The 72089-nt window shown below is 38.5% G+C and overlaps 1 protein-coding gene across 1 annotated transcript; it reads right to left on the reverse strand.

Annotated features, from left to right (window-relative positions):
- Positions 1–8229: 8229 nt before the first annotated feature.
- Positions 8230–16956, reverse strand: LOC112623855. Its single transcript, XM_025384548.1, has 5 exons — positions 16830–16956; positions 16238–16261; positions 11926–12053; positions 10583–10735; positions 8230–8568 (listed from the first exon to the last, which is right to left on the reverse strand). Exons 2-5 carry the CDS (start codon positions 16248–16250, stop codon positions 8446–8448), a joined length of 417 nt encoding a protein of 138 aa, XP_025240333.1. The 5' UTR covers positions 16251–16261; positions 16830–16956; the 3' UTR covers positions 8230–8445.
- Positions 16957–72089: the final 55133 nt, after the last annotated feature.

Below are 72089 nucleotides of genomic sequence, written 5' to 3' on the forward strand. Positions count from 1 at the left end.
TGGAAAAAAATATTTATTTTTTCAGCAAATATTTATTGAAAGTCTGTCGTGTACCTGGTGCTGTCATAGATTCTGTGGATTCAACACATTTCTTGCCATTGTGGATCCTACATTCCAGTGGGGACCAGACGGTAGAGAGATGATGCATAATAAACGGTCAGACTTTGATGAGAATGGTGAAAACAAAGCAAGACAAGGGGTTTGAGGGTGGGGGAGGGACTCACATTTTAAGAGGTCAGTGGGGAAGAATGTTTCTCAGAGGAGGTGACTTTGAGCAGAAACCTGTTTTATCCTTTGAAACTCAGACCTGAAGCTCTAAGATTCCAGGATAATTTAATCTAGATGTCATCTTCTGGACTCCCTCAAATCCCCTTTCCCACAGTCATTTCCCTCAAATCCCCTTTCCCACAGCCATTTTACTGCTTGACCAAGACCATTTTTAATGTAGTGGTGACAGCCTCTGTTGCCAGGGCCTGAAAGGTATCTCTTATCCTAAATGTTTTCCATCTGATCTGGCAGGACCCTCTATCCATTTCAGTTTGCCAGATATTTGTAAGAATCTATCACATTCTAGAAACTGGCCAGGCCTTGGAAATGGAACCAAACATAAGACATGGCTGCAGTTGTCAGTGAACTTACATATTAGAGGGGATTGTAAACACACAAACAAATTAGTTGCAAAAAAAATGTGTGGTGGGAGCCTTCAGAGCTGTCGGCCCATGGGGACAAAACCCAAAGAAGCTCCTGAGCCTAGGGGCTTGGAAAGACACCTAAAAGAAATGATGTCTGATAGGGTTCAGGACACACTACTAGAAAATATGGCACCTTGGCATATTGAGTATTTTAAGCTAAAGGAAGTTGAGAAAACAGCAGAGGCAGGAAGGTCTCTCTGACCTTCCCCTGCCTTTTCCTCTGAAGCAGGTCACAAGACTCCCATGCAAGAGGTGCCCTCCCTATACCCAGAGGGAAGCAGCATTCTTATCTCAAAAGACAAAGGGACACAGTGAAGAATCTGAACACACAGGCCTTGCTAAGTTTCCTCTAGCTTACTACACTCGCCTCATACTCTTTGCCCTATCGTATTTCTCCACAACTCTTCACTCTTCATCAAACCTACTATCAAAAACACTAGGATTTAACTGTTTTTTTTTTTTTCAGGTCATTTCCTTATGAATACTCCTGCACCATGTAACACTTAGATTAACCGAATATATTTGTATGCACTTCTCTTGTTACTGTGTCTTCTGTTACAGGATTCTCTTGTAATGTGTGTTTTGTTACAGGTCGCCCAGACATGAATTTAGGAGGCTAAAAGGAAACATGCCTGAACAAAGTTGCAAAAGAGAAGTAGGTACTTTTCAGCCTGACATTGGCATCCGCTAAGAAAGACGACAGTGAGGGCACCTCATGCATACATGGACTGGAAAGAAGTTCTGTTTGGACCTCCAGTCTTCTGGTTTGGCTCATTCATAGGCTGTGAAGTGGGGCAGAGGAGGCACACTAAGAGATGAGCACCATTTAATTCTCATAAACTGTACACAGCTAAGTCAAGGGGCAGCAATGTAGTTGAGGTTTGGTGATATAGAAAGAGGCTTTCTTGTGAGGGTCATCAAAAGTCATTATGGAGAGTTTGTATGCCGTATATATAAATGTTACATACATATTCATGCATAAACCATACATATTCAGGGACATAGGCAGGCCCTGAAATTACTAGGAAAACTAACCAGGGAAGTAAGGCTGCGTGAAATGGGAACAAGGCGAGACCAATGGCTGGATGATGGATTAGTTGATTGTTGCAGTAATCTTTGAGTGGTTGATGAGGTTCTGGACCAGGATTGTGTCAAGTGAATAAAACAAAAATTATCCTCATTATTATATAAGACTGTCAGTGCCAAGAGCAACATGACAAGACTGGGCGCTTGATTGGATCTGACAAACGTAAGTGAACAACACTCCATTCAGAAGGCTTTGTCTTCTTTTTCTCCTCTTCCTTGTCATCTTAGCTCTGAAAAGAAAAATATATCCTGGCTAATGAGCTTCAGTTTACATGACATTAACCAGGAATTTTTATTAACCAGCAAATGGCAACTTCCCATTCTACCTCATCTATTAGGCAATGAATTTTAAATTGAAAGAGAGGTGTTTTAGAGGTCTGTTTCACATCACTGCTTTAATTTCTTGTTTGTCAATGTGTATAGATTTCTGATGCTGCAGAAATGGAAACTGCTCGCCAAAGGAACGCAGGGATGCCTGTGACTCCCTCTAGACTTTTGGATGAATGTTTTGCAGGTACACCTAAAAAACTAATGTTCTTCCCCTACACAATAAATGAAAATGAGAATTTAAGATCCTAAATACCACTGCCCAATTTTCTGTCCTCTTGCTCCCCCACTCCAACCCTGTCTTTACACTCCTCTGAAAGGCAACTATGTCTAAGATGAGACTTATTTTATGTGTCAGAACAAAAAAAAAAATGCAATTTAACACACTCTGGAATTATTTCAGAAGCAGTAGACTCTTGAATAATTTAGGCTTGTCTCTGAGTTTTAAGCATCAATCAAATAATTAGATAAGGTAAATTAAGGAGGCCAGCAAATGTAATTTACTGGTTTCATCACCTGTTATACACTTTTAGATTAAGTGTGCAAAAGCACTTAGAGGAGACATCAGAGCTCCTTCCTGAGGGAAGTCATGTGACCTTCTCTACCTCTCACAAATGCTCCTTTTTGTATCAAGGGACCATTTGTTTGCTCTTAACAGCAAATAGCACACTCTATCCTCCAAATGGCCACCTGCACAAGCCCAGCACTTAAGAAAGACTAAAAAGCCATATCAACCAGTGATAATGCATGGATCTTTATGAGGCTGATGGAAATGAATTATCTCAGAAAACCATCACAGGAGTAACAATTTCTTAAATGGATTAGATTGAGTTGAGGACTATATTACAGCTTCTTTCTATTCTGGAAAAATCTGAATCACTTCAATATTTTCCATAATAAAGTTTCCTAAATAGACCCGTGAAATAAAAGGAAGTGCTTACTAAGTGCTATGCACCAGCCATCAGCCCAATTCTTCATCCAACTCTCCATTATTCAAGATCCACTCTACATGATGCCAAAGGGTCTAACTTCCTCCAAGACGTCAGTGGGAGACACCAGGATGGGATATTTGAAAGTCACCCAAGATGTGAGGAGGGACCTATTCTCCATCTTCACTGCTCACCCTTTGGAAATTTTCTTTCAGGCCAAAGGAAACGTGCCTGAGGAGTGGACCCCAAGCAGCCTGCACTGGGGCTGCCAATGGGAGGAAGCATCTGCCTGGGCAGGAAGGATAAAGTGGGAACATGGGTCTTCTTGTAACTCACTACACCAGTGGTCCACAGATTTTGTTGTGTATCAGAACCACCCACAAGGCCCCACCCCCCAGAGTTTCTGATTTAGTGGATCTGGGGAAGAGCCTGAGAATATTCATTTCCAACAAATTCCCAGATGATGTCAATACTGCTGGTCTGGGACCACACTTTAAGAACCATAGCATCCTTTTGGAAACTCTCAGGAGGCGGCTGGTGGGTGGCTAGGTATTGTACCCTTGTTTGTGTTTCTTCACATCCTTGGGTATTATTCATCCTTACTTACCCCTCATTGACTGATTTTGCCTCTTTCCCCTGCCTTCAACACAGTCATTGCTATCACTAGGCCTTGGTCTCTTTTTCACCCTATCAGAACACCCTTCCTCCTCTTTTTTGTCTCTTCATCTTCTTTTCATTCTCCAAAGCTCAAGTCAAATCCCACTCTTTCCATGAAGATGATTCTAAACAGCTCAAGCTCTCATTTCTCTCTTCTTTTTTTTTCCCTTAAGTCTTCCAGTTTTTGTGGTCTGTAGTAAGTCTTAACTGTTTCCAGACTGATTCATGGGGTTTCTTTCTTCAAGTGAATTATAAGTTCTTGCAGGCAGGGATGGTTCATAGATAAAAGTGGTGATGATATTTAACATGGTGAATGTTTACCATGAGTTAAGCATTGCACTAACCCTTTTACATGTATTAATTCCTGAGGTATTATCATTCCCTTTTTACAAGTGAGGAAAACTGAAGAGCAGATAGTGCATAATATCACACAGGAGCACTTGGTAGGGCCAGTATTGAAGCCAAGACCACCTGAGTTCTCTTTAACCACTACCCAGGTGATGCAAGGGTCCCCTAAGCACCTCAGGCAAAGCACTCAGCATGGCACCTGGAATATAGCGGCAAGAGCACTCTGTAAATGGCAGTCAGGATTCCAGAAGGAAAGGCTGATTCCTGAGTGGTGACCGAGGGAGCTGAGCAGACACGTAGCCTACATTTTCTTATGATCATTTCACTTTGATCAATGCCTTTTGCATTATCCTAAGCACACAGAAATGATGCTTATAGGTGTGCAGAGTTGCTTTACACATAGCCCAATTGTCTTTGCACTGTGCTATTCACCTTTTATTTTCTTTTTATTTTCATGGGTGATGGCCTGTATTTGAATGAGTGGGATAGAGTTACAAGAGTGTCCCATGTTCACGAAACAATCAGCTTTTTGTTTTTATTTGAGATGGAATTTCATTCTTTTGCCCAGGCAGGTGTGCAATGGTGCGATCTTGGCTCGCTGAAACCTCTGCCTCCCCAGTTCAAGCAATTCTCCCGCCTCAGCCTCCTGAGTAGCTGGGATTAGAGACATGCACCACCACGCCTGGCTAATTTGTATTTTTAGTAGAGATGGGGTTTCTCCATGTTGGTCAGGCTGGTCTTGAACTCCAGACCTTAGGTGATCCGCCCGCCTCAGCCTCCCAAAGTGCTGGGATTACAGGCGTGAGCTACTGCACCTGGTCGAAACAACCTTTATGCTCTAAGATTTGTCACTCATTTGGGGCCTTAATCAATAACCCCAGGACTTAATAGCTCTGCAGGGCACACAACATGTACCAATTGCTAGATGTGAAAATAGAAAATAAAATATAACACAAACATTCATATTTATGAATTTTCATTTTCACAGCAATATCTTTAATAGTGAAGCCAATAATGGCAACATGAAGCATTGATAATCACTATAGCAATGTTTACAAACTCTATAATATAGCAGTTAATGTATTGCTATTCTTTTGCTCAAATGCAAATCTGTTTTTTGGCATATCTCTTAATTTCCACCAGATGAACATGTTTATAGGTACACTGAAAGCCTACAGTATTATTTGGTTAGGATGGCTTCTTTTAACATAAGAAGCTCTAAGGTTTATATTTCAAAGAATGACACACATGATTTATCACACATCAAAATTCTGAATATACCAAGCAGTCATGCTAGTCATTATACTAAGTCTTTCTTACAGGTAGTCTATTTACCTAACACACTTTTTTCCCTGAAACACTGAGGTATATGCTTTTGTATACTTCTATTTCTATTTAAAAGACAGAAAATGATGTCACAAGCAGGTCAGGCGTGGTAGCTCACGCCTGTAATCCCAGCACTTTGCGAGGCTGAGGCGGGTGGATCACAAAGTCAGGAGTTCGAGACCAGCCTGATCAACATGGTGAAACCCTGTCTCTACTAAAAAAATAAATACAAAATACTAGCTGGGCATGGTGGCATGTGCCTGTAATCCCAGCTACTTGGGAGACTGAGGCAGGAGAATTGCTTGAACCCGGGAGGCAGAGGTTGCAGTGAGCCTAGCTGAGATCATGCCACTGCACTCCAGCCTGGCGACAGAGACTCCATCTCAAAAAAAAAAAAAAAAAAAAAAGAAAGAAAGAAAGAAAGTAAAGAATGTCACAAGCAGAAACCACTTAACTAAAAATCCCAAAGAATACATATCAATCTGTATTACCTTGCACATTGAGCATGAGCACCAACATGCTAAAGTAAACAGATGGACTTTGAGGACAATGGGTGCAATTAGCTGTGTGGACTGGGCCGGATACCTGTACAGGGATGCTGTAGGATGCCTGAGTCACTTTGTATGAGCTAGATGAGAAGGACAGCACCTCTTAAGGACCACAGGTACAAAGGTAGGCTCAAGCCTCAAACTCAAGGAGGTAGCTTGTCCCCACCCCTAAGAAAGGCAGCAGAGTAGTTACACTGGTGGGAGCAACATAGAACCAAAGTGGAAGGTACTTATTTGAGCAGAGTCTTGCTTGAAGATGCAGTGAGTCACATGCTGCAGATGGCAGGCTGTGATGGTTGAAGCCTCAGCTTTGAAGTGGCTCTACCCAGTCAAGCTTTTTGCCTGCAGAGCCCCATTTTTGCCCTCATTTACAAAATTGCCATTAGCAGCCTCTAAGTCTACTGCCTTCCCCATACACACATGGATGGTCCTTTTTCAATTATTGACGCTAATGGGTGAGAGGGATAGGGAAAAGAATGAATAATTGGCTCCCAACTTCATATTCCTTTACTTAACACTTCCCCGGTCTTCTCCACATCCAAATATCTTATCACAGTTTCCAGCAAATCTTAACCTTGAGGGATGTACCCAAATGTGCTTCTCTGGGACTCTGAATTCCCAGTGCTTTTTTGTGTGTGTTGATGTGTTTGCTGCAGGAATTGCAAGAACCTAGAAACTCCCAGAACCTCTGCCCTGAGGAGACTTGCCGGGTTCTCGCTGGAGGTCTTTAGAAGCCTGGGTTCATAACTGGGTCTCTCTTAACCAAAGCATCCAGCCTCCCCTGGAAATGTGATAATCTTCAGCTTCTAACAAAAAGGTTTTGCCTTGTGGCATTTAGCTTCTGGTCAGTTAGCTGTTGTTTCTCCCTCCATCCCAGATCAATCTCAGAAAACCAGGTTAGCTCTAAATCTGGCGACTATTAGGAGCATACTGTCGGTGTGAATTTGTGTGTAAATTTAGAAATATTGCCACTTCCCTCCAAAGCTAATTCTCTGTCTTAAATCAAGAGGAAGAAAATGGCTAATTTCTTGGCTGAAATCCTTTCTGTCATTTTACTATGTACTTGAGACTATTGCAAACAAATGTAGAGATTTTTATTAAACTGTATTGGTTTTTAGAACTGAAGATTTTAGAAAGCTACTCCAGATCTCAGGCTTCTAAACAAACCGCCAGTGAGATCAAAGCTGCTCTACCTGGCTCACGTATTACAGCCCAGGAACCTGAGTGAGTTTTGAGCAAGAAATAATCTAAAACAAAAGAAAACAAAACAAAAACTGCCTCTAATTCTGCATAGCAGACACTCACCAATTAACTGATTATCAAATGCTTTTTGACAGAGCAATCTTGCCATTGGTATAACTTAAATACACTTGTTTATCAATTGCTCTTTGTTTTTTTAATTTTTCATTAATATATGGGAGGTTGGGTTTCTGGGTGGTCTGTTGATAGCTCAACTTCATTGTGACTTATGCCCCCCCAGCCCTCCATTCTTCTCTGTCTTGGAGGAAAACCAGAAACCTCATTACCAGTTCTTTTCCTATATGCCTCCAGGTTACATTAGTCCAGAGAGAGGCACCCCCGTGAAACGTCTGAGGCAGAAAAGGAGAAGCTATTTTTCTATAGTGCCAGCTACAGGCGGTTACTCAGAGCCTCAGCTTCTCAGAGTCCTCCTGAGAAGCACCTGCTATGGGCAGCTTGATCACAACAGAAGCCCCAGTTTCTCTTGAGAGCTCTGCACTTCGGTTGCCCTTAAAGCAACCTTCTGATCTTTCCTTACCCAGCCCTTCTAATGGTTGTGCAAGCCTCAATTCCTCTTTCAACTCTCTCCAACTCATCAAAAACCTAGCACCATTTCTGTTTTCTGATTAAATCCTGACTGATACTGGGGCCAGGGATTCATTCTCTTTCATGCCTCTTTTTTCTTATAATACAAAAGCTAGGGGTATTAGTCAGTGAGAAAGTACTTACTGAAAGCACAGGCCAGGTATAGTGGCTCATGCCTGTAATCCAGGACTTTGTGAGGCTGAGGTGGGTGGATCACCTGATGTCAGGAGTTTGAGAGCAGCCTGGCCAACATGGTGAAGCCCTGTCTCTACTAAAACAAAACAAAACAAAACAAAAAACAAAAATTAGCCAGGCATGGTGGCAGGTGCCCATAGTCCCAGTTACTTGGGAGGCTGAAGCAGGAGAATCACTTGAACCCAGGAGGTGGAGGTTGCAGTGAGCCGAGATCACACCACTGCACTCCTGCATGGGTGACAGAATGAGACTCCATCTCAAAAAAAAAAAAAAAAAAAAAAAACCACATAATTACATAATTTATATTGCAATGTGTTAGGTATGAGGACTCACATCAAGATAAAGTCCCCAAATAAAACAGATAAAATAATGACCATGCATATATAAAATGTATATGTAAACACAATAACTAAAAGTTTGTACCAAGGAAAGATTGGATCAGGGACTCTTCTGGAGGCAAGAAAATCACTAAGATGTTTCCTTTCTTTCTAAAATCTTCTGCTGGGCAAACGTTCAGCAGGCAGCCTTCTTGGACATGGGCTGTCGTCCCTGACTGCATCCATCCTGAGCTCTCTGATATGCCATCCTGCAGGGCAGCACTGTCACTGTATGCCAGGGGCACAGGAAGAGGGAGGCCTGTGAATGAAGAAATGTAGTATTGAATTTTCTGCTGCTTCCTGGACACTCACAGGGTGTAACTGGGAAGAATTTGAGGCTGCAAATAGTTCCATTAAAAGGTACACCTATCATTTAGAAGGAGTTGGGCTTCAAGACCGAAAATGCTGCCTCAACTGGCTTAAACCACATGGAATGGATACAGGAACAATCAGAGGCCCCATGATGCCATCCACTGAGGTTTGTCTCGTCCTCTCCTCTGCTGTCCTCAGCATCAGTTCTATTTTGATACTGTCCTCCCTGTGGAGGCTGCCACATTCCTAAGTAACACATCTAGAAACAAAATAACATTGGGTGCCAAAAAGGGAGCATGGTTTCTAGTGTTTGTATTTTCAGAAACAAACAAAACTCTCCCTCTAAACTCCCAGCAATCCACCGCTCTTGCATGTCCCACGGGCTAGAAGTGAGTCACAAGCCCACCCCAAACCTATTATTGGAAAGATAATGGGGCCATACAAATGGGCTTAGTTCAGCCAGGATTCAGCCCTGGAAGTGGGGTAAGCCCCCTGCTTTGTGCCACATTGGAAAGGGATGAGTGCGTGATCCTGGGGCTTTGACAACAGAAAATCAGGAGGGGATACATATTGGTTTCTCTAGAAATGATCTGATCAAAATAGTAGTTACTGGCTGGGCACAGTGGTTCATGCCTATAATCCCAGCATTTTAGGAGGCCAAGGCAGGAGGATTGTTTGAGCCCAGGAGTTCAAGACCAGCCCAGGCAATATAGTGAGAGACCCAGGCTCTACTCATCAGCCCTCATGAGAAAAAAATTTTCTGGGCATGTAGTATGTGCCTGCAGTCCCAGCTACTTGGGAGGCTGAGGAGAGAGGATCTCTTGAGCCTGGGAGTTCAAAGCTACAGTGAGCTGAGATCGTGACATTGCACTGCAATCTGTCTCCAAAAGAAAAAGAAGAAAAGGTAGTTAATTATTGTAACAGGAAGCAAGGAGGGCCTCAGATTTGTCAGTGTTGTTCATGACAACCACACACTTTCAGAAAGTTTCAGTGGGATTCACACCTTACTTTGCACCACCACACTCCACGGGGCTTGGATGCAATTGTGCTCTATGTAAATGTGTATTGTGTATTCAGCTATTCCTGGAATTCTATTTTCAATCCGGATTTTAATTAGAGGGATACTTCTTTACCACGACAAAGTCATGGTCAGAAGAGAAGCTCAACATTGTACCGAGGTCACAGAAATAGAATTCCATTATTGTGCCTAGAGCAAGCTGAGTCACATGGGTGGAAAATTTTAGATTTCAGTATTGAGGGGCCACCAGAAAATATTCAAAAATATGTAATGAATAGCTTTCCATAGAATAAGACAATGCCATACATGGCCCACCTGGAGATGACTTGATCTGGTGTTTTCTCGATGTTATTAGGGTTTCCTGCAAAAGCAAACAAGCAAAAAACAGTGGTTCCATTGTTAACTATATTAGGGAAATGTTGACCTAAACAGGGTAAAACAGGCATATCTACTTGAGGACCTCTCAGAGTTGTTGATACGGTGCCACAAACTGTGGTTCTCCAAAAGGGGACATTATATTCAGTGTTTCTCAAACATATTTGACCACAGAATACAAAATGGAATATGGTGAGACTGATGTGCAGAATCCACTTTGGGAAAGGCTGCTCAGGCCCTTCATTTTACAGCTAAATAAACTGAGGACCTGTGAAATGAAGGAATGTGTCCAAGCTTGTTCCATTAGCCAGGATTCCTCGGGATACAAATGGAAGCATCAAGAGAGTTTGAAATTTAAAAAAATGATTAAAGTAGGCAGGATTAGGGAAGCCAACAAGATATAGTGAGACACCCAGGGAATCACAGCAGCTAAAAGCTATTGCCACCCCAACCCTAAAGGGGAAAGAGAAGGAAGCTTGTTACTGGAGCTCAGCTGAGAGCTGGAGAAATGGAAGGGCTGCCTGTCAGAACTGTCATGGGGTAGGGAAGAAGGCGATAGATACGTGACCTCAGCCTGTCTCTCCTCCTGTCCTCCCCTTTCCCACTGGTGCTGCCCATTGGCCAAATCCATGTGGAAGCCAGAGGGCGAAAGCCTGGTGATGTAGTCTGTAGAGGTCAGCCTCCCAGGCACACAGCTGAGCAGAGAAGGGTGAGCACATATCTGTGGGGCAGGTGGGGAATAAACAGCACAATTATATAGCTAGTATTTTGCCTTTTTCATTTTTTTAGAAAAGTTTACCTCGTATATTTCATAAACTTATGTGAGTTGGCATAATACAATTTAATGCAACATAAAGCAAAAAAATACTAAAAACATAAAGTAATGGTTTTCAAGATGTGGTCTCAAAGTGTGATTTCTAGGGGTTTCCAAGACCCTTTCAGATCTGCAAGGTCAATTTGTAATAGTACTGTGATGTTATCTCGTGTTATTCTTTCACTCTTTCACAGGCAACCCGTGGGTTTTCCCATGCTGAGTGATGATGTTATTGACTGCTAACGGAATGTATGCCTGTGCATTCTTGTGATTTAAAATTGCCCCATTTTAATTTCTAATATAGTAGATGATAAGCATTACTCAAATAAACACAGTTTCTTTGGGTCCTCAATTATTTGTGATGTAAAGAAACCCTGAGACCAAAATGTTAAAGAACCACTGATGTAAATGTAGCAAAACGACAGATGTGTCCAAGTGAGAGGTAAAGCCAGCTGGACTTCCTGGGTCCAGTGGGGACTTAGAGAACTTTTCTGTCTAGCTAGAGGATTGTAAACGCACCAATCCACACTCTGTGTCTAGCTAAAGGATTGTAAATGCACCAATCAGCACTCTGCAAAAACGCATCAATCAGCGCTTTGTGTCTAGCTAAAGGATTGTAAATGCACCAATCAGCACTCTGTAAAAACGCACCAATCAGCACTCTGTTTCTAGCTAAAGGATTGTCAACGCACCAATCAGCACTCTGTAAAATGGACCAGTCAGCACCCTGAAAAATGCACCAATCAGTGCTCTGTAAAATGGACCAATCAGTAGGATGTGGGTGGGGCCAAATAAGGGAATAAAAGCTGGCCACCTGACCGAACAGGGGCAACCCACTCCCCTCCCCTTCCAAGCTGTGGAGGCTTTGTTCTTTTGCTCTTCCCAATAAATCTTGCTGCTGCTCACTGGGTCTGCACTACCTTTGAGAGCTGTATTTTAACACTCACTGTATTGAAACACTCACTGCAAAGGTCTGCGGCTTCACTCCTGAAGTCAGTGAGGCCAGGAACCCACTGGAAGGAAGAAACTCTGGACACATCTGAACATCTGAAGGAGTAAACTCTGGACACACCATCTTTAAGAACTGTAACACTCACCGCGAGGGTCCACGGCTTCATTCCTGAAGTCAGCAAGACCAAGAACCCACTGGAAGGAATAAATTCCAGACACACAGGTACTTGAAAGGAACTATTCTTCATGCTGGGCACGAAATCTTCTAGGTTATCTAACAGCAAAGTTGATAGGAAACCAAAGGGTTAGATGGTAAGTCATCTCTAGAGCCTGAGATGTGACTTGGGTAAGTTTTCTAACAACAAAGTATAAGAAGCCCTTGTGTGGAGTTCATGGATAATGATCTACTTATCTAGAAATGACATATGGGATACTGGATAATAAAACAAAGTATCTTTATTGCAAGAGTGGTGCATTAGTTTCCTATTGCTGCATAATAAATGATCACACATTTGATGGCCTAAAAACCATACCCATTTGTTATCTCACCTTTTTTGGGGGTCAGGAATCTGGGCATGTCATAACTGGGTTCTCGACTCAGGGTCTCACAAGGCTGAACTCAAGGTGGATTGCATTCTCATCTGGAGGATGCAATGGAAATGCTAGGATCTGCTTCTAAGCTCCTGCAGGTTGTTGGCAGAATTCGTGTCTTTATGACTCTAGAATTAATGGCAGCTTGCTGCTTCAAAGCCAGCAACAGAAATAAGAGTCTCTACTGCTTCAGGTCTCAAACTCCAGGGAAGGCCTGGACCCTCTTTAAAAGGCTCACTGATTTGGCCAGGCCCACTGAGGGTAAATGCTCTTTTGTTTGACTAAAAGTCACTTGATTCGGGATCTTAATTATACCTGAAAAAAGTCCCTCCGACTTTGCCGTAAACATAATTACAGGAGCGGTATTTCCTTACTTTTGTCCTATCTTATGGTTAAAAGCAAGTTATGGTTTCCACCCACATTCATGGCAAGGGGATTAAGAGCATGACTCATTAGGGGTCACCCTATCGTGTATCTGTCAGAGGTGGGGAACAGATTCAACCATAATCAGAAGGGTTTTAATACAAAGGCATTAGCACAAGTACATGACCAAACTCCTGAGTGAAGACCTTAGAAGTAATATTCTTTGGGGCAAGATTCCCCTTGTGTGAACAACATTCCAGACTCTCAATCAAAACACTACAGTCAAAATCAGAACACAGAAATATGGAAGCATTGCTACCTTGGACAAATAAAGCAACGACAAACATGATGTAAAAGGTGAGTCAGAATCAAAATGAAGTCATACCAGGATCCTACAATTCTGCTACTTATTGGCTTGGTGAATTTGGCACTTATAATCGTCATTGGCAAACACTAATCCTGTTGTAAAAGCTAATTAGGATTAAGGAGCATTATCCTGGAGGCCAAAGGGATGTGTATGAGGTTTTAAAGGCCCTAATAATGTCTTTTAATTTGTTAGACTGATATTTTAGTATTTTCCCAATCTCTCTTCCTGAAAACTGTTGAAAAAAAAAGCTGATAGGATTTTTAAATGAATATCCTACAGATGAGGGGGTATTGAAGGAAATTTCTAGGAATAAACTAGTCTAACTTGGGGGTGATAATTTCCTTCTGTAAAGATGGAGGAGGCCACTCTCTATGCCCATGATGCAGAAACAATACTTGTAGAATTTATTAGAGGAGCTCACTCATCTAGAAGACAAAAGTTACTATTTTGGGGAGAGGGGAACAACTTCAGTGGCTCTTTGTGCTCTGTACACAGTCTGCTCTCAAAAATGTTGATTGAAGATGAGGATGAAGATAGTGAAGATGAGGAAAATGATAATCCTCAGAGAGTTCAAAACACTACCTCTAAATAGCTGTCTTTGCTAATAATGCCTTGTTACTGGCCAGGGCCATGTGATATGAGATACAGGACTGGCGTCCAGCTGAGGAAGGGGAGAGAATAGAGAGGAGAGGGGAGGCTGCCAGGGCAGGGAGCTCTTGGGTGGAAGGCAGAGAGCCTCAGAGACAGATTTCACCTAATGTAAATGTTTCCCAGAATGGTTGCTATTTTTGTTCTAAGTAGTTTGCTTATGCCAAAAGTGCATATTTTCCCAACAATCCTCAGGAAATAAGACACAGAAGTCTGTCTTTAATTTTCATGATATCCTGCAATTTAAATCAGTCTGGATGCATCTGTGTGGTTTTTATTTTTTGGTATTGTTTAGATGTAATTAAGCAAATCAATATACAGGTACTTAACTATATATTAACAGGGCCATTTGCTAACAAACTTAGTTATAGGATGGAATTATACCGTAGTAAAGATTTAAAAACTTGTAATAAATTCAATTATTATCAAGTCATTACTCAGAATCTGAATTTATAGATATATTACCATATCTTGACAGGAATTTATATTGATTGGATATTTTGAATATTAATAAAATATAGAACTTAGTATTAATAAGTGGAACTACGGTACAATTTTAAAAAGGAGAAAAACAAGATTGTGATTTTTCTAGTTTTTTAGAATTGAAGGGGTTAATATGTTTCTCTGAGTCTCACATATTTGTATTTGCCTCTATGCCTATCAAAAATTTATAAAAGCTACTCTAAGATTGGTTATCTTATTTTTTGTTTTTCCTCCATTTATTTGTGTTTATTAAAGAAAACGGTAATGGAGCTAAAGGTAGGTGAGTCGCCTATAACAAGGAAGCTACAGTAATTAAATTATTGTAAGGCCACCCCTCGAGCTGTCATTCTAAAGGATGAAAGCTTAATTTTTCCATCAACAAAGTAAATTTCATCCAAGCTGTTGTTTAGAATGCCACATGCATTTAAAAATTACATGTTTAAACTAATCAGGAGCAAATGGAATTTAAACCCCTCATCAAAATAACATGGATAGATTGTAAATTTATGGAGCATTTTCACTATAGAAAATTAAGTCCATTCAAAACATATCCAGGATTCATCAGGCAAACGGGGCAGTACTGATGTAAACTACCCACTGTGTGAGCTTAAGGCAGAAAGGTCTCTAATAAATTAGAGTAAATAGCAGCTGAACTGGCCTCACCATGGCTTGTCTGTTCAACCTAGCAAGGAAAAAAAGTTAGCATTAATTGGTATGCTCTAGGCTCTCTCAAAGGAGCAGGCACTTAGAGCAATTAAGTCAGATGCAGAAAAACAGCTCTGCATTGAAAAGCTGACAGCAGGACTCCTGCACAATATACATAATGAGTGGCTGAGGACTTTAATGGATGGAGGCTTGGAGACTAATGGACAATTAATGTAAAACAGATGACTTCCCTTGGAGATGACAGTCTTTTGAAAGGCGCTTCACCTGCTGCTCGAACAAATGCGGCTAAAGCGAAATGAAAACAGGAACGTGGTCTCATTGAACAAGGCTAGAGCTAGTATTTGTGTCCCTGCTTTCTCCTTGAGTATTTTCAAAAACTAGGTCAGGAATTTAACAATTCCCTGCAGCTGGTGGTGCAAGCCCCCTCCTGTGGCTTCCTGCCATCCAGGGTGGCCTGAGATCACTTACTGTGCCTCTTGAGCCTTTTGAGAAGCTGCCCTAGCTCGCCTTGTTTAACAGGTAAAAAGAAGACAGGCCATATTATAGTGTCCCAGACTCACTTTTAAAAGGACAACAAACCACCCAACATAGAAATTGCAGTAAATACATATTGGAACATCTCTTAGAAATTAAAGAACATGGTTTCTTCTCAAACTAGGCTATTTTAATTGTGCTTTAATTTTGAGATAACTGGAGTCCTTCAAATTTAAGCTTTATAAGCACAGACAGGCTCCCTCCTTATGATAAGTGGTTGTGTACCGAAAGCAAATAATTGTTTGCAAAGAGAAACCCATTTCCTATAGAAACAATGTTGCAATGGCATTTAAGTTTCCACGTGATCTTCCCGAAATCTGTTTAATCCAGATGGAAGCTTAACACAAGTCAGCCTGAGCCCTGGGTCCTGGAACAGGGAGGAGACAGCTGCCCCTGTGGGAGACGGGAAGGAAGAGGGAGAAAAAAGATGTTTCCCTCTCTTTCTTAGTGGGAAATGGGATTGAACTGAGCTATAATTTTGAGTTACAAACTAATCCTTGGCAATTTTCTATCTTCTAACACCCCTTTACTCAACACGCAGGAAATCAGTGCCTTATGTCATTTAAGTCGCTAGGCATTTCACCCCTGCCCCCAAGCCCCCAACTCCTCCCCTCACTACAAATATACATATCTTAGCAATTCCCCACTTGTTCTCCTGTAATTTTTCTTCCATTTTCTCATAACAGTATATCTCATCTAGAAATTGAGGAAAGCATCTTGTATGGGCTAATGAACACATTTGGTTGATGGCCTGAGCAGTCCCAGAAGCCTTTGCATATTAAAGAAAGAATTGCTTCTAAACTCACATGCATGTCCCATTGACAGAATTTCTGTAAGACAAAAAAAAAAATCAAGTCAAAATTTCAGGTATCTCATTCAAAAAAATCCAGAAGGGCAGGAGAAATGTATTAGGATATTTGTTATAGCACTGAAAAGTAGAAACCACATAAAAGTCAATGAGAAAATGCCTTAAGTGTAATATATTCATATGGTGTCAGATTATGCAGGAGTTATGTGGGCACATTAGAAAATTAGCGGACGTCACCCTTTTCTCACAGCCTGCTTAGGTTTCAGCCCCCATGTGCCTGCTCAGCAAGACATGGTTGAGCAGGGTGAGATTTGCACAGCTCAGTTTATAAGCTCTGCCCCTCCCTGCAAAGTGAACAGAGTCATGGCAAGGGTAGAACTTGGATTAAGGCAACAGATATTAATATATGTAGTTTGTATGTTTTAATCCAGAAATTCATGTAGCTGGTGTGGCATTTACTAAAAGTTGGATAAGCAGGAAATATCTATTTTCTTCAAATCAAATTCAGTATGACTGCCATCCCCTATGTCACTGAATTGCAAGAAATTCAGTCTTCATTATTTGTTTCCTCTCCTCCTTCCTGGGTTTACATAAAAATTGGAAGGATTATTTGGTGCCCAGAAAATGAGCAAGTCTCTCAGTGGGTCCAGGGTGCTATGAATCTTCACCCCCAGGCTCCAACTGAGGCAGTTGGCTCTCCCAGTTATGCACCAAGCTGCTTCCCTTCAAGCCCTCTTCTCACCTGAGTGCAGCCTGACTGGGGGCAGTGCCAAGAAAGGGGCTTGGGGAATGTCCCTTCCTCGCATTTCAAAAGCTTCCATGTTCCCTGGACAAACTCATTGACCCATTCCCGCTTGTGCCAGCCCTCTCAGTGAGCTCAGGTTTCAGGCAAGGGAGGTAGGTTTCCAGGTGGCCAAGAGGAGCAGTTACCTTAATGCAGTAGTTCTCAGCACGTGGGTTCCGGCCTGCAGCGTTGGTATTAAAAGGATAGTTACAGTTAGAAGGAGAAATACCTAATGTAGATGACGGTTGATGGGTGCACCAAACCACTCATACATGGCATGTGTGTATACCTATGTAACAAACCTGCACGTTCTGCACATGTATCCCAGAACTTAAAGCAAAAAAACAAAAAACAAAACAAAACAAAAAAACAAAAAAAGCCAATTCTTGAACTCCATCCCAGACTTGCTGAATCAGAAACTGGGGGCAGAGCCCAGCATGCTGCATCTTAAGCCTTAAAGGAACCTGGGCTTTTTGCTCTGACCTCATAACAAACCACCCAGAGGGCAAAGGTTCTGGCTACCTCCTTTAAATGGAGAAGGGAAAATAGAGAGGTAAAAGCAAAACAATCCTCATTCTTCCAGATACCTCTACAGCAGCAAAAAAATAAAAAATAAAAAAAATCCCACATATATACTTTAATGATCTCTCCCCTCTGATAAGGCACTGTGTAAAGCAAAGTTGAGATTTATAAAGGATGAAGAAAACCTGAGCTCATTTGATCTACACCCCACCAACAAATCCTCGCCCCTACCTTCAAGGTTTAAGAATTCAGGAGGCTTTATCCTGAAAAAAGAGCATGCTGAGAAATAAAGGTCAAGTATTTAGACTAGGCTGTTCCACATCTCCATGGAATGAAGAAATATGTGGACACCCCTGGAATTTCAACTGGTTCTCCTTTTACAAGGATTTTTATACTAATCAAGATGGAACCAGCACATAACTTCCTTATACTAAAGAATTTCATATTAAGAAAATACAATATGCCCCCAATCTATTATATTAGATAAATGCTAATTTTTATCACATCATCTTATTTCAACTTTGTTATAAAGGCTTGATTCATGCAAAAGTGGAGAGTCATCATTTTTGTTCTTAAACCCAATTAAATGTCACTTCCTGATTCATCCTCCTGCTGCTCCAGATACTTCTAACACATTTCAGACCTGAAATTTTTTAAGCTGCTGCTTCTTTTCCAAGTGATTTTAAGAACCTGACATTAAAACATAATTACATGGCGGAAAAATACTTTTGAAGCTGCTCAGTGTGACTTTTTTTAATAGTGAGTTTTCTGACTTGCATGCCTCAGAGGATGATTTTCTGAGCTGTGTATAACTTGACAGCATCTCTGCGGGCCCATTAGTCACCTTACAAAATTGCATGAACTCTTTCTGGATCCCTGGGGTAGCTAAAACTTAGCAATAAATGAATGGATTATGCTTCATACAATCATATTTTTAAACTGTATATATTAACAATCAAGACTGTTGAACAGTTTTTGGCTTTTGAGATTACAGTCACAGTTATTACTCTATGATTCCCTTTTTACAGATTCAAAAGATTTTAAAGACAAATGAAGCCTGAATTGGCCTCCAAGTTTTACTTGAGGAAATCCAGGTTATAGATCAATTCAGACCTTGATCAAGGTCACACAGCGTGGTTTCAGTGCAGCAGGAATTGGACTCTCAGTCCTCCACGCTTTCCTCTCACTGCCAATTGTCAGGTTTCAGCCAATTCTTAATTTTTCACTGGCCAGAAAGCAAGGCCATTACCTTCCATCACATGATTGCCACCTAGTGGCAACAGTGGTCACTGATGCTTATGCAGTGACTGGACTCAAAGGCCAGGAAAGAAATAGAATAAAAATTAAATCATCTTTAAAATGTATCGAGAGTCTACTATTCTGTTAGGTGCTTTATTTATTTTATTTAATACTCTAAACATTATAAACTAGGAATTTTTATCCAAGAAGAAATGAAGCTGAGAGAGATGAAGAAACTTGCCCAAATTCACACGCCTCTATCAGTGGGGCAGGAACTGGATCTTCTTCTCTGGACTTAAGTCCCTGTCCTGTAACTTTGACTTACATATGGTTGGACTCTCCTAGCTCTTAGCAGTCCTTTCTGATCTGTGATATTTCTCAGGCTGCAGTGACTGGCTCAGAGAAAGCCAGTAAGATCCACTGACACTTTTGCTAATACAGTCGAGGAAGAGGCAGGTACTATTTTCCACTCACACAGATAGTGGTAAAAACAGTGTGAGCCTGGAAGCTGTCTAAGCTCTGCAAAGTGGAACTGGGAATCAAGTCACCATGGAGCAAGAAAAGCTGAGATAGAGAAACTGAACCTGGTGACATCCCTTGTGCCCCCAATTCCAGTTGTGTTTGAAGCCAGCTGTGCTGCTGGGTGTTTCAGTTATGAGCAAATAAATGCCTTTATAATAATAAATATTAGTGTGATATGAGGTTTCTGTGTTTTGTACTAAAAAGTCCTGATTAATACCAAGGGTTTGCCCTTCTTTGGTTCCTTCTCTTTTCCTCTTTTCAGCTGTGAACAAATCAACATTTGCATTGTGCCTATGCTTACAAGGCACAGGTCTGTTTTCCAAAACCTGTTGTCCTATTCTTGGAGTTGTAATACTTAAGTGAAAACATTATTTCAAAATATTTAAATATAATTTTAAAATAAGCGTTCTACATAAAAAGACCAAATGCCTTGAAAAATATCTGATTTCTCATCCTAAGTATCATCTCCACTAGAGCAATCAGGAAGTTTACAATCTAAAGCAATTATTGTTTCATTAAGGCAAGAATTGAATAGAGCTTTGGGGCTTGTGAGAGAGTCTAGCCATCTGTCCAGGATTCCTGTGTCATTATGGTTGGAGGAGTGTGGTGGGCTTTGTCAAATGAGATATATTCCCTTGAGAATATCATGCATTTATTCAAGGCAAGGTCAAGATGTATGAATATTTTGGGAAAGGTAGCCATACAAATCAATATTTTTAAAGAAAATATTTGTTATGTATTTTTGGATAATGGGAAAAATAATTTCTTGAAATTATTTATTGTTTTCTTAATGTTCAGAATAAGAAATTTCTTACATGCAATTTTCTAAACCAGACAACTTGTTGGAAAGTAAATTGTTTACTATTTCAGTGACCAAATAAATAACTTGATGCCAGAAGACAGTACCACGCTTACAATTTGTTTTCCCAATGTTATTGCCTACCCACTTTTAGAGACTTTTCTAGTTGGCTTGAGGATTGGTTTGCTAGTGGCCTGGCTGATAGCCCTCCGAAGCAACATTCGAATGCCTATCACAAAACTATCTAACAAAGATGTTTCGGCTCAGCAAAGGAAGTTTTTTTATTTTTTGCTTGTTTCTATTTGAGGCTGCTGTGTCAATGAGAGAAAGGCATTTTGCGAGTAATATATAAAACCGTGAACAGACCCTGGCTACTATTTTTACTAATGTGATGGTTAATACTGTGTCAACTTGATGGGATTGAAGGATACAAAGTATTGATCCTGGGTGTGTCTGTGAGGGTGTTGCCAAAAGAGATTAACATTCCAGTCAGTGGGCTGGGAAAGGCAGATCCACTCTTAATCTGGGTGGGCATCATCGAATCAGCTGCCAGCTCAGCTAGAGTATAAGAAGGCAGAAAAATTTGAAAAGAGAGACTGGCCTAGACTCGCAGCCTACATCTTTCTCCTGTGGTGGATGCTTCCTGCCCTTGTACATCGGACTCCAAGTTCTTCAGTTTTAGAATTCGGACTGGCTATCCTTGCTCCTCAGCCTGCAGACAGCCTGTTGTGGGACCCTGTGATCATGTAAGTTAACACTTAATAAACTCTCCTTTATATATATCTCTATTCCATTAGTTCTGTCCCTCTAGAGAAACCTGACCAATACAACTGATTTATCGCAGTGATATTTTAAAACTATTTTAAAGATTATTGACCAAGGCAGCTCTGTCTTGCTGGCTTCTACCCTCCCTACAGTGCTCCAGATTTTCGAGTTGTTCTCTGAGAAGCCTCAGGAGGAACCAGAAGAAAGCGTCAAGTGAAGTTCTGTCTACCATTACAACAACTAATCGCTTCTTCCGCTCTTCCCATAAAACTAGAGCGAGCTCTTTTTCTGTGTATTAGACTCCTTAAAAGATTTTCTTTCACTAATTCAACAATTGTCTGCTTAAAAGCGACTACCTTCTCAGACTTATGCTAAGACATTGTGATATTCTACTGAACAAAAAAAAGGCATGCACACTACATTTATGTTGTAGTGGAGGAAATAGTCAATATACAAATAAACAAGAATAAACAAGATCATAATGATGGAAGTGAGTTGATAAAGAGGATAAAGTGATAGTGTGATAAACAGTGCTGAAGGGGGCATGCAACATTAGAAAAGGTGATGAGAAAATGCCTTGCTGAGAAAGCAATGTTTAAATACTTTATTTGATCCATTAGAAGAATTTAACCAAAGCGGAGACCATGGCTTATGCTTATAATTCCAGCAGTTTGGGAGGCCAAGCCAGGAGGTTCACTTGAGGCCAGGAGTTCAAGGCCAGCCTGGGCAACATAGGGAGACCCTGTCTCTATCAAAAAAAAAAAAAAAAGAAAAAAGAAAAAAAAGGAGTGCATGGTAGCACATGCCTGTGCTCTCAACTATTCAAAAAGCTGAAGTGGAAGGATCCCTTGAGCCCAGGAGTTTAAGGCTGTAGTGAGCTGTAATTGCAGCACTGCACTCCAGCCAGGGTGACAGAGTGAGACACCCGTCTCTTTAAAAAAGGGTGAGAGTGAAAAAGGAGTAATATGACCCAAAATTTTAAAAATCATTTTTGTGTACCTGGTAGAAGAAGGCAAAAGGGAGTGAAAGCAGAATAGCCAGTAGGAGGCAATTGAGATCATCCTGGCAAGAAATCATGGTGGTTGGGATTAAGATACTAGCAGTGGGGATAGAGAGAAATGAATACTTCTGGGTGCATTTCAGAGGAAGACAGAACTTACTGAGGATTTGGAAACAATGCATGAAGTAAATAAAGGAAACAAGGGTAACTAGTTTTTCTGGTTTTGACCAGTTGGATGAATGGTGATGCCTCTTACTAGGATAAGAAACACATGGGAAAGAAACAAGAGTGAGTGGAGATTGTAGAAATAAAGTTTTATTTGGATAGTTCTGGTTTTAAATACCTTATTTAAGCCAAGATGCACAGTAAGCAGTTTTATATGGAGATGGGAACTCAGAGAAGAGATCAGTCCATTTAGATCTAGTTGAGAGTCCTAGATCCAAATCACTGGGGAGAAAGAGATCATGAAGACGTGGACCCGAGGTTGTGTTCCGGGCATTCAAGCAATTAAAGTTCGAGCAGAGAAAGGGGAAGTAAGGTCACACAAAAATCTGAGAAAATTGATGGGTTCTGCTGAAAACAACTCCCACATCCCAAAACAGAAAAGAAACCTACAACAATTACCATGGATATTACCAGCACTAAGCCTCAGGAGTACTCCAAAAATCTCTGGGCGGAAGCAGGAAATCTTGGCCAATGATTCAAGAAGGATACCAGGAGACTTCAGTGAATTCTGCTGCTTTTAAGTCTTCAAAGATTATAATAGCTAATTTAGGAAGAACAATCCCATCCCTTAAATGCTATACTCCAGAAAAAAATCATGCCATGATCTTGGGTGCCACAGCTATGGCCCATAGCTTGTTTACATTCACATGGTCATCATTCTCAATGGATGCCTCCACACTAGGGTGGCTAGATCAGAAAGGCTGTCACCGAGCAATGGCCTCACTGGCCGACACATAGAAGCCAATACTATGGCACTGAATTTTGGGAAAAGAAAAAAAAAAAAGCTTTATTGCAAGTTGACTGGCAAGGAGACAGGAGCCAAAAACTCAAATCTTTCTCCCGCTCTAGAGGTGGGGTAAGCTTTTATGGCATCTCTAACTAGTCCCAGATGATTCCAGTATAGCTAATCTACCATGCTGGTGGTGTTAACAACTAGAAGGTTAAAGCTGTCTCTTATTCCACATGCCAGGGCTACATGACTTTTAGTCTTGGCTCTGTGCCATCTGTAACAACTTAAGCAATGGTTGATAGGTTTAAACTGGTCCTACAGTTACAAGGCCAGACTCAACTGCTCTATTCAAAATTGACTCTTCTTCCATATCCAACGAGGAGTTCCCTATTGAGCACAGATTACCAGTTCAGAAAACCCTATGGTGAATTCTTCAGGAGCCCCTCTCAAATTTTCCTCAAGATACGCTCAATTGGAATCATTAGCCATCCATAAGATAAAGTTGAATAATGTTCCACCACAATAAGGAAAGAATAAGGACTTCTCCATCCTTTTATACCCAGAAAATTCTTTGTGCCAAAGAAATTTGCAAATATGCACAAATTTTCTAATTACTAGATCTGCAGCCTAAGAAGTACTAGAAAGGGCAGATTTAAAGGGTAAAACTGCAAAGGAGTTTACCGAACCCTTTCCATATGTCGGTGGGAACCTTCTTTCCTAATACAATCAATCCTCATTGTTCCCAGATTTCAGATTTGTGAATTTTCTACTTGATAACATTTATTTGTAACCCCAAAGTCAGTACTCCTGGAGCTTTCTCAGTCCTTCACGGATATGCCCAGAGCAGCAAACACGTGAGTCACATGTTTCAGCTGAGAACAAACAAGGCAGTACTGTGCCTTCTTGTTTCAGTTCTTATACTGAAAATAAGCGTCCTTTTTGCATTCTATTTAGTGCCACATTTTTTTGTTTTTGTGCCCTTTCTTGGTGATTTTGCTGTTTACAACGCCCCTCAAGCACAGTGATGAAGTTCTGTCTAGCATTGCTAAGCACAAGAAGACTATGATGTAGCTTATGGAGAAAAAAATGTTGGAAAAACTTCAGGCATGAATCATAGTGCTGTTGGCTATGAGTTCAATGTTATTGAATCAATATATATTAAATAAGTTGTCTTTAAACAGAAACACACATAAAAGAACGGTATGTGTTGATCACTTTGCAAAAATGTTTTGACCAGACTCTCAGGGATCTAATCCTGTATTTCTCCTAGAAGCAATGGTTCAGTATTTGGTAAATCAGTGTTTGTGGTGACTTTAGAAAGCATAGCTACCGGAAATAACAAGAATTAATTGTGTTTATATTATCAAAGGGACACCACTCCATTGAATTTCCCAAAGGAAGATACCTGGATCAAAGTGACAGAGGTCTCCATCCTAAAGAAGGCAGAAGTGTACCTGACAACCTTTAAATGGCAGATTCTCTTCATTATGAAAAGACAAAAACAAAACATCAACAAACAGAAAAATCAGCAAAACAAACATTTAAAGTATTGTTTAACTAGTCTCACGTCTATCCTCCTAAGGAAATATACGTGTGTGTGTGTGTGTGTGTATTGTGTATACATATATATACACACACACAATACATATACATAAGAGAAATATAATCTAATATACTATATATTATACTATGTATAATACATAAAAGAGAAAAAATATATTTTTATAAAAAAAAACTAAACACCAGCTCCACAGTAAAATTAATAGTACTTGGAACAAATTCTGGCGAATCATAAAAATATTAGTGTAGTATGCTGAAACAAAGAAATCATACAGATATAGAGATAGTTATTTTGATACTTAATATATTAAGAATTAAAACTAAACATAACCCAAATATTAATATACCACTATACTCCTAACCCACATAATTATGTAAAATGTTTTCTTAGAATGAGGTATAAAAAAGTTCATATTTTTTATTTATTCCTTGGAAGTATTAGTAGGAGATTATTAAATAATGGTACAAACACATGCTCAATTATTATATAACTATTCATAGTCATATTTTAGATGAATATTTAATATGGGAAGATGTTGACTCTAATGAATCTATAAAATCATATGCACAGTATGATCACAATTTTTAAAAAATTATATATAAATGTTGCAAATATAATAAAGCAAGCCTACAATATTTGAAGTTGCAGACCTTGGCTCTGACGTTAAAGGTAATTTTTGCTTTGTACTGTTCTGAATTTTCTATGTTTCTACAACTATTATTACACTATATAATAAAAAGCTATCATTAATTATGATTGCTGTAATTTAACAGTTTGGGGGATTTTTGAGAGAGGGTCTTACTCTGTCACCCAGGCTGGAGTGCAGTGGCATGATCATGACTCACTGCAGCCTTGACCTCCCTGGGTTCAGGAGATCTTCCCACTTCACCCTCCTGAGTAACTGGGACTACAGGTGCACACCACCATGCCTGGATAATTTTTGTATTTTTTGCAAATATAGAGTCTCACTATGTTGCCCAGGCTGATCTCAAACTCCTGGGCCCAGTGATCCGCTCAGCATGGCCTCCCAAAGTACTGGGATTATAGGCGTGAGTTCCTGTACCCAACCCATTGAACAGTTTTTATTATTCAAGCCTAGAAAGCATTCACACTTATATACAAAGCTACATTTTTATCATTTGACATCTCAAATAATTGATGTTTCTTTAAGTTTTACAAAATCTGAATGAAATGCAACAAGTCACCATCAATAAATGGCATTTTCTAACAGTTAATGACAACATGAACAACTCTGCAGATAATACAAAAACTCTTCTTGGTTAGAAGCGAGTTGCAATTTTCATGCAGAAAATACATCTTTCCAATGCTGAACATCAAAATAAGCTTGTCTTCCTGGTGTACCTTGCCTCTGGCAGACAGAAGAAGGAGACTACCAGATTGCCAAGTAACAGGGAAATAACGGGAGTAGTTAACCTTCGTAGCATATGTCATAAATCATGATATTAATGGAAAGGAATAAAATAAGAAGATATAGAGAAAATGGTCTAGACTCATATGGCATGAAGATAAATACCTGCACTAAATTATACAATATCTCAGTACCCAGAACATACCCAGTAGCAAATGGTCTTCATCAGTTGTATGAATGATGTCAATAGGCTAATAAACAATGTTATTTTTAATAAGGAAATGTCACGTATTTTGGTATCTGTTTGAAACCCAGTTGATCTGCATGTGGAACATTAAAAAAAATTCCTAGTTAATACTAAGCCCTCATTTTAACATTAATTATAAATGCATTAATATGTAAACTTTAGTAAGTCCATTAAGCAATAAATTTTAAGATCCTCTGGGTTCATTTCAAGTTTTTAAAAAATAAGCACGGGCTATCTTTCTCTCATTCTTTATTTATAAAAAGATCATCTAAGAGTTGTAAACCAATCAGTGTTTGCCTGTAGGTTTTTATTTCTCTGCTACCATTTGTTCATATATGTGCACTCTGTTTTTGTTTTTCTCTTTAATGGTCTCTGTATGTTCCATTTGTTTTCCCCTTTAGGACTGGTTTTGTCCAATGGATATCTCAGAGACAATTCTGACTCAGCAGGCCTCTGAGTCAGAATTCTGAGGGACTGCAGAAGATAAGAGACTGGCTATTTAGACAGGCTTCAAACACAGATAATGTGCGCAACTTTGAGGATCCACCTGGCACCATGCTGAAGTAAGATCATAAGGCCAGAGAAAGCAAAAGTAATCACACAGCTTCAGGCTGTAGGCCACCAACACTGCCCTTTCTTGCTCCCACAGTCCCAGGCTTTATCTAGGATCCAGGATCAAGGGCAAAAGACTAGGTAACATTGGACTTAATTATATCTTCACACTCATTTTCCAACCCTTTGGGAAAAGGGCTGTAGCCGTAGAAATAAGTCTGTCAATTGGAAATATTTGTGCTGACCCTCCAGGATTTACTAGTTCAGTGATGAACATTAGTAACTGGCATGACTTCTGCGGTGCTGGAGGGAGAAGAGGAGACACATACACTCATTAGGAGCCCCAGTACTCCTTATACCCAGCCTGTGGTTACTAAACTGTCTGAAACTAAGGTAAGTGATTGTCCTGGGGAAACAGTAAGTATCTGTGTCCAACCAAAATCTCAGTCAGACAGAAGACAACTCTTAGGAAGATGGTGTTTGTACTAGTTTTCAGCTTTGTTTGGGAAAATGTTCATAAACTTTTATAAATGTCTGCATTGACCAACGTTTCTTCTAGGCTGAGGCAGAAGAATCACTTGAGGCGGAGGTTGCAGTGAGACAAGATTGCACCATTGCTCTCCTGCTCTCCAGCCTGGGCGACAAGACAACTCCTTTTTTGAGACAACTGCATCTCAAAAAAAAAAAAAAAAAAAAAAAGAAAGAAAGAAAGAAAGAAAGAAAAGAAAAGAAAAAATAAGATTGATCTCTAAAATTTTTTTCTTTTAATTTCATTTTAAACTTTCTTGTGTTTTATTTTTAATTTGAAATTTAGAATTACCGTGAAGAAAAAATATCTCTGTTCAGACTTCAAATACTAGGACAGTAATGCCACTTACTTCGTTAAGACCAGGATATTTTAACCTCACAGCAAAACCAGCAAAGAACCAACAGATTTGCTATGTATGGTCCCTATTGATATGATAAGCAATGCCTTTTTATACTTGAAGAGTCATCAATCATCTTCGGCCTAGAAAAAGTGAAGAAAGGAAAAAAAGGTCCTGAAGAAATGGTTAAAAAGATTGTTCAAGGCAAAATATATATTTAAAAAATACAGGGTTATGGAGAGTTTTACTGAACTCCATGAACTTGGGAACTGGCAAACCATTTTTACTTCTGCATAAGGCACATTCAGGGAACAAATTAGACATTTGTTGAGAAGCTGCAAAACAGGTTAATTAACTTTCTTTTATAGAACAAAAGGCTACCATTTGATGTGAAATCCTCAGGAGGCTATTCTGAACTGAGTGATTCAGGCAGTAATATTTATTCCGTTTGAATTCCATTTGAGTTTATTGATTCCTTCATCTAAGAAATAAACAATCAAGAAAAAACATGAAGCAGCTGTAGAGACAGCAACCAGGGTTTTCCAGGCTTTACTCTAAATCACAAGAAAGGATATGGTCTAAATTGCTTCCATTCATATATGCTTCTAGGCTGTTCCTTATGTGAAAAATTACTTACCTTCCAACTTCTTCTTTCATTAAGCTAAGATGGAAGCCTAGTAGCTAGCAATAAAGAACATTGCACTAAACAATTGGAAAAAGATCTTTCCTAGGAGACTAACTAAATGAAAATATGTTGGATTTTATCATCAGCATGAGTTGAGAATGATGTTCTTTTTATCTATGAGATGGTTTTTTGGGGCTATGCAGACCTGGAGTGCCAGCACTTGCTGGAAATCATAGCTGTAGGGAAGACAGCTATGATTAATGATTCCACAGCGCCCCAGGTATATGGCACATAAAGTTCATTTGCATTTCCGTTTACATAACAAAATATATCTAGTAATAAACAATGCCTTCAACCTTGATCTTTTCCTAAACTAATCCTATTCATTAATCAAACTAAACCATTATGCTAAGCCCCAAAAGCTTAATATACTGCAAAACATTGCCAGATACAGTGAGGAAGAGTTGATTTGTGATTGTGGTGATAAAAAGAAGAATGGGCTTTTGTTTCCTTTATTTTTTCCAAAGCTTGCTGTTTAAAACACACCTAAAATTCATAATTTAAAACCTTCAGTTTCTTCAGCGAGTGATATCTGTTTGTCACTCAAATAGCTGCCGCTTGCAAAGGGCCACACATCATAGAAACTGTAGAGCAAAGCCAGTGTTTCCATTTATAAACATGTGAAGACAGATGAGGGGCTAGGAGTCCACCCGGGAATAGAATAACCTAGCATAGAACACGTAAAAAATCTCACTCTGGCTGCAGCCCAAAGGTCTCTGAAATCTTAAATCACATTTTCTTGGCTGACTCATACACTGCAGCATGTTGCCATCATGTTACGTATATTTACTCTCTCCTAAATTTTAATTTATCACTTTACCCTAGGAACTGTTCCTTGTGGTATAAAAAATTTACAGTAATCCAGTTTTAATTATTCAGCCATTTTAAGATCCATTGACTTTGACAACATGTATAAACAACCCTAAATATTTTTTATCTCTTGGTCTAGTGATTCCGCTTTTAGTAATCTCTCCTAAGATAATAACTGAATATAAGGTTAAATAAGTTTGTGTGTGTGTGTGTGTGTGTGTGTCAGGATGTTTATCAAAACATATGATAGAAAAAAACCCAAAATACAATAATAGAGAAATTTTTAAATTTTTTCAAATCATTTAAAAAATAAAATTTAAAACAATTACATGATAAGATATTAAATCCTCACTAAAAATAATGTTTTAGAAGCTATTTGGGAAAAGTTTTGTTTTCATTTTAATTATAAAAATTCAGACTAAAACAGAATGTTACAAAATTTACTATACATGAAATTTAATATACTTGTGATAAATTTGCAAGCAGCATGCATTTTTTTTTTTTTTTTGAGACGGAGTCTGGCTCTGTCGCCCAGGCTGGAGTGCAGTGGCCGGATCTCAGCTCACTGCAAGCTCTGCCTCCCGGGTTCACGCCATTCTCCTGCCTCAGCCTCCCGAGTAGCTGGGACTACAGGCGCCCGCCACCTCACCCGGCTAGTTTTTTTGTATTTTTTAGTAGAGACGGGGTTTCACCGTGTTAGCCAGGATGGTCTCGATCTCCTGACCTCGTGATCCGCCCGTCTCGGCCTCCCAAAGTGCTGGGATTACAGGCTTGAGCCACCGCGCCCGGCCCATTTTTTTTTTTTTTAATCAAAGGAAATACATCAAAATAGTAAACTTGGTTATTCTTGAGTGGTTAATTCTGAATGATTTAAACAATTTTCTTCTATTCACTACTTTCTAAGTTTTTTTCATTTATTAATGATCAGAAAAAAGATATAAAGTCAGTAAGTATAATTATAGAATGCAAATACTTTTTATGTGATTATCACATGCTTTATGCAGTCTGCTATTTACAAGACTATATGAAAATTTTTTATTCTTTTTATTTTACTAAGAAGAAAACTAAACTGTTTCCAGGCTTTTAATTTCCCTAGTATAGCTTCAAGTTTCTCACCCAGGAGGGAGTTAAAGGTAATATATTGCCATCTAGATTTGAATGGCCATCAAAGAAAAATATAGCTAGAGCTAAATTTAAAAATTAAGACACATTAGAAATGTATTACATCTCAGCAAACTAGGAGTAGAGAGAAACTTTCTCAACTTGATAGGAACATCTACAAACTCTAACATCATATTTAATAGTGTAAAACTAGAAGCTTTAGTGCTAACATCAGAAAGAAGGTAAGCATGTCCCCTCTCGCCGTTCCTTTTTAACATCATAATGGATGCACTCGCTAATGCAATAAGACAAGAAAAGGAAATAAAAAGTATACAGACTGGGAGCTGGGCATGGTGGCTCACGCCTGTAATCCCAGCACTTTGTGGGGCCAAGGTGGGCAGATCATGAGGTCAGGAGATTGAGACCATCCTGGCTAACACAGTAAAACCCCATCTCTACTAAAAATACAAAAAAAAAAAAAAAAATTAGCCTGGTGCAGTGGCAGGTGCCTGTAGTCCCAGCTACTTGGAAGACTGAGGCAGGAGAACAGCGTAAACCCGGGAGGCAGAGCTTGTAGTGAGCTGAGATCGCACCACTGCACTCCAGCCTCGGTAACAGAGCGAGACTCCATCTCAATAAAAAAATAAACAAAGCAAACAAACAAAAACATAAAACAAAAACAAAAAAACACACAAAAGTATACAGACTGGGAAGGAAGATATAAAGCTGTCTTTATCCACAGATGACATCTTTGTCTATGTAGAAAATCTGAAAGAATCAACAAAAAAACTAATAAGTAAATATAGCAAGTTTTCAGGATATGAGGTTATTATACAAAAGTCAATTGTTGTCCCAACAACAAACAGGTAGAATTTGAAATTAAAAACATACCCCCACTTATATTAACACACTGGAAAATGAAATACTCAGATATAAACCTAATAAAAATTCATAAGATTTCTACAAGAAAAACTACAAAGCTCTGATTAAGAAATCAAAGAAGAACTAACCAAATGAGATATTTTATATTCATGGATAGACTCAATTTGACAAAATTGATGTTTGTAATTGTGCCATTACTTTTAATGGCAAAAGCCACAAATATTTTTGCACCAACCTAATAGACTTTTTAGATACAACACCAAAGGCACAATCCATGAAAGGAAGAATTGATAAGCCAAACTTTGTAAAAATTAAATAAATTTTTCTGCTCTGCAAAAGACATTGTCAAAAGAATGAGAACACAAGCCACAGACTGGGAGAAATTATTTGTAAAGGTGTATCTGATTAAAAACTGATATCCAAAATATACAAAGAACTTTTAAAACTCAAGAATAAGAAAATGAACATCTTCATTAAAAAATGGGTCAAAGAGGCCGGGCGCGGTGGCTCAAGCCTGTAATCCCAGCACTTTGGGAGGCCGAGACGGGCGGATCACGAGGTCAGGAGATCGAGACCATCCTGGCTAACACGGTGAAACCCCGTCTCTATTAAGAAATACAAAAAACTAGTCGGGCGAGGTGGCGGGCGCCTGTAGTCCCAGCTACTCGGGAGGCTGAGGCCGGAGAATGGCGTGAACCCGGGAGGCGGAGCTTGCAGTGAGCTGAGATCCGGCCACTGCAGTCCAGCCTGGGTGACAGAGCGAGACTCCGTCTCAAAAAAAAAAAAAAAAAAAAAAAAAAAAAAAAATGGGTCAAAGACCTTAATAGGCACCTAACCAAAGATACACAGCAAATAAACATGAAAATCTGCTTCATATCATATGTCATCAGGAAAATGCAAATTAAAACAACAATGAAATACCACTACATACCTATTATAATGGCCAAAATCTAGAACATTGACAATACCAAATGCTGACAAGGAAGTAGAACAACTGGAACTCTCATTCATTGCTTACAGGAATGAAGACTGTTACAGACACTACAGAGGTCAGTTTATCAGTTTCTTACAAAACTAAACAATACACTAACTGTATAATCTAGTGATCACACTTCTTGATATTTACTCAAGGGAGTTGAAAACTTAGGTCCACACAAAAACCTGAACGTGAATGTCTTCAGCAGCTTTATTAATAAATGCCAAAACTTGGAAGCAACCAAGATGTTCTTCAGTAGGTGAATGGATATACTGTGGTACATGTAGACAATTGAATATTATTCAGTGACAAAGAGAATGTGGGAAATGTGTATCTTCAGTTCAATTTTGCCGTGAGCCTAAAGCTGCTCTAAAAGTTAAAGCCTATTTAAAAAAACTGTTGCAAAATAGCAAAGTAATTAATAACTTCTCATCCTGAGAAGCAATTTTTAATCTGATGAAATGAAGGAAAGAAGCAACACATGCTAATATATTCATGTTTTTAAAGAGTTCACATAGTCCTCAACTCTCATAGTCCTCATCTCTGATAACTGCTACGTTATCACACAACCAATGGCAAATGTTTTCCCATAGCAGATTACAATTGCCCAGAACATATTGCATTGGTTGAAGAAATTAACATACTATTTTTATTTGGAAAAAATTTTAAATGACTCATAATTTTTGGTAACAATTTTGCACCATTACCAAGTGTTCAGTGTGTCACATCCAGTGTAGAATCCATATTAGTGGAATAGTATATGGTGTTTAGTTTACCACTTCATTTTGCACATACTCATTATTTCAATTATTTTTTTGGAAAGTGTTTTGGGAAGTAAGTCACATTTGTTTTTTCACTTTCACATTTTTCCAAGTCTTTGTACAACAATGGATTAACTTCCATAATTAGAGGATTCCTGTAACATTTATACCATTTAAAAATCTCACTGTTGATCATGACTCTGAAGGGTAACATTTTTCACTTAAAACTTAACTATAAATATCTTTTAGCACTCCAGAGATAATACTGAATTGCCTTTGTTCTTTAAGACACTGATCCAGTGTGTTTGTGTTACGTATACAGTTGGTCCCTCTTATCTATGAGTTCTCTATCAGTGGATTCAACCAACTACAGATCAAACATATTTTAAAGATAGAAAAAATAGTTATGTCTGCATTGAACATGTACAAACATTTTTTTCTTGTCATTATTTGCTAAACATAGTATAACAACTATTTGCACAGTATTTACACGGCATTAGATATTATAAGTAATCTAGGGATGATTTAAAGTATACCAGAGGATGTACATTGGCTATATGCAAATATTATGCTATTTTATGTGGGGACTTGAGTATCCATGGATTTTGGTATCCATAGGGAGTCATAGAGTGAACACCCCATGGATACCGAGGGATGACTGTAATACAAGTAAGCACAGCTTCCTTGTACTCCGTGTAGTCTTTGCGACTAAGAAATCCCCAAATACTGTCTTTCAGCCTGAACACTCACCTTATGTAAGCTGTGTCTGTCTCATTGAAAGCAGTTTACAATTAATGCAACCTTTAGTGTTGGTCTAAGCTAGCTGAGATCTCAACATAATCTAACCATTTACAGTTTTTTCACATCTGTTTGTAATTCATCTTTTTGTTTATTGTACATTCACTTTAGTTCTCTGCACATACTATTGAGATCACAATTTTGAAAAAAGCGATCATTCATTTAACAATGTTGAGTAAAATTATTGCCTTCTGTAGCTGAACATAATGAAAGAAAACATGGTACTTAACAAAATCAAGTATTCATCAAAGTGGAGCTGCTGCTGACCATCTGGAGTGTTCAATTGAACTTAAAATTTTTCTTTTTTGCTTTCACTTTCTTTCATTTTTTTTTTGTTTTCCTTTTGAAAGTGTTCTAATTCTCATAAAAACATTTACCTTTTCAGTTGTAATGTTTATTACCGTTTTGGGCTATTTTTTCAATGTTTGTTTATTTATTTATTTATTTTATTATACTTTATGTTCTAGGGTACATATGCACAACATGCAGGCTTGTTACATATGTATACATGTGCCATGTTGGTGTGCTGCACCCATTAACTCTTCATTTACATTAGGTGTATCTGCTAATGCTATCCCTCCCCCCTTCCCCCACCCCACAACAGGGCCTGGTGTGTGATGTTTCCCTTCCTGTGTCCAGGTGTTCTCATTGTTCAATTCCCACCTGTCAGTGAGAACATGCAGTGTTTGGTTTTCTGTTCTTGCGATAGTTTGCTGAGAATGATGGTTTCCAGCTGAATCCATGTCCCTGCAAAGGACACAAACTCATCCTTTTTTATGGCTACATAGTATTCCGTGGTGTATATGTGCCACATTTTCTTAATCCTTTTTCTTTATCTCATGACTTTGCCCGTGAAAGATTTCAGTTTCCTTGTGATACAACAGATGTTTGAGATTTTAAAGCTGCTGCAGGACTTCTTTCTTCTGAATAGGTTTTTAGCTTTTGGTAGGATACTTCTCTCCATCTTATTTAGATTTTGATAATTCCAATAATTTTGGGAAAACATACAAAATTAATCTGAATATAAGATGCACAGAAGCACAATTAAATAAATTTTAAAAATGCTCCTACATTGTATAGGGCTACATAAACTAGTAATCAAATTACTCCTATAGTACATACATTGACTTGTTTATGGATAACTGTAGGTATTTTTATCATGGGAATATTCTTTTATTCAGGCCATTTTACTACCTTAGGGGCAATTCATGTGCAGTTTTGCTGTATCAGTTGGTTTTGCTATATCAGTGTCAATATTGTGTGCTTTTTCATCTGAAATTACTGTTGGGATGAGATGCATTCAGGCTAGTATATGATCTCATATAATGGGATGCGTAAAACTTCACACACAGCCATTTTAGATGCATGTGGTGCTGCTATAGTTTTGCTCTATAAACACAAGCATTCTTATAAATCCTCTCTTGCATGACTCCTATCAAAAAAGGAAAAAATGTATAGAGTATTTAAAATGATGTATTCTAAATTATTTAGTTTATTCCTGTTAGAACATCCACTTTGATTAAGCATTGTGGAAAACCCAATCCTCGAATTTTGCGTATCTGTTAATTGGAAGAAATTTCAGTAGACTAGTTCCAGGTCTGCACATCCCAAGCTATGTTTTCCTGAACAACCCGCATAGTTCTAGGGCTAGGTAGATACTGCGTGTTCACATTGAAACATAATCTCTGGACCCATATACTTCATGTTTCATGTTGGATGCGTCAGCACCATGAACAGTAGTGGTATTCTTGAAAGTCATTCCTATACCTAGACAACTAACAATAAATAACAATGCCACAAATAACCATGAGCTTTATATGCCCTATTAAACAAAAAATAAATGCTTCCCTAGGTCAACTCTCTTTGTTGGTATCACCCCAAATCCATGCTATTCTAAAGACTCTGACACCCAAGAGCAAGTATGACAAAGAAAGAACTGCAGTGGAAAGAGACAATTGTCTCAACTAGTGAAAATATCTTACTTTGGTATATTTTACAAAAAATATATGATTATGTGAACACATTTCTGGGTTCCTTCTCAGGCCCTTGGAAATAGTCCACGGAAGTAAAGAGCTCTGAAGTTTAATTAGTTTCACAGTAAATCCGCTTCTACAAACCACCAGCAAGATATATCACAGTTAATTACAGTTTATTGATTACTCTTGACATATTGCTGCTGATAATATATAACTATCAGAGAATTAATGGTTTAATTACACAATTTAATAATTGTGTCAATTCTTAATTATGTAATTATATGATATGATATAGGTATTAATAATTAATTACAATGGCTTACACATTTATAGCACTAATTATGTAGCAGGTGCTTTGCCAGAGTTATTTAATCTTCACATCAACACTATGAGGTATACTATTATCCCCATTTTAGAGGTTGAGGTAAACAGAGGCACAGAAAGGATATGTGATTTGCTCTAGGTCACGCACATTCTAGTAGCGGATCTGAAACAATGCCTATATGGAATTCTAAGACAGGCATCCCAAATGCCTCTCTGGCCAAGCAAGTAGGATAAATGGGTGAAGTCTTCGGGTATAATCACACTAGGCATCCATTTTGAGACTGAGGAAACCGGAAAACTCTCTTAAATTGAAGGACTCAAGCCCCATTTAAAGGTCATTACTGAGAGGCAGTGGGTTGTGGCCCTGTAGAAATACTGGCCCAAATTATCTGATTTTTCATAGAAAAATCCATAGAAATATGGATTTTTTGGTACATACTCTCCTAATTTAAAAATATTTAATTAAGTCAGGTAGCGCGTGGTGGCTCATGCCTGTAATCCTAGCACTTTGGAAGGCCGAGGCAGGCAGATCCCTTGAGGCCAGGAGTTTAAGACCAACCTGGCCAACATGAGGAAACCATGTCTCTACTAACAATACAAAAAATTAGCCCAGCGTGGTGGCGGCACCTGTAATCCCAGCTACTCGGGAAACTGAGACAGGAGAATCACTTGAACCCGGGAGGTGGAGGTTGCAGTGAGCTGAGATGTGTCACTTCACTCCAGACTTGGGAAAAGAGCGACAGAGAGACCTTGTCTCAAAAAACTAACACAAAATAAAATAATATATTTAATTAATTCAAAAAGAAAACAACTGGCAGGTGAAACAAAAGAGCTGGTGATTCTAGTTTCCAGCCCCTGCTTGTGGGCCAGGACTGCTCAGCCACAATCAGATCTTTGAAAAACTGCGAAGTTTAATTTGTATCTTTACACTCTGTTTTCCATTCCGATTCCAAGTTTCGTGTTTGTTGTTTTAGCTGGTAACAAATGACCTAGCATTATGTTTGTCCCAGGGCAGGTGTTTAATAATTGATTATTACTGAATACATGAAATCAGGTTACTAGTATTCCCTAAGTCAGAAGCAGGGCTTGAGCTCTCTAATTGGGTTGCTTTTTTTTGAGAAAAATTAATAATATAACAACATTTAACAGTTTATTGCAGGTAAAATTCAGGTGGTGCAATCTATCTTTAGAAATATATATATATATATATATATATATATATATATATATATATGGTGGCTCACACCTATAATCCCAACACTTTGGGAGGTGGAGGTGGGAGGATTGCTTGAGCCCAAGAGTTCAAGACAGCCTGAGCAACACAGTGAGACCCTGTCTCTACAAAAAAAAAAAAAAATTAAAAAATTAGACAAGTGTGGTGGCTCACACCCATAGTCCCAGTTACTTGGGAGGCTCCTGATATCCTCCTGGGGTCACCTGAGCCCAGGAGGTCGAGGCCGCAGTGAGCCATGATTGTGCCACTGCACTCCAGCCTGGGGCAGAGTGAGACCCTGCATCAAAACAAAAATACAAACTATATATATTAAAATAAAAACTTTATTTATATATGCACACACATATATATACATATACACAAACATATATACATACACACATATATACATATATATACACACACACACACATATATATAAAGCTGGAAACCATCATTCTCAGCACACTATCGCAAGAACAGAAAACCAAACACCGCATGTTCTCACTCATAGGTGGGAACTGAACAATGAGAACACTTGGACACAGGAAGGGGAACATCACATACCCAGGCCTGTTGTGGGATAGGGGGAGGGGGAAAGGATAGCATTAGGAGATATACCTAATGTAAATGACGAGTTAATGGGTGCAGCACACCAACATGGCACATGTATACATGTGTAACAAGCCTGCACATTGTGCACATGTACCCTAGAACATAAATTATAATAAAAAATAAAATAAAATAAAGACAAAGTCCTATACATGGCAAAAATATAAAAAAGGAATTTTCAAAAAATTTGCTGGAAAAAAATAAATAAAAAAAAGAAGGACATAAAATGAGATCAAAGTCTGTAATTGCCACAAATGTTTCGAGTTCGAAATATTGCTGTCCCACTTTAATCTCAGCTGTATGAAATACATAATTGCTTTTTAAAAGCACATAGCCAGTCAATTCAATAGGATCGCAGAACAACCTTTGCCCCAGTAATCTTGCAGTCCAGAAATCAGTGTTGCTAGTAGCAAAACTCATAAATACAACTAATATTCATGTTGTAGAGAGCTGTAAATTACTGTAAGCCTAGTAAATTCATTACGTTGATGATTTCCATTATCTTCATTTTATGTATTTTATTTTTCTTTTAAAACTTTGTTTATGGCCGGGCGCGGTGGCTCAAGCCTGTAATCCCAGCACTTTGGGAGGCCGAGATGGGCGGATCACGAGGTCAGGAGATCGAGACCATCCTGGCTAACATGGTGAAACCCCGTCTCTACTTAAAAAAAAAAAAAAAAAAAAAAAAAAATTTGTTTATATGTTTCGTACTTCGATGACCAAAAGATATACACTTACATGTCAAATGGCTGAAACTGTTGTTTCCAGGAATTTCAGTAAGATGATTTTACTATTATCTGCCTGATCTGATTTTTGAGTTCATTTGATTCCTGCATATTGCTAAAGTTCATAAATATTGTGCCTAAAGCCAGCCTTTCAGTGTGGAGAACAGAGAAAGGCTCACGGGCTCTTCATCCCCAGTCTCTCCTGTGCCCAGTGGCCTCTGTCTCTGCTCCTGTCATCTGCATTTGGGTCTGTTATATTTCTTCAGTTCAAGCATGTGATTAGGCACTTCTGGAGCTTTGCCAGAGAATGCAGGAGTTTCTGCCTTCCAGTGTCTCATCCCCTAAGGCAGAAAACTCAATCTATTTAGAGAGCTGTTAATTAAGTGAACTACATTTGGCCAGGAATTTATGAGCAGAGAAAATAGGAATGTAAATGACAAGTGTGTCTTTAAAAAAGACCGAGTAAGCTATATGTAAACTTAAAAAAATAAAGCAACCTAACCAAAAGAATCTCTTGGAAAGGGGTTTTCCTCTATTCTAGTTTGGTTTTTCTCCTTAAGCAAATTTGAGAGCACACACTTGCTTTACAGTGATATCAGTCTCATCCCAAATATGCTTGTAAACTTGGGCAAAATGCAGAGAACTGAGAGGAATGTAAATAATGTATGTTCTCTCTTCAGGGCTGTTCAAGGAAATGCTGTTTACTTAGAAATAGAATTTTTGAAAGTATGTCTGCCATCTGTAGCCCAGATGATGATGAGTGTGGCAATGAATTAAACATTGAGAAATAAAATCTAATGGTTGTTTCTGTTTTTAAGGATGAGGCAACTGAAAAACGGCTTCATTACTCTTAATGCACAAAATAGCTGGAATTTGTTTATGTGCCATGTATCCATAACTTAGAAGATATATAAGGAAAGACATGATGATTGCGGATTTTTGAGAGTGTGTCTTGGCACAATTTCTGTATAGATTATCATGCATGAATATGCTAAGACACAGGAACAGTGCCAGAAATTTGAAAGCATTATCATCATCATCATTACTTGCTTTTTAAAGAGGACTCATACTCCAAGATAGAGTCACCATTTCATGTGTTCCTGCTCACATGCATGAATCTACATCTATCAATTAGTTCATCATGAAAATTACCATTTTTATCCAGCATTTATAAAGAACTTAGACAAATTTACAAGAACAAAAAACATTAAAAAGTGGGCAAAGGACATGAACAGCCAATTCTCAAAAGAAGACATAGAAGCAGTCATGATTCTGGGCATGATTCTTTACTGAGTGAGATGCAAACAAAGCAAAACAAAAAACCAGCACTGCCCATGAAGAGTAGACAGTCTGAAGCATATATAGAAAAGGGTGATGAAAATATTCAATACATTTGTAATATAGCCACAAAATCAAGGCACCATGGAAGTATTTTGGTGTGGCTTAAAAAAACAAGAGCAAATTTGGTGTAGTGGTGGAGCAATGTTGGTGGAATCATCACCTCTCATCCAAAGTCAAGAGACAATTTTGGAATGAAGTGTAATTTCAAAGATTTCTGCAATCGAGAAGGTTGAGAAGGAGGCACACATAACAGAAAATACAGTTAGACAGAAAATGAGGGACAGAAATCAAGTTGGATTGTGGAGGTAGTGAGGCACAGAAGTGGCCTATGGTACCAAATACAAAATACTAAGTTGAAACAGGCTATTCACCTGCAGCTCAAGATATGTAGTAAGGATTTAGAGAATTAAAGAATGTCCCAACCTTCTTTCTGATCTCACTCCCCTTTCTTACAAACTTTTGTACTTCTCTGCTATTAACCAAAACGACTAGTTGTTTTAATTAAACAGCACATATTTGTGGTGGAGAATGCTAGCAAAGAACTGGTTAAAGTGGTCCTGCATGGGGTCTACGCTAGAGGGGGAAGGTTTGAGTACGGAATACAGATTGGAAGAGTCTTATCGAGTGGTGTGCTGGAGTCAACTCCTACAGTATTATAAGAGGAAATGGTGAAAATCTCAGGAATTTCGCAAGCCAATTGTTACATACATCTATGATTTAAAAATATATTAAACTTGCAATTAAATTATATTAAAAACAAAAGTCATAAATACTCTTATTCCTTCACTTCTTATTTTTGCTACATTTTACTATTATCTATACTCTTGATGCAAATTTCTCATATTGTAACTATCTAATAAAAATGCTATTGAATGATGTGCTACCGACCGTCTCTTTTCAATGCTGTGCTCAATGACAACACGCTGATAGCATGAAATCAGCTAGATCAATAAAAATTTGCCAGGACGTCACTGGAGCTAGCTACAACATGCCATCTTCAAGAATAGTTCTACTGTTTACATCAGAGATGATTTTAAAGGCAAAATAAAATCCCATTAAAAAGTAGATGTGAGAAATCTATGAGTATAAAAGAAGTACCCAAGCTAACATTTCTCTCATTTTGCTGTCTGTGCTTTTTGACTATTCAAGTATTCATTCAACAGTGTTTGTTGAGCATGTTCTACCACCATGCTAGACTCTCTAGATACAGTGAAGTATACGATGCAGTACCTGCCCTCAGGGAGCCTATAGCTTAATACCCTACTCCAGGAGTAATGGATGAGTACAATACAGATTGACACAGGAGGGAAGCACAGGTGCATGGGAACATGGAGAAGACAAACAAGTGTTGAGGCAAGTGTGGGACTAACACCATAAACAATACATTTTGTGCCAGCAAAAATAGGTTGGGGAATCTTATAGAAAGAAAGTATTAAAGTGTACATGGTCCTTAACTCTTAACATGCTTTGGAGAAGTTTGGGTTATACTCTAGGAGAAGGACTCCCATACCTCTATAGCTGGATGAAGTTGAGAGGGACAGGTGGCACCTACCAATTGCAAGATAATGGAAGCCGGGAGGCTTTGCAATCTGAGGAACGGCCTTACTAGTGAGATGAGCATCCTCGTATTGGTAGTTTGCCCATTTCAGTTGGCCACTGTGCAGTTCTTCCTGGGAGCAGCTTCATGCTAGGCTATCTGAGGACATCTGTTCCTTTTCATTCAACCAGACTGACAGTGTTTGGACAAAGAAGAAGGAAGTGTATTAAAAAATAAGGAAGCGTAATCTGTGTCTTGAAGTGGGTAAAGTTAGAAGGAGGATCAAGACAAAAGCCATGCCCAGGTAACAACTACCTTGATTTCATGATTAATCCTCATTCAAAGAGCTATTTCTGGGATGTTTAGAAATAAACTTGAAAGATAGAAAAGAAAGGAGATAAGATAGTTTAGGGAAGGGACGAGAAACATTATCACTCAGTTGCTGATAAGATTTTCAGCTGGTGCTTCAGACTGGGCCTGGAACTCTGAAATGGTGATTAAATTCTGATCCAACACCTAGACAAATACTTCTAACAAAAGGTAACTGAGAAGTAAATTGAAATGAGATTATTAGAAATAAGTGTCTAAGTATAATAATTTGCATTTCTTTGCTTGAAAGGAGAAAGTTCATCATCTATATTCATTGCCTTTGAAACGGCTAAATAGAATCCTATACTTCTTCATGCCAAATTGAAGCCTGTAGTTATCAAAATGCTGACAAGTTGAGTTATGGCTATTTTCAGGGACCATGCAGAGAGTTTCCCATTAATAATATTCACTGTGTACATTGATAGAAGAGAATTATTTAGAGCTATCAAATGTGTTGTTATAATTTATCCTAAATGCCCTGAAGAAGACTTTTTTGACTTACAGAAAGAAAAAAAATTTGCAGGGGGTTGACAAATGGCAAAATATTATTGCCTATAATAAATGGGAAAATGTAGCAATGCAGTTCTATGATAATTCAGTTAAAATCTACCACTCTCTCTTTTTGTTTTTCAGCAAGGTTTATCGTTCTTACGTCTCAGAAAATATGAGGTAAGTCAGAAGACCAGAACTCACATGAAGAAATTTGTTTTAAATGCTGATTTATCATGTGGGCTTAAAAGTTTATACTGAGAAAAAATTTTGATAATTTTCTTTATTTCACCCTAAAAGTATAAACTACCCACCTGAGGTTACAATAGTGTGTCACATACCTTTAAGAAAAAAAAAAAAAGTTTTTTAATTTTCTGATTTTAGCTATGAAAGAAATGGCTCAGAGGTAAATATGGGGCTACCACTGTGGAGTATGACAAGTTTTATTTGGCAAATAAGAACCTCAGACTTGCCTCTTGTGGTGGAATTGCCTATATAAATAGTTCTCAAACCTTTTCTATATTTTAATCAGTGAACTATTTTGATAGGTTCAATATAATTTTAGATACATCCCTTCATACGTGATGCTACACAGATATAATTCATACCCCCACAACACACGAAACACACATATATGACCAAGTATGGTGGGGGAAATCATGATACCGTTAGATGCCACTCACCCATGCAGTTGACGTAGATCATATGGTTCCTATGTGCCAAGTACTGTGCTAGTCACTGGGATAGACACATGAAATTACTTACCTCCTGTCCTTGGGAAAGTATTACTAGTATATAAAGACATGAAAAAGACAAATCACAATATAGTAAGGTAAAAAATCTTGTCAAACGTGTGGAGAATAATGCAACAGAATTACCCAGAATCGAAGTATTCACCCTTCCCAGGATGAGAGGAAACTTCACAGAGAAACTGACAAAGGAACAGGATTTTGCCAGACAAGGAAGAAGAAAGGGCCTGGAATTAATAGATTTCAAGTCATTCTAAAAAATAAATACTATAGAAACACCATGAAAATTTTCCTGAATACAGTACACAGACTACGTAAAAGATCTTTCTGAACAAGAAGCTAACCTTGAGACATTATTTTAAAAATTTCTGCCCTTGAGAAAAGAGATCATTTCTACCATATTTTCAGCAGTTCCTAATTCACTGGCAGAGTTATTTCATTAGTTACTGCATTCTTTTATGTTCCTTCAAATTGTGCTTTAGGGGTTTTAGGCCAGTCATTGCTTATATTATCTACTTTTTGATGGGATATAGTAACTTTTTCTTACAATTTTGAGAATAAACATTTCAAATTCTCTATAGATTTTTCTCTCTTGGCTACCTGTAGAGACATGTTTTTAATCCAATATATTTTATATTTCACTCATTTCCTGATGCCACTTAGGGTACTCTACATGAGAAGTGTACTGAACTACTCTTTGGGTCAAGAGCCTCCGTTTTGAACTACGTTTCTATAGTATTAAAGTAAAAAGGTGATCCTGGATGAGATAACATTCTAGAACTTTTTTGAAGACCTAGAAAAGAAGAATCAGAAAAGTGTTGAGGCTGAGCTTGGTACAACTCCATCTGGGCTGGACAGTTAATATCCCTCGCTTGGGTGTAATTGTTGACTGATTACCTAAAACCCTGGGAAAGGTACTGTGGCAAAGATGCTGCTATGTGTTTGCTAATGCACTTCTTCCTGTTGGACTCAGAGAGAGTGTTGGCTCCCCAGGCTCCCCTGGGGTTGGCTGTGCCCCTGAGGCTGAGTTCTGGCTATCTGGGTGGAAGTAATGAAGGCCACTGTACTTCTCTTAACCCTCTGAGTTTCCTTTTCCTGCCATAGCTGTCCCAGAAGCTACCAGATGGCATATGTACATAATGTAGTAGGACTACTCAATGTAGATCGAGCTTCACATAAATGAGAAATGAATGTTTGTGTTGATTGCTTTTGAACTGTTGGAGTGTTTGTTGCCAGAGCAGAGTCTATTTTCTCCTTTCTGATACAGTTATGTGATTGTCTTGTTGGAGCGATAGGGTCAGATCATGGTACATGAAGATGAAGATGCAGTTTCTTCTAAAGAAGTAGGTGATCCTAGAATCAATCATCCTGGGAAATGATCAGGCCTGGAATAAGAAATAAGGATTTTGTAGGCAACTTGGGAGAGAGAACATTTTCCTTCTCTTTGGGGCCAGAGGTCTAAGGCAGGGAGATTTCTGGAGCATTTATGACATTGGGATGAATGTAAGGGATGGAGAATATTTGGGGAGAAATTCTCCACCTGGGCAGGAGAGAGGGAGAGAGCCAGGAGACAGGCTTGTGTCTGGCCAATAACTGTAAACTGTTCTCAGTGTTGCATTTCCCTTCCATTTTCCTCAAATCTTCAATAAAGTCTATTTTGAAGTACAGCTTGGTTTCTGCTGTGCTGCAGGAAATCAGGGCAACACTTGCCCTTGCTTCTAACACCACTAAAGGAGACAGCACTGCCCCTATCCCCGGAGGTTACCCGCAAAGAACCAGCAGGCCCAGCTGCATGTCAGAGAACAGGGAGTAGGAAGAAGGGTTTACAGGGCAGCACTGTAATTGATTTGGTATCCCTCTTTTCTGCCTGAAACATAAGTAAAGCTAAGATGCTGAAGACCAGAAATATACTCTGTTACTGATGTACCTTTTTGATTTCAGTGAGTTTTGCGCTGAAATTTCATGGTGCAATTTCCCACAAAGTTTTCTCAATAGGAAAAACGTCATTCTGTCAGCCTTGTTATCATCAGCTCCTGCACTGTAGCAGTGAGGATGTTGCATTATGCTGCAGTAACAAACAGCCTGAGAATCTCAGTGGTATAAAACAGGAAGGGTTTATTTCTTGTTTATGCTACCTGCCCACTGCAGGTCAGCTGTGGTCTCTGCTCAAAGTCATCCTCTTTCTTGGATTCAGGCTGAGGGGAAGCATCTGAAATGTGCCTAGTTACTGTGGCAGAGAGAAAGAGAACACAGCAAAGCATGCACTGGCCCTTAAAACTTCCACCCGGAAGTGATACAAGCCACTTCTACTTACCCAAAACAAGTTTCACATGTGGGGAAATACAAGGCAGGGTTAGGGTGTTTGTGTACAGTCTGTTGATTCCTGCACACAACACACATTTCCCATGAAGTCCCTTGCATCCCTTGCTGAAGAGTATGCTGTTTCAATTCAATAAACTATCACCAAATTTAAAATGAACTGAAGCTGCTATTAGCATTCCTGACAAGAGAAATTCCATAAGGACAGTTTAGTCATAGGTAGGGAAGAGGAGGCAAGAGAGACAAAAGAAGTGAAGAACAGATGATGAGTGACATATAAGAAGAAAATAATGAAAGAAGAGAAATAAAGGAGAGTGGGAGAAGACTGACTGTGAGCATTGCCCATCCTTGCCCTGAATGGCTTTGTTACCACTTTTCTGTTCCTCTGAGTCCCCAGTATTACTCATTTGTCTAGGACCTATTTCACTGAACAAAGAGAAACCACCAGGAAAGAGGAAGCAGAAGAGTAGAAAGAGGTTAAATCACACACATCAATTGGGGCCATCAAAGAAAAGCAACTGCAGGAAAGGAACAAGGATCAATGAGGAGGGAAGGAAAGTGGAGCTCACCCACGGAGAGTCTAAAATTCAAAAAATTCTTAAGCTTGGGAAGATACTGCAGCAACACGAAACAGTGAGTTTGTTGTTCCAGCCTTTGAAATACCAGATTTCCCCCGCATTCTGCCTGATGAAGTTTGCAAAGTTCACAGTCTGAAGATTTTATGTTTGTCCCAGGGAAGAAGGCAACTGGTTGTCCCAGAATAACTACACTGGGGACTTTACATCTTGGCTTGTGTGTTGAATGGACTGCATTGAAATGGGGCCAGCAGGTCAAGTCCCTGAGTCTGCCTCTTTCCACCCATCTTTAGACATGTTGAGTCTCACCAGCTCCACACAGCCACAGCTTTGGAGGATACGCCAGGCCTGCTGGGTAGAGGTAGCATAACTGTATTCCAGAGAAAACTTACTTTGGACTATGAAAAATCCATTAAGTTTTTTTTTGTTTGTTTGTTTGTTTGTTTTTAATGTCTTTACAGCTCCACAAGCCAGGTGCTAAATGTATCATTTTAATGTAACCTGTGATGTTTTTAGTAGGGGAAACTAACAGACATCGTTGCTAGGGGAAACTAACAGACATCTCTATCAAATATCAGACTATTTTTGCATAAAAACTATGAAATTATTTTTGAACTCCAGTGCAAGAGAGCTGAGTCATCCACAGTGATGGTACATGCCAGGGAAAGTAGCAAGCTGCTCTCCAAGGTGCTGCTTAGACCTTGCTATGGCAGTGGTTGTTACTCATACCATACAGCCTCTATTTATCTTTTTTTTTATCATGACTTGATTGCAAAACTGTTCAAAATATTTTCTAGTTTCTAAAGAGAGAGCATCAATATTATGAGGCAACTTAAAGCACAGCCAATAGCTTAAGTTCCCTCTCAGTGTTCTGGTGAGTATTTCTCCTTCTTCTGAAATGAATACTTCCCTTTTCTTCCTCAATCTAAAAATATATGATTTCCTCAGAAGCTGTCATACTTTACACATGGCTACCACTAGCGTAATCAATGTGAAAAAATGACTCAGTTCCATGGGTGTCCAGTTTGGAAAACCCAGTGTCAGAAAGAGGCAAAGGGAATCCCTTCCTCTGGGAAAATCCCTACTCCACGCTGCATGGTGTGGTGAGCAGACAATGTGCTTGGTTTCAATCTTCAAATGCCCTCCTGCTGGGCATCTCTGAGAAGTGCACCAATTGCACAACTATACATGTCAGCTCTTACATGGTCTTACATGACGTATCTCCTTAACTACATTTGATTGGCCCAGTGGTGGCTTCTTATACAAGTCAGGCCAATCAGAGCCCTTTTGTATAATTGTTTCCAACTAGACCAAGAGAGTCGGACCCTCTCTAACTGGTGAAAGCTAAAATGATGAAGATGAATGCATGAGCTACTGGTGACTGAGATTCCTACGGTTTGAAATAAAAAAGCCACGTGTAATGAGAAAAAAATGAAAGCAACATACACAAAAAAGGAAAAGCGAGAGATCAGAATGTAGTCAGCACTGAAGTTTCTGATGTCAGTGGCACCTGAGACTAGCAGCAACCTTGCTCTTCTAGCAGGTGAGTGTTTTTGTTGTTTAGCCCTCCCTTGGATTCCATCGCAGCAAGTTGAGAGTCATGAAAAAATGCAGAGCACTGGAAAAGACAACCATGGATTATTGCAGCTAGCGCTTCCCAATGGGGCTCCACCTTGCACAGAGGAAACTCGTGAGCAGCTCAGAGAGGGGATAACTATAACCCAGGTGTGGCTTGAGTTAAATGAATAAATGAGAGAGACATGTGCTTGTTAAATGATTAAGAGCCAGTAATTCCCCATATCTAGAAGTATGACCTTATGCAACTTTATAGACTTCAGTTTCTACACCCATAAAATGAGAATTTTAATAGTTCCTATTTCATAGGTTTGTTGAGGGGATTAAGTGAAATTATGCATGTAAATATTTAAGACAGTGCCTGGCACCTACTCTTCAATAACAGTTAAGTCTGATTTTTATTAATTATTTCCACTGTCATAATAGTGCTTGACACAGATTAGGCACTAGTAACTGTTACGGTGCATATACCAAACTAATTTTAGCCCTAACTAGATAACTAACATTATATCTTCTTAAGTAAGTGATTTTATTCTTTTCGAACCTGTTTCTTCATCTGTAAATCAGAATAACAGTAATTTTTTGACACATTAATGGAAAGATAACGTAAGGTAATCTATATGAACAAATTTCATGAACTGTAAAATTCTACTCAACTATAAAATATAAAATATTAATTTGCATCTAAGTTTGCTTATTTTCAAAAGTGCCAAGATATCAACATTTTAATGGCTAAAAAAGAAATGGAAATTTTAAAACTGTCTTTCCTCTGTTGGATGCAACAGGTCTATATATCCTAAAAATAGATACTTTTTCTACTTTGGAATCAATAAAACTATTTTTATTATGATTTTAAAAATGTGTCATTTAAACATTCTTATTATTTTTCTGCATTAGCCCTCATACAAAAGTTTTGCTTACCTCTTATGAAGTCTGAGAATTTTGATCTTACTCTAAGGCAAGTCTGGGAAAACAGCAATTTTAAAATTACCAATACCAGACTAGGCAATATAGCAAGATGCTGTCTCTACAAAGTTTTATAAAAAATTCGTCAGGCATGGTAGAATGCATCTGTGGTCCTAGCTACTCAAGAGGCTGAGGCAGGAGAATTGCTTGAGCCAGGAGTTCAAGGCCTCAGTGAGCCATAATCGCACCACTGCATTCCAGCCTGAACAGAGTGAGACCCTGTCTCTAAAAAACATAAACAAAAAAAGAAAATAAGAAAAAAAACTATTTAAAAAATTAAAAATACAAATGAAATATTTTCCTAATGTGTAAAACATTAGCCCGCCGCTGGACACTGTGGCTCACACCTGTAATCCCAGCACTTTGGGAGGCCGAGGCAGGTGGATCACCTGAGATCAGGAGTTCAAGACCAGCCTGGCCAACATGGTGAAACCCCATCTGTACTAAAAATACAAAAAAGTAGCTGGGCATGGTGGTGGGTGCCTGTAATCCCAGCTACTCAGGAGGCTGAGGCAGGAGAATCACTTAAACTTGGGAGGCGGAGGTTGCAGTGAGCCGAGATCGCACCATTGCACTCCAGCCTGGGCGACAAGAGTGAAACTCTGTCTCAAAAAAACAAAACAAAAACAAAAACAACAAACAAACAAAAAAACACCATTAGCCTGCATACAATGAAAGAAGCTTCATATTAAATTATCTGTTTTCTTAGCAAGCTAGTATTTGATAAGTGGAGATTTTGAATTAATAAATAAAACCGAATACAATCATCTGTGGACCATTTCCATGAGAGAATAACCTAATCAAAAAATTACATTATTTTTTCTATCAATTTGTACATATAAGTAAAGATGTTCAGCAGAATACACTTAAGTTAAAGTAGAAAAATGTAAGACAAATTATGAGAATAGGAAAGTTGGACATAGTGCTACACCATCCTGTTTCCTCATTCAACTTAGAACATCATCTATTCTCTTCATATACCCTCTTCCCTTCTTAACTCAAAGAGTGGCAAGGCAGGACCTGAAAGGTAGAGGGGATCTGAATGAGTCCAGGTGTTTGACCTCAGACGTTTTCTTTCTTGCTTTGTCTTTTGAGACAGGGTCTTGCTCTGTTGCCCAGGCTGGAGTGTAGTGGCACAATCACGGCTCACTGTAACCTCAACCTCCTGGGCTCAAGTGATTCTCCTACATCAGCCTCCTGAGTAGCTAGGACTACAGGCGCACACCACCATGCCTAGCTACTTTCTTTTAAAAGAGAGGGTCTCACTATGTTGTCTAGCCTGATGTTGAACTCCTCAGCTCAAGTGACCTCCACCTCAGCCCCCCAAAATGCTGGGATTGCAGATGCGAGCCACTGTACCTAGCTTGACCTCATCCATTTTCAAGCCTAGTTGTAGATCTATTCAGAGAAGCTGCTTAGTGATGTGGTTTCAAGGTTGTGTCAAGATGGTATTGGCTTTCCTTTGCTGGCAAAACCTCCACTTTTCTTAAGTCTCAATGTGCCCAAACCTAGAGGATAAATCATGTTTGGTTTCCGTCAACTCCTTACTGCTAGAGATGGGAAAATTGACCAAGTTCTGGACAATACGATTTAAGCAGAGTTTGCTGAGGGTTCTGGGAAAGAGTTTCCTCCCAGACAAAGCAGGAAAGGCCCATGAGTCCAGCCATTTTCCTTTCCTTTCTTTTCCTAAAACACTGTTATGTGAGAATGTGATGCTTGGCGCTTCAGCAGACCTTCAGGCAATCACAATGGAAAGAGAAGCCTGTCACAGAGACAGACTAGGTGACCTGGCAGTGCTGAGCTGCTGACCCTCACCCCAAAATGCCCACATCTAGAGTTCCTGTTATGTGAGTAATTAAGTAACATTCTTGGCTAAACTACTGTTAGATTTTATTTTGTTACTTGTAAGAAAAATCACCCTAACTGATAGAAGGCTTTTCCACAAAGAGTTTTACCCTTCTGCTTTGCTCTGCTCCCCTCACAACCCCATAATACCTAGTAAAATATGGCCAAGCTTGATGCTACACATTTAGAACCACAGAATGTCAGAGCTGAAAGTCACTCCACATCTCCAATTCTCAGAAGATAAAATAAGAAATTTAGAAGTGATTCCTCTTGTTTGAGAGGTTGACCCTTGCCTAGTGCAAATGCCAATGGAAAAAGGAAGACACATCACCCATGTGAACTATGGCATGAAGGACTCTCCTAAGATTGTTTTCTAGGAACAGGTTTGTCTGTGGACAGAGAGCATGAGGCACTAGCAACTAGAAGTGAAGAAGGCTCTTTAAGGAGGGGGAAAGGTATAGAAAGGGAATCTGGGACTGGGTGTGGTGGCTAGTGCCTGTAATCTCAGCAATTTGGGAGGATGAGGTGGGAGGATTGCTTGAGCCTGGGAAGTAGAGGCTGCAGTGAGCTGCGATCGCACCACTACACTCCAGCTTGGGTGACAGAGAAAGACCCTGCTTCAAAAAAGGAAGGGGGGTGGGGGGGGGAGAGAGAGAGAGAGAGGAAGGAAGGAAGGAAGGAAGGAAGGAAGGAAGGAAGGAAGGAAGGAAGGAAGGAANAGGAAGGAAGGAAGGAAGGAAGGAAGGAAGGAAGGAAGGAAGGAAGGAAGGATCAATCTGCGGCTCCATTATCAGTTTCTTCTTCAATTTTTCCTAAAGCCAGATCTGAGGTATATTTTTCCACAATAATCATATGAAATGAAGAGTGCATATTGCAAACTGCTTCCAGAAATGTGTAGTGAGCATTTCCTCTAGAAGGCCTGAGCGTTCCAGCCTCACCACACAAGGTTGCCAGTCCCTGCTTTGGCCTCGAGAGGGTCTGTGAATTATTAGGGGGAGGCCACTAGGTTTAGAAAACTTTGTGGAAGAGAATTTTAAAGAAACAAAGAACTAAAATAATATTAGGAGTATCAGAGACTAATTTCATAAGTTTCAAATATTTTCTGAACTTCTGTAAATCCAATTCGTCTATGTGCATGTAGATGCAATCTGACTTCCATTCACTTGAGTTTCTGGTTTACAGGTTTTTTTGCTGAAATTTCAAAAATTCCTTCCCCTGTTTTTTCCCTCAAACTTTTATAAAAGCCAAGATTGTTTTGATCAGAGAGACTATATTCTTTTAACTTAATTAAAAGAGCAATACATGTTTACATTCATGTCTGTCTGCTACATTGCATATCCCTAACTCTACTTAGCAAAGTGCACAAAACTTAGTAGATGCTCAATACATATTTGTGAAATGAACATATGAAGGAATGTAAGCAACTTGGAAATACAAAAAAGAAAAGAAATCAGAGTTTAAAGAAACTCCTTCATTCTCTATATTCATTTGTAGAAAGCTAAATCTTGTTCCACAAATATGTCTTCTATACATATATATTTCATTTATTTACATTTATTTATGTATTTAGAGACAGGACCTCATTCTGTTACCCTGGCTGGAGTGCAGTGGCACAATCATAGCTTACTGCAACCTCAAACTCTGGGGCTCAAGCAATCTTCCTGCCTCAGCCTCTTGAGTAGTTAGGACCACAGGCATGTGCCACTGTGTTCACCTTATTTATTTATTTATTTTTTGTAGAGACATAGTCTCTCCATGTTGCCCAGGCTGGTCTTGAACTCCTGGCCTCCAGTGATACTTCTGTCTTGGTTTCTCAAAGTGCTGTGATTACAGGCATGAGCCACTGTTCCTAACCCCTTCTCTATATATTTTAAGTTGTCCATTTTCTTTCCTGTAAAGGAGAAGATTATCCTTGTTGTTGATTCCTGAAAAGGTAATTTTTTGTGTAAAATGTCAATTGCATTATTCTCTACTATAACATGGGGCAGAAGGCATGTAAACTGCTTCCACATGTCTACATGTGTGATAAAAACAAACCTAAGTGCTCTAATTCCCACTACAAGTTTCTCTACTCTGCTGCAGAAGACAGTCTAAGACATTTAATAGAGTTTTATAATTTAACCACAATGACTTAAAAACCTGATGTAACCAAAGTAAGTAAATAATAAATGTATCTCTTTATTTGCTATGACATGTGGTGAATGTAAGATGTGACATATTTTCTTTGCTCACTGGAAGAGTGATCTATGGACTGATTTCCCAAGCATGTCTCAAGGTCTATTGGAATTGTGCATGCATCTTGGGATGTAAATGAGGGGGCTGTCAATGAAACTTCCTGGAAATGTCCTCATTAGCAGTATAATTTAACAAATATGATATTGATGTTCCTGCACTGATCCAGGTTGGACACACACGCCATTTCAGTAAGTTATCTGCAGACCTTCTGCTGTGATCAGAGCTGGGTGGTTTACACAGAAACACTGGGGGAAAATAATTCAGATAGAATTTAGTTTTAAGTTTCACTGGGCAGACCATTATGAAATTTTATTTCCACTGTCAATAAGGAGCCACAAAGAGATGCCACAGGACTTGAATTAAAATTGCTCTATATTTCTGGTCATGGATGACCACATTATTTGTATACTGATTTGTCCTTGGCAAAACTGACCTTGGGAAAAAAACAGGGAAATAAGGGCAGTTTGTCTTAACTTCCACTTTTCCCATTCAGATGTTCATTCTGTTTGTGGAATATGTACTCTGTCTGCGGAAAGGGGAAGGAAGAGCAGGAGGGACTTTGTATTGTGGTTTGAGTGCCAGATTAGCTGCAGTAGAATACAATATCAGATAAATTGCTAAGGTTTTTTACTCTAATCCCTGGCTCCCTGGACATGTCCAGGGTCTGGGGAAACTCACTGCCATGAAGGGAAGGGCCTTGGATGAGACCCAGTGCTATGTTGGCTTCAGGTCCCAGTGGTGGCCACAGAGGTGCTTGCATCACCACATCCCTAGTTCCAGGTGACTGAGCACAGAGAGAGGCTCCACTTGTTTGGGAGAAAGTGAGGGAAAAGAGCAAGAGCCTCTGCCTGGTAATTCAGAGAATTCCACCAAGGCATCACCAGGAGCTGACAGAAGAGCCCATAGGCTTTAAGTGAACAGTGGTGGTGGCCTGACAGAGCCCCTCTGTGGACCAGTGGTGGTGGTGGCCACAGGGAGAGGCTCCTCTACCTGTGGAAAGGGGAGAGAAGACTACAAGTCTGCAAAAAACACAACACTATTTGGCATGGGGCCCAAATGCCTCAAATACCTGGAAAGCCTTCCCAAGAAGGACAGGTACAAACAAGCCCTGACTGTGAAGACTGCAGTACATACCTAACTCTTCAATGCTGAGAAACTGATGAACATCCGTAAGCATCAACACCATCCAGGAAACATGACCTCACCAAATGAGCTAAATGAGGCATTACGGACCAATTCTTCAGAAACAGAGATCTATGACATTTTCAGACAGAGAATTCAAAATAGCTGTTTTGAGGAAACTCAAAGAATTTTAAGATAACACAAAGAAGGAATTCAGAATTCTATCAGATAAATTTAACAGAAATTGAAAAAATGAAAAAGAATCAAGCAAAAATTCTGGAGTTGAAAAACGCAACTGACATGCTGAGGAATACATCAAAGTTGCTTAATAGCAGAATTGATCAAGCAGAAGAAAGAATTAGTGAGCTTGAAGACAGACTATTTTTGAAAATACACAGTCAGAGGAGACAAAAGACAAAAGAATAAAAAGTAATGAAGCATGCCTACAATATCTAGAAAATAGCCTCAAAAAGGCAAATCTATGAGTTGTTGGCCTTAAAGAGGTAGAAAAAGAGATAGAGATGGAAAGTTTATTCAAAAGAATAATATCAGAGAATTTCCAAAGCTAAATAAAGATGTCAACATTCAAGTACAAGAAGGTTATAAAATGCCAAGCAGAGTTAACCCAAAAGAAGACTACGTCAAGGCATCTACTACTCAAACTCCCAAAGGTCAAGGATAAAGAAAGGATCCAGAAAGCAGCAAGAGAAAATGAACACATAACATACAACAGAGCTCTAATACCTCTGGCTGCAGACTTTTCAGTAGAAATCTAGGAGGAGCCAGGAGAGAGTGGCATGACTTATTTGAAGTTCTGAAGGAAGAAAAAAATCACCCTAGAACGGTATATTCAGTATAAATACCCTTCAAGCATAAGGGAGAAATAAAGACCTTCCAAGACAAACAAAAGCTGAGGGATTTCATCAATATCAGACCTGTCCTACAAGAAATGCTAAAGAGAATTCTTCAGTCTGAAAGAAAAGGATGTTAATAATCAAGAAGAAATCATTTGAAGGTACAAAATTCACTGGTCATAGTAAGCACAGGGAAAACATAAGATAGTATAACACTGTAATGATGGTGTGCAAACTACTCTTGACTTAAGTAGAAAGACTAAATGATGAACCAATCAAAAATAATAACTACAACCTTTCAAGACATAAACAGTAAAATAAGACAAACAACAAAAAGCTAAAAAGTAGGGGGACTAAGTTAAAGTTATTAATTTTCCTTTTATGCGTTTATTTGCAGAATCAATGTTAACTTGTCATCAACTTAAAATAATGGGTTGTAAGATAGTATTTGCAATCCCCACAGTAACTTCAAATTGAACAACATACAACAAATATACAAAAAATAAAATGTAAGAAATTATACCACCAGAGAAAATCACGTTCACTAAAAGGAAGACAGGACGAAAAGAAGAGAAGACCACAAAACAACCAGAAAACAAATAACAAAATGTCAGGAGTAAGTTTACTTATCAATAACAACATTGAATGTAAATGGACTAAACTCTTCAATAAAAAAACATAGAGTGGCTGAATGGATTGAAAAACAAGACCCCTCCCCCCCATGATCTGTTGCTTACAAGAAACACACTTTGCCTTATAAAAATACACAAAGATTGAAAATGAAGGGATGAAAGATGATATTCTATGTCAATGGAAACCAAAAAAGAAGAGGAGTAGCTGTGCTCCAGTATATCAGACAAAATAGATTTCAAGACAAAAACTATAAGAAGAGACAAGGAAGGTCATTATATAATGATAAAAGGGTCAATCAAGAGGATATAATGATTGTAAGTATATATGCCCCCAACACTGGAACATTGAGATATATAAAGCAAATATTAGTAGAGCTAGAGAAATAGACCTCAACACAATAATAGCTGGAGACTTCAACACTCCATTTTCGGCATTGGGCAGATATCCCAGACAGAAAATTAACAAAGAAACACTGGACTTAATCTGCACTATAGAATAAATGGACCTCATAGATATTTACATAACATTTTATTCAAAGGTTGCAGAATACACATTCTTCTCCCCAGCATATGGATAATTCTCAATGATAGGCCATATATCAGGTCAGAAAACAAATGTTAAAACATTAAAAAAAACTGAAATAATAAGCGTTTTCTCTGAGCACATGGAATAAAACTAGAAATAACTAATAAGAGGAACTGTGGAAACTATACAAACACATGGAAATTAAACAACATGCTCCTGAGTGACCAGTGAGTCAATGAAGAAATTAAAAAGGAAATTGCAAAAATTCTTGAAACAAATGATAATGGAAACACAGCATACCAAAACCTATGGGATGTAGTGAAAGGAATACTATAAGAAGAGACAAAGAGGGAAATTTACAGCTATAAGTGCCTATATCAAAAAAGAGAAAAAACATCAAATAAATAACAAACAGTGTATCTTAAAGAACTAGAAAAGCAAGAACAGGTTGAACTCCAAATCAGTAGAATAAAATACAAACAATCAGTGAAACAAAAAGTGTGTTATTTTTAAAAAGATAAAGTTGACAACCTTAAACCAGACCAGTGAATAAATAAAGGGAAAAGACCCAAATAAATAAAATCAGAGATGAAAAAGGAGACATTACAGCTGATACCAGAGAAATTCAAAGGATCATTAGTGGCTACTGTGAGCAATTATAGAGCAATAAATTGTAAAATTTAGAGGAAATGGATAAATTCCTAGACACACAAAGTATACCAAGATTGAACCATGAAGAAATGGAAAACCTGAACATACCAGTAACAAGATTGAAGCCATAATGAAAAGTCTCCCAGCAAGGAAAAGCCCAGGGCCTGATGGCTTCACTGTTGAATTCTACTAAACATTTAAAGAAAAACTAATACTAATCCCACTCAAACTCTTCTGAAAAATAGAGAAAAAGGGAATACTTCCAAGCTCATTCTATAGGCCAATATTACTCTGATACCAAAACCAGACAAAGACACATTAAAAACAAGAAAACTACAGGTCAGTATCTCCAAGGAATATTGATGGAAAAAACCTCAACAAAATACTAGCAAACTGAATTAAACAATACATTAAGATCATTCATCATGACCAAGTGGAATTTATACCAGGCATTCAAGCATGGTTCAACATATACAAATCAATCAATGTAATACATCATATTAACAGAATGATGTATTACAGAATAAAATCCACATTATTGTTTCAATTGATGCTGAAAAACATTTGATAAAGTTCAGCATCTCTTCATAATCAAAACCCTCAAAAACTGAGTATAGAAGGAACGTACCTCAACATAATAAAAGTCGTATATGATAGACCCACAGCAAGTATCATACTGAATAGAGAAAAACTGAAAGCCTTTCCTCCAAGATCTGGAACATGACAAGAATGCCCACTTTCACCACTGTTTTCAATGTAGTACTGGAAGTCCTAGCAATCTGATAAGAGAAAGAAATAAAGGGCATCCAAATTGGAAAGGAAGAAGGCAAATTATCCTTGTTTGCAGATGATATGATCTTATGTTTGGAAAAATCTAGACTCCCTACCTAAGAACTATTAGAACTGACAAGCAAATTCAGTCAAGTTGCCTGATAGAAAATCAACGCACAAAAATCAGTAACTTTTCTATATGCCAACAGTGAACAATCTGAAAAAGAAATCAAAAAAGTAATTCTATTTACAATAGCTACATATAAAATAAAGTATCTATGAATTAAGTAAACCAAAAAAGTGAAAGATTTCTACAATGATAACTATAAGAAATTGACTCAAGAAGTTAAAGAAGACACAAAAAATAGAAAGAGACTCCATGTTCATGGATTGGAAGAATGAATATTTGTTAAAAGTTCATACTATACAAAGCAATCTACGGATTTAATGCAATCTATTTAAATGTCAATGACATTCTTCATGGAAATAGAGAAAAAATTCTAAAATTTATATAGAATTACAAAAGTCCCAGAATACTCAAAGCTATCCTGAGCAAAAAGAGCAAAACTGGAGGAATCACATTACCTGACATCAAATTACACCACAGAGCTATAGTCGCCAAAACAGCATGGTACTGACATAAAAACAGACACGTAGAACAATGCAACAGTATAGAGAACCTAGAAACAAATCCATACACCTACGGTGAACTAATTTTTGACAAAGGTGCCAAGAACATATACTGGGGAAAATACAGTCTCTTCAGTAAATTGGGAAAACTAAGTATCTCTGCCGAAGAATGAAACTTGACCCCAATTTCTTCAATAAATACAGTCTTATCAATAAATGGTGCGGGGTGTATTAGTCAGTTTTTGCATTGCTAGACAGAACTACCTGACACTGGGTAATTTATAAAGCAAAGAGCTTTACTTGACTCACAGTTCCATAGGCTGTACAGAAAGCATGGCTAGGGAGACCTCAGGAAACTTACAATCATAGTGGAAGGTGAATGGGAAGAAGACACATCTTACATGGTCAGAGAAGGAAGAGGAGAGAGAAAGGAAGGAAAGTGCTACACACTTAAACAACCAGACCTTGTGAGAATTCACTATCACAAGAATAGCAAGGCGTAAGTCTGCCCCCATGATTCAATCATCTCCCATCAAGCCCCTCCTCCAACACTGGGAATTACAATTTGACATGAGATTCAAGTGGGGACACAGAGCCAAACCATATCACTGGGGAAACTGGAAGATATCCATATGCAGAAGAAAGAAATAGACCCCTATCTCTTGCCATGTACAAAAATCAAATAAAAATGGATTAAAGACTTAAACCTAAGGCCTCAAACCATGAAACGACTATAGGAAAACATTTGGGAAACTCTCCAGGACATTGCCCTGGGCATAAATTTCTTGAGCAATACTCCACAAGCACAGGCAACCAAACAAAAATGGACAGATGGGGTCATATCAAGTTAAAAAGCCTTCTGCACAAGAAATGAAACAATTAACAAAGTGAAGAGCAACCCGCAGAATGGAGGAAAATACTTGCAAACTACCCATATGACAAGGAGTAATAACCAGAATATATTAGAAGCTCAAACAACTCTGCAGAGAAAAATCTAATAATCTGATCAAAAAATAGGCAAAAGATTTTAATACACATTTCTTAAAAGAAGACATATAAATGTCAAACAGGCATATGAAAAGGTGTTCAACATCACTGATCATCAGATAAATACAAATCAAAACTACAATGTGATATCATTTCAGTCATGTTAAAATGGATTTTATCCATAAGCCAAGCAATAACAAATGCGTTAAGGATGTGGAGAAACAGGAACTCTCGTACACTGTTGGTCATACAAATTAGTACAACCACGGTAGAGAATAGTTTGGAGGTTCCTCAAAAAAACTAAAAGTAGAGCTACCATACCATCCGGCAATCCCACTGCTGTATATATACCCAAAAGAAATGAAATCATTATATCAAAGAGATATCTGCACTCCCATATTTGTTGCAGCACTGTTCACAGTAGCCAAAATTTTGAAGCAACCTAAGTTTCCATCAACAGATGAACCTATAAAGAAAATGTGGTACTTATCCACAATGGAGTACTATTCAGCCAAAAAAAGAATGAGATTCTGCCATTTGCAACAACATAGACTGAACTAGAGGTCATTATGTTAAGAGAAATAAGCCAGGCACAGAAAGACAACCATTTCATATTCTCACTTACTTTGTGGGATATAAATTTAAAACAATTGAACTCATGGAGATAGAGAATAGAAGGATGGTTACCAGAGGCTGAGAAGGGTAGTGATGGAGTGGGAGGGAGGTGAGGATGGTTAATCGGTTAAAAACAATAGAAAGAATAGATAAGACATAGTATTTAATAGCACAACAGCAGGACTATAGTCAATAATAATTTAATTGTATATTTAACACAAAGGATAAATGCTTGATGGGGTGGATACCCAATTTTCCATAATGTGCTTATTTCACATTGCATGCCTGTACCAAAATATCTCATGTACCTCAAAAATATATGCACCTACAAAAATTAAAAATTAAAAAAATTTTTAAAAGAATAATTTAGACTATGATATAACTGACCTGAAATAGAGGAGTTTTATGGATGCTGAGCTAGATATGACCCAAGATATTGTGAGTAGAAACAGTATATGTGGAGAATCAGAAGCACAGCAGAATGTTCCCAAGAATATTTTTGCAATTCTTCAGTCTGTAAGGACAAGAGAATGGTATATACCTGTACAGTCACTGACTGAAATGCAGCACCCATGGATCCCATGTTATATTATACCAAAAAACCTATCCCAGCTGCACACAACAGACATGACCAGGCTAGATTCAAAGGAAAAGAAACAAGGCTTGAAACTCGACACTGCAGCACTTAGCATGGTAGGGCACAGAAATCTCTAACAGAGGGTGCATCTGCCTATAAGTCATAGACCCCTGTAGGATAGCCACTACTAAGATCAGTTTCCCAAGCAGGACTTCCCCTAAACCAGAAGAAACAATCTCAAACACCCATTATCGTAAGTCCAGCAGATACTACCTCTTTAATAACCATGTTTAATGCAAACGACTTTCTACAGGATCTGAGATTTGGCCCATCAGATGAAGAGCAGAAACTAGGCTGCCAATGAAATGAAATAAAATGAAACTATAATTAAGAGAAGATAAGCACAGATGCTACCAGAGGGCACTACAGTTAATTGTCACTGTTTCTTAGAGTAGTAGACCAGTACCTTAAGCATATAAGTGGATGACTGAGGCTGGGAAGTGGTGGGACCAGGTTGTAGCACTTTTTGTACAGTTTTGAATTGTGTGCTGGTTCAAAACTTTGCCATAACTTTTGCTTGATGGTTGACATATTTGCTAAAATTAAAGACTTTCATACCAAATGTGATGAAATTTGTCTAGAACAAAATGTTCAGAATCAGATGGGACAGGATTAGAACTCAGCTATCACAAATCTCATTTGCCTAGACCGGTTTGGTTACAGTTCTTTTTCTTTTTCTTAATTTGGATTAAGAAACATGGGTATACCATGATCTAAAGGCTGAAACTCAAGATTTAGGAATTTACCAGAACATACAAATGAAAAAGATCACAGACCGATCTTTTATAAGACTATTTGATGCTTTGTGTTTCAAAGGGATAATGACTCTTATCTGTGTAAGCAAACTTACTGGCTTACAATTGTATTTTAATATTTACCTTCTAGTTTGTAATGGAGAATGTATATTTTTGAAAGCTTTTTTCCCCATGGGTTAAATTAACATTACTTAAAATTTATTTCTTTTGAAAATAAATACGGGTAGAAATTTGTGTATATTTAGAGGGTATACATCTCTCTAAGTCCCTCGCTTCTGATTTTTCATTGCTCTCTAGTTCCTTTTATTGAAAATACTATGTTGTCAGTGGTAACAAATTTTAGTTTCTGAAACTTCCAAAACAAAGCAAAGGAATCTTGAATGAATCAAAATGTCAGCCAGTGTGTATATTTTACCCATACTTTAATCAAGAACAAGTCTTTGGCTGTAGAAGAAATGCTCAGCCTTCCTAAGACTTCTTTACTTATAATGAATACATTTAATGAATGTGCATTCTTCTCATTGATGTCTGACCATAATACCCTTTAATTGAAAATCTCAACACACAAATTAAAACTGAATAGGCTGTAGTATTTTTTATTTTGGGAGTCAATGTATGATTTGGGAGAGGAAATATGTATCAGCCCCATGAGAGTGTAACCTTTAACTATCATGTCTTTTCTCATAAGTTCATTATGGCATTTTGAGCAATGTGATCCCATGTTGACCATATTACTAAGACCCTTCTTAGTCAGCTTGGGCTGCCATGACAAAATATTATAGACTGGGCAATGTAAACAAAAGACGTTTATTTCTCACAGTTCTGTAAACAGGGAAGTCCAAGATAAAAGTGCCAGAAGATTCAGTTCCAGTGAGATCTCTCTCCCTGGCTTGCAGTCAGCTGCCTTCTTGCTAGCTCCTCATATGGCAAGGAGAGAGAGAGAGAGAGAAGGAACAAGCTCTTTGACATGTCTTTTTATAAGGACACTAATCCTATTGTCTGGACTCCACCTCATAACCTCATATGAACCTAATTCCCTCCCAAAGGTCTCATCTCCTAATGCCATCACACTGAGGGTTAGGGCTTCAATATACAAATGGGGAGGGCTGGACATGTTAGCAGCAGAATGTATCTGAGTACTGTTGTACCAAATAATGTTACCAGCAGTGAAGCCAGCAACCTCAATTCCTTCCTCCTCAGAAGAAAGAATTTGACCAAGAGGCTTAGGCAGAGTGAGAAACCAAGGCAAGTTTTGCAGCAGGAGTGAAAATTTACTTAAAAGCTTTAGAACAGGAATGAAAGAAAGTATGCTTCAAAGAAGACCAAGCAAGTGACTAGAGAGATGAAGTGCATGGTTTGACTTTTTGACTTGGGGTTTTATACAGTGGCATGCTTCCGGGGTCCTGTGTTACTTCTCTGATTGTTTGCTTGGGGTAGGCTGTCTGTATGTGCGGTGGCCTGCCAGCACCTGGGAGGGGCCGCATGCGCAGTGTGTTTACTGAGATTGTGCACATGCGCACTTGAGGCCTTCCTTATCAGTCGAGTGTTTCTAGAGGAAGGACACATACCAGTTACTCTGTCATTTTGCCTCTTAGTGCATGTGCTTGAGACTACTCATCTAACTCCTGAGATTTTATTGGGAAGTTGCTGATCCTCAGTTTCAGGTTTTTTTCTATCTATTGGGAGACTGCCTTTCCCTGGCAACGGCTGTGATCAATTATTATTTTAGACAGACAGCTTAATAACTGTCTAACCATCATGTGATGGTTACCTGACATTCCTGATGGTGGGGTGGCCCTCCCCTGCCCTGCTCATGTCTGACTAGCTACCTACTGTAACAGACACAAACATTCAGTTCATAAAAGCCCCCTGGGGTTTTTAATATTTTGATTCCTTTCACTTACAAGTACCTACTGAATACTCTTGAACCAGGCACTGTCTCTGGGATACAATTGAGTTTATCAATTATATGATGATTCTTTAAGCATACACATGTATCTTTTTACCCTATCATAGATTTACGAAGTTCTATTAGCATGACAAAAAGCAACCCAACACCATCTTCTTCAATGAGATTTTTTAAAGAAATTTCTCTTGCTGTATCTTCAACTCAAATGAATTTTGCCTACATACAATTGCACAGATACATTTTTTTTTTAGTCTAAAATTCTTAAACCTTCATACCAACTTATTTTTCAGCTTTAGGATAGTTTTAAGACCAGAGATATTTATGTAAAACCCACTTGCAGAAAGTTTTGCAATCCTTTATTACAATTCCAAAATCCATAAAGCTCTAAATAATAAGTTATTTTCTTTTTAACATCTGATCTGAATAGACATGAAACTCTTTATCATCCTTATTCATTGCATTTAATGTGAATATTTTTACATTTTGTTGAAGAAATATTCGGGTTTTGCCCCCAATGCTAAGAAGCCAACTACACTAACCAAAAGGAAGCACACTTGTACTGAAGAGGAAATGGTACACTCATTTTTTTTTCTCACATCAAATTAATAAAGGAGAACCTCTGGAGTTTTGCATTCAATTGGCAGTAGCACATTTTTAAAGGGACAAAGACAAATGGTTTTGGGATCAGGGAAGGCCATTAGGAAGTTTGGTGGCTTGAAAAAAGTATGTCTTCCATGAGTTTGCAAACTTTGAAGCTTCTTGGTCCATGCAGTTCCCTCACCCTGTAATGTTGGCACCATTTCTATGTTTTGTCATCCTTCAAGGCCCTGTGAAAATACCACCTACTTGGTCAAGTTCTCCCTGATTCTCACCCCCAGCCTCTAAGGTGAATCAGTCATTTTTGTCCCCTGTGCCTTACAGCACCTGCCTTGCATCATTGCAACAAGAGCTTGCGTTTCAGTTATGCTTCACCTCATCAGGCCCCAAAACTGTTATCTCTTCAGAGCAGTGACAATATCTTATTTATATTTCTGTCCTCTAGTACCAGTCACATGACTTGCACATTATAGCCACTCTATTTATATGTATTGAATGAATCTGAAGATGTTTAGTCTGGGGAAAATAAAACTTGGGGTAAACATGAAAGCTAAACCCAAATATGTGAATGTGTATCATTTAAAGAGAGAAAAAAACATATTGATAGTGGCAGGAGGTAGACAAATCCCTAGGAAGATAGGGGTGGATCCCCGGTGAAACCCCACCTTCAAACCAAAGACAGTTTAAAACCTGAAAGCCAAGCTACAAGCCTCGGAATCCAGGAACCAGATTGAGAACCTCTCTTCCCATTTGGCACACTTTTGTCTGATTGACCCCCACTCTTCACCTATTTTACATGTACCTATCCTTACCTAATTGGTTTTTAATACTGTCATGCCCACCTTCAAGTGATGCCTTTGTTTTAGCCTTTTTTGCATACTCACAAACCAATCAGCCTGCAATCTCCCATTCTGAGCCCATAAAAGCCCTGAACTCAGCCACACTTTGGGACTGCCTGCCATTGGGCAGGGGGAGCTACCTGACTTCATAGAGGGGGTTGCCATCTCCAGGTCCCCTCTCTACTTAGGGCTGTCACTCAGTAAAATTCTCCACCCTGCTCACCCTCTGGCTGTCAGTGCAACCTCATTCTTCTTGGACATGGGACAAGAACTTGGGACCCGCCAAATGCAGATACGAAAAAGGCTGTAGTGATATAACCCTCCCAGCCTCTGCTAGTGCCAGGTAGTGGCCCCATGTGACAGAAAGCAGCAGTGGTCTGGGCCAGCTCTGGAGCTATAGGCTGGAGTGGAGCAATGGGACTGAAAGAGTTGTTAACATGCCCCCATTCGTCAGGCTGTGGACAGGGAGACTGAAAGAGCTGTTAGCATACTGTAACATCTCCTTTAGGGCTTTGGGGTTGCTGGGATCCCTGTTCATGCTCCACCGCTTTCCCCTTGTCCAGATACTGGCACTCAAGGCAGAGGCAGCTCGCAGCATGCCCAGCCCAGCTATGGGCTGAGCACAGATGCTGCAGTGAGCACAGGATCCAGGCCAGAGCACAAGCCAGGTGCAGTCCTGTAGGCCAAGTGGGTGGGTTGTCTCCTATGGTAAGCCTGGGGATGAGTGAGGGACAGGTGGTGGCATCACCGGCCACAGAGGTCTCTGGCTGGCAAAACGGCACCAAAAACTTCTACATCAATATTCTGTGTTATGACAGAAGGCAATATTCGGATGAAGGTTGAAAATTAAACATAGACTTTATGCAATTCAATTTTGCATGTTATTAATAAAAAGACACCAAGATGGAACATACTACCTCGAAACATGGTGAGGGGAAAGTAAGAAGGCATTCCAACAAAAAGAGGGACCTGTTAAAGTGATGTTGGAGCTGTTTGACAGGACTATTCAAACCTGGGACTAGCTTAAGCATCTAAAATAATATTAAAAGTAGTGGACCATAGTCCACTGGATAAAAGGGAATCCATAAATTAATAATGAGACAAAACTAACAGTAACTAAAATCCCACACAGATCAGAGAGGGGGAGGAGGGAAAGTACTTATTTACAGAAGCTGGTCAACTAACAAATGTAGAAAAATCATCATTTGCAGCCATAATAATAATAATTGGCTGATATGAGATTAATCAATGGACACCAACATTTTGGAAAGAAAAATAGCTTAGAGCTTTCTGAGCTATGCAAGGCATACAAAATGTATTGAACCACAGAGACATGAGTATGCAGCTTCAGCCTTACCCACCACACTCATGCCTTGGAGTAACTGTTTAAAGGCATTTTGTTCCTGACTGACTGCCTCACCCATTGTCTTCTTGTTCCTGGAATTTGTGATAGAAAAAACAATGTATAGTCTATCAATAGCTCATATTATTTTAATGTAAACTCATGGTAAACAACTTAGGAGTTACTTCTTTTTTCTTTAAAAACCCACTTGTAACTGCTACTAATTGTAGAATATATTCAGGGCAACTTTGATCTATGCTTCTGGGCTGCAGTCCTCAAACTCAGCCTGAATAAACTCTCTACTTACATTAGTTTTGCTACAGCTTTTTCTTTTAGGTTGATAAAACCATTGGATGAGGATTGTTTAAAATGGGACATAGTTGCTCAAAGTAAGTCACCATTTTCACAAAAGGAGAAATATACTTTTATAGGGGAGAAACTCTACAAACCAATGGCCCTGCATGCCTCAAAAATATGAATAACATGAAAAACAAAGAAAGGCTGAGAAATATACCAGTTAAACTAAACTATAGAATAAAGGCCAGGCATGATGTTTCATGCCTGTAATCCCAGCACTTTGGGAGGCCAAGGCAGATGGATCACTTGAGCCCAGGAGTTCAAGACCAGTGTGGGCAACATGGCAAAACACTGTCTCCACAAAAAATTAGCCAGATATGGTAGTGCATGCCTGTAATCTAGCTACTCAGGAGGCTGAGGTGGGAGGATTGAATGAGCCCAGGAGGTCAAGGCTGTAGTGAGCCATGATTGGGCCACTGCACTTCAGTCTGGGTAACAGAGTGAGACTGTCTCAAAAAATAAAAATAAAAATAAAGGAATGTGACCAACGGATATGTGCATGACCCTGGGTTAGATCTGCTTTGGAAAAAGAAAAGCTGCTCTAACAGACAGTTTGGAGACAATTGGTGAGATTTGAATATAGCTTGTATATTAGATAATGTATCCGGATTCATTTTCCTGATTTTGATAATTACACTAGGCTTATTTAAGTTCTTGTTCTTGGAGATACACTCTAAAAAATATAAGGGTAAAGGATCATTTTCTCTGCAACTTACAAGTGGTTCTGTGACAGTGAAAAGGAGGCTTAACATGACTAGCTCCATTTTGCTCCTGACTCCCTCCCCTGCAGTGATATAATGTAGGTTAACTGCTTCTACTTATCTCTGCACATAGGCCAAGATAACTATGGGAGGAATTTAGTTTATAGTTTAATTTTGAAGCAAAGATGATCACAGTTCCTTCCCAAAACTAAAGGCCCCAAGGAGATAAGAATAGTGTACGCACAAGTAACGATGCTATGTTAAAGATTTATAGAAGCATTTTGACCTAACCAAGGATAAAATTTTCACAAGACTCCCTTGGACCATTGCTGCTGCACAGATGTCTGTGATCATTAGCCACCTCTTGATCATAACTCCCTCCCTCTTCCCCTTCCCCTAACATAAAAGGAGCCTAAAATTCTATTAACTTAAGATGGTTCTTTAGGACATTAGTCCACCATTTACTTGGCTTGATGGCTGTCTGATAAAATCTCCTTCCTTGTTCCAACACCTTGACTCTTGACTTCTTGGCTGTTCTGTGACAAGAGGAGTATAAGTTTGGACTTGTTTACAAATTTGGCAAGCTCATCAGCCTGGAGTGACTGCTCATGGTCAGTTGACTTTATCCAGGGAATTGTTGGGTAAACCCCTAGCAGCTGTTGGAGCCATTTGTTCTGTGAGTTCTGCCCTCAATTCCTCAGGATAGCACTGGCTGCCCAAATACATAATTGTTGAAGCAAGGAACCAACAAACTCCTGCGAGTTGATGGATTCAATTTGGAAGTAGAATAAGCTGCTTCAGTGTATACAACTGGGAACACTAGCAAGCAAGTGGGAACAAAAGCCCTCTGTTTGGGCTTTTCCTCAGAAGAAGTCACTTTGTTTTTATATTTGATTGGGGTACCCTGTTAGAGAGGAGAGGAAAATAGTTGTTGGACTTTTACCTGATTTGAGAACAAATTCGTTTGCATTTGTCTGTCACTTGTTTATGTGGGCCCCAGGCTTACATGTTTAAAAACATGGGAAAGTTCAAAGGCATGCCAGATTTTCTGGGACTCTAGCTGGTTATATATTATGACCTGCTTGGTGAATATTTAAAAACTGATGGGCAAATTACAGTAAGGAAAATTTAGAGCTCAAATGATTAACCTGCAACTAACTATACAGTTAGAGGCTTCTAAAGCTATTTCTCTTTTCTGACTGCTTGGAATCTGCTGTTATTAAGCTATTGGTGTTCAGGTACAACTCACCATTTATAGTCTAGCTAAAATGTAAACATGAGAAACTCATTTGAAACTAAAGGAAACAAAAGGGTAAAAGAGGTTTTTAAAAATCAAACTGCCATAGAGATTGTTTTATCCAAATTTTGGTCTACAGCTTTCATTGGATTATTTATTTGGGCTAAATTTAACCATGTGAACAAGTCTCAATTTTGTCAGAGACATAATTTGGACCCAGCTATCTTTTATAAAGTAGTGAGTTTGTGTTACTATCTCGTGGCTAGAGCTCCAAGGTAAAAGCTATTGGAACTTTGTGTATGTGTATATATGTAAGTGTACATATACATAAACACATCTACATATACATAGTTTGCTTAAGTAAATGAGTGCTTGTAAATTAAATAAACAAGTTCAAATGCTTTTCGAGTTCACGTGACTTAAGTAAATATTTAATAAGTAAACAGTTTTAAAAAGTATTGGTTAAAAAATAGAAATGTCTTCATAATTATCAGCATCCATTTTTGTCTGGGTTTACTGATTATATTTGCTTCTGCTAGAAATTTCAAGGTGTCAGGGTTTGGCACAAAGGTCATAAGGCTATAAATCCAGACAAAAACAGAATAATATTTCTTTGTATAATTTTTTGACAAATAAGACAAATATTGTTGATTCAGAAAAAACAGTTAAATATTCTGAGTTATTGACAAAAATATCCATGTGTTTAACTTTACAATTCTAACTTAGGTGAACACCTGATATTCACAGGCTTTAAAATAGGGTAACAGGAAAATAACTTTAAATGATGACTAGGTTTGTCTAGTATCTCAGTTCTAACAAGTAACCTAGATAAACTGCTAAAAATGAATGAATTGAGTAAATATGAATGAAATAAATGCTTGTAGATAAACTTTTTGTGTAGCTTTAATATTTAAATTTAGTTTGGATGCTCGTTAGCTGTCTGGGTCACTTTCAATTAAGAAAGGCTAATAATATGGGGAAATGTGTTTCTAAAAATTGTGGAGTCATTTCATCTATAAAATATTAGTATCTGACAGACAGTTCAATATTTCTTGCTTGATAGGTTTTTACTAAAATTTAAGATTATTAAAGATAATAATTCTAGTTAATATATAATTCTGTATATAAAGTGAACCAAGGTAAGATGCAGTTTTTGATTAGAGAATAAATTATAATAAAGACATAAAGTTGTACTCTTATTGGGAAAAATAATGATTGTATATAATATGAAGGTTATTTAAAAGTTATATATGGGCCTGTAATCCTAGCGCTTTGGGAGGCCAAGGCAGGCAGATCACTTGAGGCCAGGAGTTTGGGACCAGCCTGGCTGACATGGTGAAACCCCATTCCTACTAAAAATACAAAAATTAGCTGGCATGCTGGCATGTACCTCTAATCCCAGCTATGCAGGAGGCTGAGGTGGGAGAATCCCTTGAATCCGGAAGGCAGAGGTTTCAGTGAGCTGAGATCACGCCACTGCACTCCAGCTTGGGTGACAGAGTGAGACTCTGTCTCAAAAAACAACAAAAAGATTATTTATGAAAGAAGATAGAAAAGAACCAGTAAGCAGAAGAGAGGTGTGAAGGAAGTTATTAATATAAAGATGTGTTTTGGGTAGGGAAGATTATAATGAGAAGAAAATTTATAATTCTGTATGTGATTAAGTTGGTGATAATTAAAAGTGAATTATTTATAATAGTCTTTCTAAGATGGATATCCAATATGGTTTAGATCTTTGTCCCCACCCAAATCTCATGTCAAATGGTAATCTCCAATGTTGGAGGTGGGATCTGGTGGGAAGTGATTGGATTATACAGGTGTTTCTCATGAATGGTTCAGTGCCATCGTTTTGGTACTGTCCTCATGATAGTGAATGAGTTCTTGTGAGATCTGGTTTGTAAAAGTGTGTAGAACTTCCCCCTCTCTCTCTGGCTTGCTCCCCCTTCATTTTCTGCCATGATTTTAAGTTCTCTGAGGCCTCCTTAGAAGCTGAGCAGATGCCAGCATCGTGCTTCCTGTATAGCCTGCCAAACGGTGAGTCAACTAAACCTCTTTTCTTTCTTTAATAAATTTCACAGTCTCAGGTATTTCTTTATAACAGTAAGAGAACAGACTAATAACAGTCTCCTATGTTAAAATAAGATTTTTGCTTTTTTGAAATCTTTGAGCTATCACTTTGGCTAATTAAATGACTTACTTTACAGTGACTTGTAATCCTATTGTATGATATCAAATGTTTTAAATCTTTGATATTTGACGAATTCTCCAAAATCAAATTCTAAATTCAGTGTTATGACCTCAAACTAAATGTTTAGAGGTCCAAGAGGGACATATTGAGTCAATTAGGCCTATTAAAATCATGGAAGAATCATTGTAAAATATAAAATTGTATTTAACTTTCTTTGGGTTATATTTATGTAAATATGTTATTAGTATGTATTCCAAAACTATCTGAGATTCCTATAATTCTGATATGTCTCAGTATATGTTATCGGTAATAATACTTATGTTAAATTGTTGTATAGACTTTTAACCATGACTGTCATAAGACTTTTATCACTCGCAATTATTGTTTTACTTTAATTCTTCTCAAAAAGCATTTTATTAGCAGCTACAGTTCAAAACATGCTTCTTTTGGGGAGTTCACGAAAAGGACTTGGGTGGGTGTTCTTGAATACAGGTTTCTGATAACTTTGCAGATTGTGCCATTGGACTAGAAATAAAACTAGACTCTAAAAAGCTGATGTGTTCATTATCCATGTAACCAAAACCCACCTGCTCCCTAAAAACTATTGAAATATAAAATAAATAAATGAATTAAATAAAGAAAGTTAAAAAGGGAGAACAAAATTTTAAATAACCTCACTAACCTACCTCTCATGATAAATTCTGCAACAGGTTGAGAAATTATCATAATCTAGAAAGTATAGGGCAGTGTGACTGAGCACCAAATGCAAAATCCCCAAATACAAACTCCACTGGAAGAATGCAGGCTTCTGAAAGAATTCCCAGCAAGATGCAATAAATATATTAAGGTAAGAGCAACAACAAAAGGCTGATGTGTTCGTTTTTCTGACTTTGATTCAATGAAATTGCTACTACCTTTTTCCTGAGGTCCTGCAAGCTGAGTCTTATACCTTGTGATACAGGTGAAAACTAAAGATGCTTTTAAGTCTTACATCTGATCACCTCAATTGACTACCTGCTAGACTCTAAGAAAACTGGTTTATAGATTGTTCCCAACAATAACCTTTATTTTTCTTCTGTTTGAAAGCCCATCTGCCATGCCATCTCCTAAAATAAGATGCAGCTGTTTAATGGGACTGGTCTATTCCCAGACTGGTTACATTTAAATGTTAAGTCTCCACTGCAAGCTAAACATAGATCATATGTTACATGCATGTTTGTTCAATATGCATGTGTCAGAACCATGTTCATGAATAATCATAGCTTTTCCTGTAACCTATTAAGTATGTATGTTTAGCTAACCTGTTATATCCACACAGGAACCCCAGATACAACTGACAATGGAGAATAAACTTACTGCCTTTCCTATTAATATGGGAGGGACATATATTCTGTAGTTAACACCCATCTATCCTATGATTCAAAGACTATGATGGTTACAGGGGTGTTGGGGGAAACTGTGACTTACCACTTAGTGCAATCTTTAGATTGTCATCTTGGAGACCAGAATTGATGGGAAAAACTGAAAAGATGAACCATACTCTCAAAAGAAGCATTGTCAAAATATGTCAAGAAATGAATTTGATTTGGGATAAGTCATTGCTGGTTGCCCTGTTGTGGATTACAGTGGCTCTCTGAAGTAGACTCAAATTGAGTCCCTTATGGTAGGCTATTTCAGGTGTCTGCTCCAGTGGGACCGCCAACTGATGCTTTAAGAGATTTAGCAATTGCCAAATATGTTAAGACTCTGGGCACTATACTGACTTCTGTTCATGAGTTTGCTTCTAGCAGGACTACTCATCCCACAGATGTAGCGCTAGATCATTTTCAACTGGGAGACTGTGTCCTCCGAAGACTGAAAAAACAAGGACTTGAACACTGATTTGCTGCCAAGTTGACAGGGCCATTCAAAGTGCTGTCAAATATTCACTCATCAATTAAACTTGCTGGAATAAAGCCATGTTTGTCCTTTGGGGATTTTCATTTGCTTGACAAAGCAACTCTTTAGTTAGGATCTCGCAATCTATTGCCTCTTCTGCTAAACTCTCCCACTGCCAGATTTGTCTTCCTAAACCTCTTACAGTTGTTCCTGTATACAATTTTACTTAGGTTGGTGCAACTGTGGTTTCAGACCATGAATTTTAAATCGTTATAACCAGGCTCAAATATATCTTTATTAATCAAAATAGGAACCATTACAATCAACACATTTTTGCCAATGAGAAATAAGTTTGCTTATTCCTGTAGTGTAAAAATCCATGCTTAAGGATTCAGTGAACTCTTGGAAAGCATTTTCTGCATCCTACTGGTTGTGGAAGTTGTCAAGATGCTTGAAGAAGTAGTAGTCGGTTGACAAGAGGTCAGGTGAATATGGCAGATGAGGCAAAACTTCATAGCCCAATTTGTTTAACTTTCGAAGCACTGTTTATGTGACCTGCAGTCAGGCGTTGTCATGGA

This window comes from Theropithecus gelada, chromosome 4 (assembly GCF_003255815.1).
Source record: "Theropithecus gelada isolate Dixy chromosome 4, Tgel_1.0, whole genome shotgun sequence".
Taxonomy (NCBI): Eukaryota; Metazoa; Chordata; class Mammalia; order Primates; family Cercopithecidae; genus Theropithecus; species Theropithecus gelada.

Excerpts from the sequence above, each read along its gene's own strand:
- LOC112623855 (XM_025384548.1), bottom strand. Across the intron at positions 10,736-11,925 it reads TGAAGCCGTGGACCCTCGCG|ATATGTGCTCACCCTTCTCT; the intron begins GTGAGTGTTACA and ends CCTGCCCCACAG. Across the intron at positions 8,569-10,582 it reads AGGAGGAGAGACAGGCTGAG|GCCTCCCTCTTCCTGTGCCC; the intron begins GTCACGTATCTA and ends CTTCATTCACAG.